This window comes from Giraffa tippelskirchi, chromosome 3 (assembly GCF_054371585.1).
Source record: "Giraffa tippelskirchi isolate mGirTip1 chromosome 3, T2T-mGirTip1v1.2.pri, whole genome shotgun sequence".
Classification (NCBI taxonomy): domain Eukaryota; kingdom Metazoa; phylum Chordata; class Mammalia; order Artiodactyla; family Giraffidae; genus Giraffa; species Giraffa tippelskirchi.
Genome location: NC_137277.1, coordinates 66,464,551 through 66,536,639, shown reverse-complemented (window position 1 = coordinate 66,536,639; position 72,089 = coordinate 66,464,551). Strand labels below are relative to the sequence as shown.

At 38.5% G+C, this 72,089-nt stretch overlaps 1 long non-coding RNA gene across 3 annotated transcripts; it reads right to left on the bottom strand.

Annotated features, from left to right (window-relative positions):
- Positions 1–19,753: 19,753 nt before the first annotated feature.
- Positions 19,754–46,593, bottom strand: LOC145543017 (uncharacterized). 3 transcript variants are annotated; one of them, XR_014080355.1, is made up of 6 exons: positions 46,475–46,593; positions 46,073–46,096; positions 43,775–43,868; positions 38,292–38,462; positions 29,391–29,507; positions 28,502–28,659 (listed from the first exon to the last, which is right to left on the bottom strand). It is a non-coding gene; the product is annotated as an uncharacterized LOC145543017 (long non-coding RNA). The 3 variants fall into 3 exon arrangements; XR_014080356.1 differs by lacking the exons at positions 28,502–28,659; positions 46,073–46,096 and adding an exon at positions 19,754–20,223; XR_014080354.1 differs by lacking the exon at positions 46,073–46,096.
- Between the last annotated feature and the right edge of the window lie 25,496 nt (positions 46,594–72,089).

The window sequence follows — 72,089 nt, the reverse complement described above, 5'->3', positions numbered from 1 at the left end:
TCTGTCGGAGAGTGTTTTGCCTATGTTTTCCTCTAGGAGTTTTATAGTTTCTGGTCTTACGTTTAGATCTTTAATCCATTTTGAGTTTATTTTTGTGTATGGTGTTAGAAAGTGTTCTAGTTTCATTCTTTTACAAGTGGTTGACCAGTTTTCCCAGCACCACTTGTTAAAGAGATTGTCTTTTTTCCATTGTATATTCTTGCCTCCTTTGTCGAAGATAAGGTGTCCATAGGTGCGTGGATCTATCTCTGGGCTTTCTATTTTGTTCCATTGATCTATATTTCTGTCCTTGTGCCACTACCATACTCTCTTGATGACTGGAGCTTTGTAGTAGAGCCTGAAGTCAGGTAGGTTGATTCCTCCAGTTCCATTCTTCTTTCTCAAGATTGCTTTGGCTATTCGAGGTTTTTTGTATTTCCATACAAACTGTGAAATTATATGTCCTAGTTCTCTGAAGAATACTGTTGGAAGCTTGATAGGGATTGCATTGAATCTATAGATTGCTTTAGGTAGTATACTCATTTTCACTATATTGATTCTTCCGACCCATGAACATGGTATATTTCTCCATCTATTTGTGTCCTCTTTGATTTCTTTCATCAATGTTTTATAGTTTTCTATATATAGGTCTTTTGTTTCTTTAGGTAGATATATTCCTAAGTATTTTATTCTTTTTGTCGCGATGGTGAATGGAATTGTTTCCTTAATTTCTCTTTCTGTTTTCTCATTGTTAGTGTATAGCAACGCAAGGGATTTCTGTGTGTTAAATTTATATCCTGAAACTTTACTATATGCATTGATTAGTTGTAGTAATTTTCTGGTGGAGTCGTTAGGGTTTTCTATGTAGAGGATCATGTCATCTGCAAACAGTGAGAGTTTTACTTCTTCTTTTCCAATCTGGATTCCTTTTATTTCTTTTTCTGCTCTGATTTCTGTGGCCAAAACTTCCAAAACTATGTTGAATAGCAGTGGTGAGAGTGGCCACCCTTGTCTTGTTCCTAATTTTAGGGGAAATGCTTTCAGTTTTTCACCATTTAGGTGAATGTTTGCCATGGGTTTGTCTTATATAGCTTTTATTATGTTCAGGAATGTCCCTTCTATTCCTGATTTTTGGAGGGTTTTTATCATACATGGATGTTGAATTTGACAAAGGCTTTCTCTGCATCTATTGAAATAATCATATGGTTTTTATTCTTCAATTTGTTTATGTGGTGTTTTACATTGATTGATTTGCGGATATTGAAGAATCCTTGCATCCCTGGGATAAAGCCCACTTGTTCATGATGTATGATCTTTTTAATATGTTGTTGGATTCTGTTTGCTAGCATTTTGTTAAGGATTCTTGCATCTATGTTCATCAGTGATATTGGCCTGTAGTTTTCTTTTTTTGTGGCATCTTTGTCAGGTTTTGGTATTAGGGTGATGGTGGCCTCATAGAATGAGTTTGGAAGTTTACCTTCCTCTGCAATTTTCTGGAAGAGTTTGAGTAGGATAGGTGTTAGCTCTTCTCTAAATTTTTGGTAGAATTCAGCTGTGAATCCATCTGGCCCTGGGCTTTTGTTTGCTGGAAGATTTCTGATTACAGTTTCAATTTCCGTGCTTGTGATGGGTCTGGTGAGATTTTCTACTTCTTCCTGGTTCAGTTTTGGGAAGTTGTACTTTTCTAAGAATTTATCCATTTCTTCGAAGTTGTCCATTTTATTTGCATATAGTTGCTGATAATAGTCTCTTCTGATCCTTTGTATTTCTGTGTTATCTGTTGTGATCTCTCCGTTTTCATTTCTAATTTTGTTGATTTGATTCTTCTCCCTTTGTTTCTTGATGAGTCTGGCTAATGGCATGTCAATTTTCTTTATCTTCTCAAAGAACCAGCTTTTGGCATTGTCGATTTTTGCTGTGGTCTCTTTTGTTTCTTTTGCGTTTATTTCTGCCTTAATTTTTAAGATTTCTTTCCTTTGGGTTCTTCATTTCTTCCTTTCCTAGTTGCTTTAGGTGTAGAGTTAGGTTATTTATTTGACTTTTTTCTTGTTTCTTGAGGTGAACCTGTATTGCTGTGAATCTTCCCCTTAGCACTGCTTTTACCGTGTCCCATAGGTTTTGGGTTGTTGTGTTTTTTTGTTTTTTTTTTTAATAAATTTATTTATTTTAGTTGGGGGCTAATTACTTTACAATATTGTATTAGTTTTTGCCATACATTGACATGAATCAGCCATGGGTTTACATGTGTTCCCCTTCCTGGACCCCCCACCCACCTCCCTCCCCATCCCATCCTTCTGGATCATCCCATTGCCCCGGCGCTGAGCCCTTGTCACATGCATCGAACATGGAATGGTGTTCTGTTTCACATATGATAATATACATGTTTCAATGCTATTCTCCCAGAACGTCCCACCCTCACCTTCTCCCTCAGAGTCCATAAAATTGTTCCATGCATCTGTTGTTGTGTTTTATTTTCATTCATTTCTATGGATATTTTGATTTCTTTTTTAATTTCTTCTGTGATTTGTTGTTCATTCGGCAGTGTGTTGTTCAGCCTCCATATGTTGGAGTTTTTAATTGTTTTTCTCCTGTAATTGACATCTAATCTTACTGCATTGTGGTCAGAAAAGATGCTTGGGATGATTTCAAATTTTTTGAACTTACCAAGACTAGACTTAAGGCTCAGGATGTGATCTATTCTGGAGAATGTTCCGTGTGCCCTTGAGAAAAAGGTGAAATTCATTGTTTTGGGGTGAAATGACCTATAGATATCAATTAGGTCTAACCGGTCTATTGTATCATTTAAAGTTTGTGTTTCCTTGTTAATTTTCTGTTTAGTTGATCTGTCCATAAGTGTGAGTGGTGTATTAAAGTCTCCCACTATTATTGTGTTATTGTTAATTTCCCCTTTCATACTTGTTAGCATTTGCCTTACATATTGTGGTGCTCCTATGTTGGGTGCATAAATATTTATAATTGTTATATCTTCTTCTTGGACTGATCCTTTGATCATTATGTAGTGTCCATCTTTGTCTCTTTTCACCACCTTTGTTTTAAAGTCTATTTTATCTGATATGAGTATTGCAATTCTTGCTTTCTTTTGGTCTCTATTTGCATGAAATATTTTTTTTTTTTTTACAGAGATGTGGTCTGATTTATTTTTATGGCAGACATTCAGTAAATGTTTTACCCAGTGAATTGTACAGTCAAGTCTTGAGAACTAGAACCTGTCATAACACAAACATTGTTGCCTTTGAGATGAGGTTTGAAGGCTTCTGGTTTCTTAATTTCTTGAGAGAATTGTGGTTACAAGAACTACTATGAAATCATAGACTAAATTCACTTTCAGTCTGTATGTGTCCCTTGTTTCGAAGGGGGTCTCTTGTAGACAGCATAACTAGGGGTCTTCTTTTTGTATCCATTCAGCCAGTCTTTGTCTTTTGGTTGGGGCATTCAACCCATTTACATTTGAAGTTATTATTGATAAATATGATCCCGTTGTCATTTACTTTATTGTTTTGCATTCAAGATTATACACCCTTTCTGTGTTTCCTATCTAGAGAAGATCCTTTGGCATTTGTTGGAGAGCTGGTTTGGTGGTGTTGAATTCTCTCAGCTTTTGCTTGTCTGTAAAGTTTTTGATTTCTCCTTCGTTTTTGAATGAGATTCTTGAAGGATACAGTAATCTGGGCTGTAGATTATTTTCTTTCATCACTTTAAGTATGTCCTGCCATTCCCTTCTGGCCTGAAGAGTTTCTATTGAAAGATCAGCTGTTATCCTTATGGGAATCCCTTTGTGTGTTATTTGTTGTTGTTCCCTTGCTGCTTTTAATATTTGTTCTTTGTGTTTTATCTTTGCTAATTTGATTATTATGTGTCTTGGGGTATTTCGCCTTGGGTTTATCCTGTTTGGGACTCTCGGGGTTTCTTGGACTTGCGTGATTATTTCCTTCCCCACTTTAAGGAAGTTTTCATCTATTATCTCCTTGAATATTTTCTCATGGTTTTTCTTTTTGTCTTCTTCTTCTGGGACTCCTATGATTCGTATGTTGGTGTGTTTAACATTGTCCCAGAGGTCTCTGAGGTTGTCCTCATTTCTTTTAATTCTTTTTTCTTTTTTTCTCTGTTTCATTTATTTCTATCATTCTATCTTCTATCTCACTTATCCTATCTTCTGCCTCCGGTATTCTACTGTTGGTTCCCTCCACAGTGTTTTTTATCTCATTTTTTGCATTATTCATTATGTAATCACTCTTTTTTATTTCTTATAAGTCCTTGTTAAACCTTTCTTGCATCTTCTCTATCTTTGTCTCCAGATTATTAATCTGTAACTCCAATTTGTTTTCCAGATTTTGGATCATTTTCACTATCATTATTAGGAATTCTTTATCAGGTAGATTCCCTATCTCTTCCTCTTTTGTTTGATTTGGAGGGCATTTATCCTGTTCCTTTACCTGCTGGGTATTCCTTTGCCTTTTCATCTTGTTTATATTGCTGTGTTTGGGATGGTCTTTCTGTTTTCTGGCAGTTTGTGGTTACTCTTTATTGTGGAGGTTCCTCACTGTTGATGGGGTTAGACGGGTGGCTTGTCAATATTTCCTGGTTGGGGAAGCTTGTGTCGGTGTTCTGGTGGGTGGAGCTTGATTTCTTCTCTCTGGAGTGCAATGAAGTGTCCAGTAATGAGTTTTGAAATGTCAATGGGCTTGGTGTGACTTTGAGGAGATTGTATGTTGAAGTTCAGGGCTATGTTCTTGTGTTGCTGGAGAATTTGTGTGGTATATCTTACTCTGGGACTTGTTGGCCCTTGGGTGGTGCTTCGTTTCAGTGTAGGTATGGAGGCATTTGATGAGCTCCTATTGTTTAATACTTCCTGGATTCAGGAGTTCTCTGGTGTTCTCAAGATTTGGACTTAAGTCTCCTGTCTCTGGTTTTCAGTCTTTTTCTTACAGTAGCCTCAAGACTTCTCCGTCTATGTAGCAGTGATGATAAAACATCTAGGTTAATGATGAAACGTTTCTCTGCAGTGAGGGACACCTGGGGAGGTTCACAGCGTTACATGGAGAAGAGAAGAGGGATGAGGGAAATAGTGGTGGCTAGGAGGAGAAGATGAGAATAAAAAGGAGAGAGAGCAAGCTAGCCAGTAATCACTTCCCTGTGTGCTCTCCACCGTCTGGATTTCTCAGACATGTTCATGGAGTTACACAGGGAAGAGAAGAGGGAGAAAGGAGACAGAGGTGGCCAGGAGGAGAAAAGGGGAATCAAAAGGTCAGAGACAGATCCAGCCAGTAATCAGTTCTCTAAGTGTTCTCCACAGCCCGGAACACACAAAGAGATTCACGGAATTGGGTAGAGAAGAAAAAGACGGGTGGGGAGATAGAGGCGACTTGGTGGAGAAAAAGGAGAGTTAAAAGGGGGAGAGAGCTATCAAGCCAGTAATCTCATTCCCAAGTAAAAATGGGTGCTGAAGATTGGGTTTTTGAAGATACAAAGTTGATAACAAATACTAAAAAGCAAAGATTAAAAATCTAGAGTAGAGGTTAGGTTTTCAAAAATACTATATTAAAAAATGAGAAAGAAAAGAAAAAGAAAGAAAAAAGACATCAAAGTCACAAAAATTATAAAATATATATAAATGAAGTTTACTTTAAAAATAATGTGTGAAAGAAAGAAAAGAAAATAAAGATAAAAATAGGGTCTTTTTTTTGGCAAGGTAATAATAGCAGGTTATAAAAATGAAAATTGAAGGAGTAATAGGGGACTTAAAAATAGAAATAAAATAAGAAAATAAAATTAAATTAAAAAAAATTAACCAAAAAAATAATTTAAAAAAAGTTCTAAAAATGTAAAAAAATGATACTAGCAAAAAAATATATCTCAGACTTTCTCTGGAGTTATTATGGTCTGTGTAGGGTCAGTTCATTTTCAGATAGTTCCTTCGTCCAGCTTGTACTTCTCAAGGTCTCTAGGCCCCTTCCTGTGTAGTCAGTGCTAATTACAGGGTTTTAATCGGTTGCATCTGTCACTTCCAAAGTGATTCCTTCTGTTTCCTTTAGCTTCTTCTGTTTGCTGGTCTCTTCAGTGTCTGGTTTCCGCCCTGACACAAGAGGGGCGGTGGTGGTCACTTTTTTTTTTTTTTTTAGTCTCACTTGTTCAGTCGTGCTGTGGGGAGGGAGGAACAATGCAAACAAATTTCACTGGCATGTGCTCACAATGCTTCGGCCACACTGGGTTTGCCCCACTCATGGCGTGTGTGCTTTCCCAGTCTACACTGCTCAGGCTCTAGGTCGCACTGCCGGGAACTGTCTGAAGCAGCCCCTGGGGTTGCCTGTACTTCCCAGGTCTAAGCCGCTCATGTTCTGGTTCTCGGGTACTTCACAAAGGCGCAGACTTGGTTGAGTCTGGGTTTTGTGCCCTTCCCAGGTCCGAGCAGCTCCAATGACCAGGCTTTTGACGAGCGTGGTCGGGGTCTGCGTCTTTTTCCGTTTCTCCGTCCCAGCCACTCGGTTTTCTGGGTGTACAATGGTGCAGTTTCCCAGGCAGGCCGTACTCGCCCCTGGGGAGGTGATCTCTGGCTGCAACTCTCTCGGCGGGTGTCGACCCTCCAGAGTCCCAAGCAGTCCTGGTTAGCAGCGAGGTCTGTTTGCAGTTTGGTATAGAATGCTTCTCTGGGGCTGCGATTCCGCCCTTCCGGCTCTGGCTGCCCTCCCCTGCCTGTCTCCTGCTGGGGATGGGCAGGTCCGTGGCCGGTTTACTCTGCTCAGTCCTTTGTTCTGTGAGCGGGCCTGGCGGTGTCTTCGGTTAAGGCTTTTCGCGGGAAATCTATCCCACGGTCTAGGTTGCTGTCTCAATCTAGTTCCCTCAGATTGCTCGCAGGGCATTCAGGCTCATTCCTTACCGAAAGCAATGCAGCCTGCCCCTCCCTGCCCAGCCCCCGCTTGCTAGTTGGGGATGCGTGCGTCTGGGCTGCGCGCCCGCTGGGATCGGCTGCTAGGTATGCAAACCGTGGGTTTTAATTATTTATTTATTTTTCCTCCTGGTTATTTTGCCCTTTGCGATTCCAAGGCTCGCCACAGACCTGCTGGAGAGAGTGTTTCCTGGTGTTTGGAAACTTCTCTCCTTTTTAAGACTCCCTTCCTGGGATGGATCTCAGTCCCCCACCTTTTTTGTCTCTCTTTATCTTTTATATTTTGTCCTACCTCCTTTCGAAGACTATGATCTGCCTTTCTTTGTGTCTGATGTCCTTTGCCAACATTCACAAGTTATTTTGTGGAATTTGCTCAGCGTCTAAATGTTCTTTTGGTGAATTTGTGGGAGAGAAAGTCGTCTCCCCGTCCTATTTCTCCACCATCTTAGGACCGCCCCCTGAATGTTGAGTTTTATGCCAACTTTTTCACTCTCCTCCTCTTTCACTTTCATCAAGAGGGTCTTTAGTTCTTTTTCACCTTCTGCTATAAGCATGGTGTCATCTGCATATCTGAGGTTATTGATATTTTTCCCAGCAATCTTGATTTCAGCTTGTGCTTCATCCAGCCCAGCGTTTCTCATCATGTACTCGGCATACATTTAGTCTTATGTAAATGGAGGTGTGATTCTGTAACTATTAATTGTGCTTGACCAATGGTCCCTAGAATGTTAGCTTCAAATACCCTTTCTCTTCATCAAATTTTAAATATATATGTATATATACTCAGAATATGATGATGCTTTAGTAAACTTGATGAGTACCTCCAAATCCTCATAGTAGATGTTAGCTAGACTGAAGCACATAGCTTACGGCTAGGCCCACCATATTCAATGTAACAACCACCCAACTCTAATGCCAGAAATAATTTCTACTTATTTATTTTTATTTTTTCATTCTTTTTTATTTTTTACCCTATGAAAGTATGATAACACATTTACAGGAAACTTGGAAAATACAGAATACAATTACATATATTTCTACTATATATAAAATTATTTTAAGTAGATAAATTAATATTTTAGTTGGACTTTCAATATCAAACTCTAAAAAATAATATAATTAATAATCAGAAAAGTAGAAGGATATAGTAGATCTGAAAAGCACCATAAACCAAGTCAACATAATTGATTTATATAATTTTTACACAATGGTAGGATACAAATTCTTCAATTTCCCATAGACTATAAGCTAGGAGACACTGAAACATACCCAGGGACATAAAACAAGGTGTAAGAATTTCAAGGTCTAAAGGTATTGAAATCTTACAGAGTATGTTCTCTTATCACTGTGGGATTATACCAAGAATCAATATCAAAAGATATTTGAAAATAATCCTCATATTTTGAAGTGCAATGTGACATTTACCAAGAGAGATCTTTGACTTAGCCATTGAAAGCCCCCAAAAAGTTAGAAGATTAAAAAAACACAGAGGGTAATTGCAGAGAAAAAAATTTTAAATTAGAAATTAATATCAAAATGAGAAATTAATATCAAAGTTACTTTAAAAACTCCATGTATTTGGAAGTTAAATGTCCACTTTTAAATAATGGGTATATCTAAGAAGCCATAGCAAGGAAAATTAGAAAAATATTTGTAACAGAATAAAGATGAAAAGGGAATTTATCAGAATTTGTAAAAGATCTTAATATTCCAGAATGAAGTAAAGTGAGAGTGAGTTCCTTGTGCCTGACTAGGGGACCCTTTACTCTGTGCAGTGTCTGTGGTGACAGAGACCTTGGAGAAGGTCACACCCACTTACATGGCTTATAAAACACAAGGATCTTATTAACTAGCATATGTAGTCCCGAAAGAGCATGACTCGTTAGGTTGATTTTTCCTTCATTGAAGAAGAGTAAGGAGGGAATGAAGAGAGGGTTGATGCCTTTTCCTCCCCTTTTTGGATTGCTAGTGACTAACTGTGCAATCAATCCCAAGGACAGATGTGTTTTAAATTATGGTAGGATGTAGGAAATGAACATTTATTGGCAATGCTAAGTTACTTTCTAGATAGGACATGCATATACAGATTAAGAGTTTGGCTGACACAATTCCATAACCTGGGTGGTACTTTGGAACAGAATATAGAAATTCCTGTGGTGGAAGTGTCTTGGTGCTTGTTCAGCATCCTGTATACACTGAGCTCGTCTCTGCTTTCCATCCTGCTTAGTGCTCTGGGAAGTTGACCTAAATGGACTGAATAGACAGTGTCCAGCTCCTGGTTTGGTTGGTCCAATGAGAAACCCAAGGATGAGACTAGAGGTAAGAAGGAGAGAGAGTCAGGCCATCTGTTCTGCTGGCCCCCTCATCAGAAATACTGATGACTCTTCCCTGTGTCATAACTGCTTCAGTTCTCCTCCTATTAACGTGGGAGGCACCTCTGAGCACCTGATGGTAACTTGTCTTGGAAAGATTGGTGGGAGTTGCTTGAAGACAAAGGTGAAAGATACTCTTTCAAAGATAGAGCATCTTTGAATACTCTTTCAAAGGAGTATTATACATTCTATTTCCAAATCTGTGTGGGTAACAGGTGGGGACAACCTCAACCTGAGGTCCCATGACAGTTATACTCTCTCAGAGGGAGAAAGGGTATAAAGGTCAGAACTTCTTGGGGACTTTTTCCCCTGCTACATTTTCTTTTACTTTTCCTGTGCACTCCCCCCAAGACAATTTTCTCTATACTTTCCTAGAATTAGAGGGAGTGGCACATGAACCAGATTTGATTTGAAATTACCGTGAAGGTAAAGTTAATAGGCTTACAGTGTCACCTATGGATTTTCATCCTGAGTTGGTCCTGGGCCATAAGGTCTGTCAACAAAAGCCACTGAATCCCAGCTCAGGTGTTTGGTATTGGTAAATTCAGAATGCTGAAACCCAAGCACTTGGCTAACATCCTTGGATGAAGGCTTTAATTTTTAAATTTAAAACTTCAAATTTAATTTCTTAAAATTATCTGGGAATTTCTCTCATCTCTTATGTTTAAATGTTTTCCATGTGAAGAATATTATTCAGCATTTTCATTCTTTTTAATGATTAGTTCAAGTGACGTCACCCTGGTAGTAGAAACTAGAAGAAAATGTGATCATCCTTATGAGATTACTGAGTTGAAAAACGCCACTCTAATTATTTCAGAAGAGAATTGACAACACCTTTTTGAATGGGGGGGTGCAATTAAAAAGTTAGTGGCCTCTAGGGGTGTTTTTAGCAAAGGGTAGTTGTGATTCGGTTCACACTTTTAAAAACACCCCTCTTTTCCTTTCTCCAGCAAGAGGATCTATAGAAGAGCCCCCCTTAGGGGGATTTTCAAAGGCAGAGCATACAGAGCACCGTGGTTGAATGGTCCTGTCCTGGTAATGAAGACTGCTTTGGAAATCAGGGATGCTTTGGTTAAAAGTACTTGGTATAGACAAAATAACAATGAGATAACATCTTCACCTGTAAGTTAGAAAATGTAAAAAAAAAAAATTTCATTCTAGTGCGATGACACAGGGACTTGCACTTATTAGTGTTGAGTAGAACATTTTTCCAAAGAATTTGACAACATGATAACAAGCTAAAAGATAATTATACCAATGGGGCTGTAATTTAACTTCTAGGAAATTATTTTAACTAAAATCTAAAGTGCTGAAAAAAAGCACTAAGGCATAAAGATTCCATTTATTCAATAAATATTTATTGAGAGTTACCATGTACCAGATATTTTTTTAAGTGCTGGGAATATAGAAGCGAATTAAGAACCAAACCTCTTGCACAGAAGTGCTCCTTCAAGTCAGGGAGGGGAATCAGTCAATAAACAAGCAAGGAATTAAGAAAGTAATGTATCATTAAAAGTGCTTTAAAGTTGTCTATTTCAGGTCATAATGAAGTAATCCCACTGTAGCTTATTTTTTTACAGTGATTACAACCAAATAGATGCACTGGACAAAATCCTGAAGACTCTAAAAAACAACAAGAGCAGACAGATTTGGAAGTAGAGTCAAAACTCACAATATGAAAAATGACCAAGAAAGTAGCAGTGAGTTTCCTGTTTTTTTTTCTTTTCTTTTTTAAATTCTCAGTTTTTTTCCAAGAACAAATCAAAATGGGAAACTATATAGCAAGTGCTGTTGGCAAAATCCCCAAGAAAGGTCTATTTCTCAGTACAGAAGACAGGAAAGAAAGCCCCCGTGGGACAGGGAACATGAAGAGAATACTCATAGTTATTATTTTTTCTTTTTTTTCTTTTTTCCTGGTTTTTCTCTCCTATTCTTCTCCAAGAACAGCCCCAGTCACACTATGCACCACCATAGAGCAGGCAAGAGGGAATCACCCTATTAGAAACAGGAAGTGGGAAAAGAATGTTTCACAAGGAGTGTGGGGAGTTTTCCAGATGTACTTTTTTCCTCTATTTTTCCTCACCACATTGTCTCAATGGTTGACACTGTCATGTAGAACAGTACAGGTTGTGAAAACTCTGAGAGAACTCTGTCTCTCTGGTCAGAGAAACAGGAAAAGGAGCCCCTGTGAGGTAGACAGTGTGTGTGTGGGGGGGGAATGGGGGGATCTGAAAGAGTTGGGGAAGAAGATGAATCTATGTATGAATCACCTCTAGGGTGAACATGTACAGAACACACTCAGATAAACCTGGTAAAGGTTTTGAGGACTGAAGAACCATGGAAACCAGAGCCCTCGTCCTGGGCTAAATCTGAGTGGAACAGGTGAGGGATAGATTAAATCCCATAGCCAGGGCCATGAAAACTGAACCAATGCTGGAACCGCCATGCCCAGAGGTAAGAAAGAACCTGCAATCAAAACCTAATTGGGTTGGCTGCTTGTAAAACCAACAGAAAACCAACATTCTTCAGAGAATTTTAACATGCTCCAGAGTTGCATGACATAATATTTAACATTTTTAGACAATGTAATTGTCGAGGGAAAATACAATCAAAAGCAGCAAGCCGCAAGATCACTCAGATGTTGGAACTGTGAGATAGACTTGAAAGCCACTCATATAACAATAAAGGTGAACATTTTTTAAATGTATTTTTTAATTGGAGGAAAATTGTTTCACAATGTTGTGTTAGTTCCTGCTATACTACAACACAAATCAGCCATAATTAAACATATATCCCTTCCCTCCTGAGCCTCCCTCCCATCCCCCACTCCACCCCTCTAGGTCATCACAGAGTACCAGGCTGGGCTCTCCCAAAGGCCTCCATCTCAACACTAAGACCAGGCCTCACCCAAAGGCAGGCAAGCTCCAGCGCTGGTCACCTCACACCAAACTTTCAGCAAAACAGGAACACAGCTCTGCCCATTAGCAGACAGGCTGCCCAAATCCATGCCAAGCCCATATATACCCCAAAACATGCTACTGGACATGGCACTTCCCTTCAGATAGACAAGATCCAGCTCCATCCACCTCATAACATTTTTGAAGCACATGACAATATGGGAATTCTCAGTGGAGAAACATATATTATAAAAATAGAACCAAATATAAATTTTAGAACTATAAAAGGCAATTTCTGATTTACAAAATTATTGTTGACTCAGTTTAAAAAATGAACTTGCATGTGAATATAGAAGGATAGAAATGATCTAATCTGAAGAACGGAAAGTGAACAAATTGAAAATAAAATGAACGGAGCTTCAAGGATCATTAAAACAAAACGAAAATGTCAAACTTTTGTGTCATTGGAATTTATAAGGGAGATGAGAAAGAGTGCAGTGCTAAAAAATGATGATATAACAACTGAAACCTTCCCAAATTTGGCAAAAAACATTAACTTTTAAATTCAATAACCTCAGTAAAGTCCAAACAGTTTAAAAGACAAGAATATAATTTTCATGGAAAAGGATAAAGTAGGACCTTTACCCCATACCATATATAAAAATTAACTCAAAATGCATTATAGACGTAAATGTATATTCATTATTAACTATAAAACTCCAAAGAAAACATAGGTGTAGATCTTCATAACAGTGGAGCAGACAGTGGTTTCTTAGATAAAAAAAAAAAGTGCAAGTAACAATAGCAAAAAATAGGTAAGCTGGACACCATCAAAATAAAAACCTTGTGTGCTCAAGAGGACAATGTCAAGAAAGATAAAAGACAAGTCACAGAGTTGTAGAAAATATTTTCCAGTTTTATATCTGATGAGACTTTTACTAGAGTATATAAATAACTATTCAACAATAAACCAATACAATATTGTAAAGTTAAAAAATAGATAAATAAACTAATTTAAACAAAACAGAACAAAACAATAAGAAGACAAAAACCCAGTTTTTAAAAAGGGGCAAATAATCTGGACAGTTCTGCAAAGATAAACAAATTTCCAATAACTGTGTGCAAAGATGCTTGACATCATTCGCCATTAGAGGACTACAAGTCAAGGCTTGATGAGACACAACTTCAAACCCACTAGGATGCTCTAGTCAGAAGGACAGGGAATTAACAAGTGTTGTGAATATGTGGAGAAACAGAAACTTTCATTCACTGCTGGTGGGTGTGTAAAATGGTTCAGCTGCTTTGGAAAACAGCTCTGTGGTTCCTCAAATGATTAAACACAGAGTTGTCGTACAGTCCAGCAATATGACTCTTAGATACATTAGATATTATAAATATATACCCCCCAAATGAAAAACTATGTACACACACACAAACCGTACACAAATGTCCATAGTAACACTCATAATAGCCAAAAAATGGAAATAATACCAGTGTCCATGACTTGATGAATGGATAAAATGTGGCCTGTCCTTACATTGGAATATTAGTTGCCAATCACAGGGTGCTCAGAGCTGGTGCACTGGGATGACAATGAGGGGTGGGATGAAGAGGGAGGCAGGAGGGGGGTTCAGGATGGGGGACACATGTACATCCATGGCTGATTCATGTCAATGTATGGCAAAAACCACTACAATATTGTAAGTAATTGCCTCCATTTAAAAGAAATTAATTAAATTAAAAAAAAGAAACAAAGTACTGACACATGCTACAACATAGATGAAACCTGAAAACATTATGCTAAATGAAAGATGCCAGGAATAAAATACATAATTTGTGTGATTTCATTTACATAAAGTGTCCAGAATAGACAAACATACACAGACAGAAAGTAGATTTGTGATTTCTTAGGGCCAGAGATGATGGGTCATAAAAATTTATTTTATATTAAAATGAAATATAAAATTTAATATTTAAAAAGACCAAAGTTGGTAGTACCCACAGATATTTTCAAAATCAAACTAGAATTATCTTTGTAGCAATCATTTTAAACATCAGCCTCAAGGAGTTCTCAAAAGTAAAGTTCTGAGGAACTTAAGCTCATAACTGTAAAACTTCTTATACATAAGAGGAAACTGGCCAACATACATGAAGGTCAGCAGAAACCAAACACTTCAGGATCAAACGTAAGGTGGCAGACACCACCTTAGACAGGTGATGAAGATTAACATATCCAGAAATGACTTGTGGATGTAGGCTAGATAGAGCAGGATGTGATAAGAAGGGCATGCATTTCACCTATAAATTCAGTTTAGTCTAGTCATGAAAACAAACAAACAAACAAAACCAAAAATGAAACATCAGACAAAATGAAATTGGAGGACATTCTACAGTTTACTTGCATAGAATGACTCAAGACTGTAAAATATTAAAATTAGGAAAAGCTGAGAAACTTTTAGAAGAGAATAAGGAAGCATAACAAGTAGATACAATGGCATACCATAGACTGGATCCTGGAGCAGAAAGAAGATGTCCATAGAAAAAACTGGTGAAACCCAAATAATGTCTGTAATTTAGTATTCAATATTGTATTGTTGGCAGTTTTTAAATGCTGATAAATGTGCCACGGTAATATAAGATGCTAACAATGAGAGAAATAGAGGAAAACAACAGATTGGGAAAGACTAGAGATCTCTTCAAGAAAATTAGAGATACCAAAGGAACATTTCACGCAAAGATAGGCTCGATAAAGGACAGAAATGGTATGGACCCAACAGAAGCAGAAGATATTAAGAAGAGGTGGCAAGAATACACAGAAGAACTATACAAAAAAGATCTTCATGACCCAGATAATCACGATGGTGTGATCACTCACCTAGAGCCAGACATTCTGGAATGTGAAGTCAGGTGGGCCTTAGAAAGCATCACTACGAACAAAGCTAGTGGAGGTGATGTAATTCCAGTTGAGCTATTTCAAATCCTCAAAGATCATGCTGTGAAAGTGCTGCACTCGATATGCCAGCAAATTTGGAAAACTCAGCAGTGGCCACAGGACTGGAAAAGGTCGGTTTTCGTTCCAATCCCAAAGAAAGGTAATGCCAAAGAATGCTCAAACTACCGCACAATTGCACTCATCTCACATGCTAGTAAAGTAATGCTCAAAATTCTCCAAGCCAGGCTTCAGCAATCCGTGAACGTTGAACTTGCAGATGTTCAAGCTGGTTTTGGAAAAGGCAGAGGAACCAGAGATCAAATTGCCAATATCCGCTGGATCATTGAAAAAGCAAGAGAGTTCCAGAAAACCATCACTTTCTGCTTTATTGACTATGCCAAAGCCTTTGACTGTGTGGATCACAATAAACTGTGGAAAATTCTGAAAGAGATGGGAATACCAGACCACCTGACCTGTCTCTTGAGAAACCTGTATGCAGGTCAGGAAGCAACAGTTAGAACTGGACATGGAACAACAGACTGCTTCCAAATAGGAAAAGGAGTCCGTCAAGGCTGTATATTGTCACCCTGCTTATTTAACTTATATGCAGAGTACATCATGAGAAACGCTGGGCTGGAAGAAACACTAGCTGAAATCAAGATTGCCAGGAGAAATATCAATAACTTCAGATATGCAGATGACACCACCAGTATGACAGAAAGTGAAGAAGAACTAAAGAGCCTCTTGATGAAAGTGAAAGAGGAGAGTGAAAAAGTTGGCTTAATGCTCAACTTTCAGAAAACTAAGATCATGGCATCTGGTCCCATCACTTCATGGGAAATAGATGGGGAAACAGTGGAAACAGTGTCAGACTTTATTTTGGGGGGCTCCAAAATCACTGCTGATGTGATTGTAGCCATGAAATTAAAAGATGCTTACTCCTTGGAAAGAAGGTTATGGCCAACCTAGATAGCATATTTAAAAGCAGAGACATTACTTTGCCAACAAAAGTCCGTCTAGTCAAGGCTATGGTTTTTCCAGTGGTCATGTATGGATGTGAGAGTTGGACGGTGAAGAAAGCTGAGCACCGCAGAATTCATGCTTTTGAACTGTAGTGTTGGAGAAGACTCTTGAGAGTCCCTTGGACTGCAAGGAGATCCAACCAGTCCATCCTAAAGGAGATCAATCCTGGGTGTTCATTGGAAGGACTGATGTTGAAGCTGAAACTCCAATATTTTGGCCACCTCATGTGAAGAGTTGACTCATTGGAAAAGACCCTAATGCTGGGAAGGATTGGGGGCAGGAGGAGAAGGGGACAACAGAGGATGAGATGGTTGGATGGCATCACTGACCTGATGGACATGGGTTTGGGTAAATTCCGGGAGTTGGTGATGGACAGAGAGGCCTGTCGTGCTCCAGTTCATGGGGTCGCATAGAGTCAGACACGACTGAGCGACTGAACTGAACTGAACTGAACTGAACAATGAGAGAACTGAGTGAGGATTATATGGGGACTCTGCACTATTTTTGCGTTTTTTTCTAGAAATGTAAATGTATTCCAAATTTTTAAAAAAAAGCTTATTAAAAATTACAGTGTCTCAAGAATGTGTTAAACATAAGATTATGTAATGCCAAAGAGAAAATTGTTAACTGGAACATATATTTAAATATATGCCCTGAAATGAACTTCAGGGGGCAAAGTAATGGAAAATGTGAAAGCACAAGAGATGGAATAAGAGGTTTCAAATATATTGATCAGAGTCTTGGGAGGAGAAAACAGAAAGACTAGACAATAGCACAGAAATGATAATGAGTAAAATTTTCTAGAATTTATGGAAGACTCTATCAACCTATTTTAGAAATCTCAATGAACCTGAATTAGCATATATAGTAGTAGGTAGTAAAACAGCAGCAGAACTCCAAAAAATAAAGAAGTCCTAAAATCAGGCAGGAAAAAGACAAAGGAACATGATTAGATAGAGAGAATGAAATAATGGAAACTCATATACAGTATAACAATACCCTCAAAATGTCAAAACAGAATATGGAACGGGTTGCCATTTCCTCCTCCAGGGTATCTTCCCAACCCAGGGATTGAATCTGCGTCTCCTGCGTTGCAGGCAGATTCTTTACCTTCTGCTAGGGTAAATTTACATCTATTTAAATTTTGTGGGTAGCATATGAAATGATAGTGTACAACTAATAAGCTGTAAAAATGAAAGAAAAGAAGAGGGAGAATAGCCAAATCAATGTAAAGAGGGTGAGACTCAAGAACAAGAAAGAAAAGAAAGGAAATTTATAAAACAGGACATTAGATACATAAAAATGCCAGATAGAAGAGAGGATTTACCTAGATGATATCTTCAGAGAAGATTTATCCAAGAAGAGGATATTTGAATTAAGATGAGTCCTGAACAATGAGAATAACATTCTTAGAGAAGTAAAAGTTGGTGGAAGTTAAAGTCATGGTCCGGGCAATAGGACTGGAAAGTCGAAGTGAGCCAATTCACATGGGGTCATCATAGATGGATTGACTTTTCCTGCAAGTGCAAGAGGAAATATTAATGGGTTTTAAACAGAGTTATATGATCTGATTTTGATTTAAAAATTCTTTCTGGCTGCTCTTTGGAAAATGAATTGTATGGGAAATGAATGGGATCAGTGAGGCTATGAATGTAGTCCCAGAAAGATGTGGTGATGGTTATGCTATTAGGATTGAAGAAGAAAAGGAGGTTTCTGGATGAAGCGATGTGCCTTGAAAAGAGAAACAGGCAGGGATTTTAATGGATTGGATGGCTGTGCATGAGGAACACAGAAGAGACCAGTGGTAAACTTTAATTATGTGTGTGGTTGTGAAAGAGACTGTAGAGTGTGTGGAGGGGAGGAGTGTGTGATTCAGGTAGGTGACTACATTTACTGGGGGAGAAACAGGTTGGTGTGTGTGGGAAGCAGGGCTGGATCAAGTATGTCATGATGAATGCAATATGTTTAAGATGTCTCTGACTCTGAAGACAGGTGATTTATTTGAGCTGGACATCATCAGAAAAGGAAGCATTATATGTAAATACATGAGACAATAATATAGCCACAGAACAAAGTAAGATCACCAAGGAAGGGAGTACAGATAGATCACAGGTCCCAGGACAACTCTCCAAATTAGCATTCAGGTGGAGAAGAAGCCAGGAAATGAGACTCAGAAAGCATCCAGTAAGGTGAGCAGAAATCAGGGGAGTTGTGGAACCAGGAAAGGAGTATCTATCTGAAGGTAGAAGGAGCCATAACGGATCACAGCCACTGGATAATACACCACCATGAGGACCTTGAGACATGCTTTGGTGATAAAGAGGTCATTGGAGTCCTTGATATGATAAGGACTCTATTTGGTAGAGAAGTGGAAGAGTAAATGGAACAGCAGGAACAGAAGGCAGATTGGGTCAGTAGAAGGTGGTTTGAAGCAAGTTTCTGATAAATTGGGAGGTGCAGAGGCTGTTGGTTATGTGTTATGTAAAGGATGGTATCACGGGGACCAGAGGAAAGACGCTATTTAGATAAGAGGAAATTTATTGCTTTTGTAGGATCTGGAATTTGTGCCTACTTGGGAAACCTTTATTTCTTCTGCTCATGTGGCCAAGCCTTATAAGGAGACTGGTGTTTGTGGGTTCCTGATGGCCCCAGTTGGTGTAGCTGTCAGTAGGGCAAACTGGCCTGGGAAGTAGCAGAGTTGTGACTTGATGGCTTGTGGGAGCAGCCTGGGGATGTAAGCAATTGTTTAATCAGTGCTACATTGTTACTTCTGCTGGGGGGATATAGCTGGAAAAGAACATGGGCTCACAATTTCTCAGATAAAGTAAGACCCTATTAAAATCTCCTTTATAAAATGATCCTTTGAGAAAAGAGTTCATCTTGCCATTGGAACAGCACTCAAAATTTGTGTTTTCCAAATTATTTATGTTGATATTTGATAGCACAGTTTTCCTAATGCAATAATAACTACTCATAGTTCAATATGTTGTGTGTGTCAGGCACACATGCATTAACTCACATAATTATCACAGCAATTCTGTTATTACCCCTTTTTGTAGTTGAGGAAACTGAGGCACAGTGAGGTTAAGGAGAATTCTCAGGCTGGGGAGGTGGGACTTCAACACAATCTGCAGCCAGATGCCACACTCTGCATCAGTATACGCATTCCCTCAGTGAAGAATTGCACATAGTTAAGAAACTCACTAGAGAAAATACTGAAGTGTCCACAAACTCCACAAGGAATTGCATTAATCCAGCAACATGAAAGCTGTGTAGTCTATGAAAATAGGCAAGTGTTAGCTGTTTAGAAAAGTAGGGGAGAAAAGGAAAGAAAAACAATGCAGTACCATCTACATTCCCCATTCTTGAAGGAAATTGTTTGGGCATCTTGTGAATACAGAACTTAAACACAAGAAGCATATGTGACATTATGTGTGTTATTTTTATAGCACCTGACATGCTGTTGGGCACATGTGGATATTCAGAAGATATCTATGATAATGGAGACTGTTTAAGCCAGGAGTAGATAAAGTCTATATAATAAATATTTCAAGCTTTGTGGTCCATATGTTTTCCGTCACACTTCCATTGTATCTTGAAAACTATCATTGACAATATGTGAATGACTAGTCATGGCCTGTCATGGTTGTGTTCCAATAAAGTTTTATATACAAAAAGAGGTAGGGGCCAGATTTGAGCTATAGGTCATTGTTTGGCAACTCCAGGTTTAGCCTATCGTTAGCTAATGTGGGTAATTACATACACACAAACGCACATATGCATGTATATACACATGTACAAATACATATGTGTATGAATGCACAGGCACAGATGTTTGATAGAGGTATAGCTATGTTTTTAAGAAAAAGATACTTATCATTTCTTCATTTCTGTGTGTCCCAGCTTTTTGAGTCACTTGGAACATGATGGGGGATGTGGCAGCCTGCAGTTCACAGGTGGATGTCACTGTTCATTCTCTTCCAGGGGATTAACTCTCATTTGGGTCCCAAATCAGAATGATCAGGTGAGGGGCTCTCTCCAAGCCAGTTTGGGTAAAGAGTTTGTCCCCACTCTAAGCAGCACTGGCTCAGAAGGTCAGGTTACTGTGGGCCATTCCTGTGGAAGGAATTAATGAAGGTGTGTTAGAGAGAGAAGAATCATCTGAACTGGGCCTTCAACACCCAGAAAGATTTCCACTGAAGTGATGTCCATTCCTCACTTGCTAAGAATAACTTATTTGCCACATTCCAGAGACTCAAAACTGGTGTCACTGGGATTCCTAACCCCAGATGACTTGCTTTTTCAAAAATGAGAGAAATCCATCAGTGACACGCTAGTGCTGAAATTAGAATATACAAATCAAGAGGAGATACCAGTGCAGTCAACCTTTAACAACTAGGTTTGTTAACCAACTGCACAGGTTCACTGAGATGCGGTTATTTTTCACTGGTAAAAACTACAGTATTATTATACATGGTCCATGGTTGGTTGAATCCATGAATGCTAAGAACAGAGGATGTGAACCAGCTATAACTTACAAGCAGATTAATCCTCACGTTGTTTCCAAGGGTCAGCTGTAATTATTTGGCTGGTTTTCTAATTGCTTAAAAATTGTTTTACATATGTCCTGAACTGAATAAATTTATTATATCACCTCTTAACGAGATATGAGCTGTTTTGACAATTATAGCAAGGTTTGTTTGAGCTATGTTTGACTACAAAATCAGAGTGCTTTCCCTTTCTGTTAGTTTTTTTTAAGAAGAGAATATGTTTGCTTACCTTTATCCTTTAAGACAATTAGCAAGTAGGCATAATTGCCAGAATTTAAACCTAGGTTTGGGGGCTGTTTTTCCCATGACCTTTGCTGCTATTGTGGTGTCTTAGAAGGCAGAACTGGGGCAAAAGGATAGAACATTTCACGTCACATTTGGTTGTTCATAAAGAGGAGAAGGAGGAAGTGGAGGGGAAGGTAAAAGAGGAGGAAAAGAAGAAGGAAGAAAAAGAGGAGGAAGAAGAGGAGAATCACAAAATAAGGGGAAAGGAAGAGGAGAAGGAATTATTATTGAAGATATCATTTACTGAACCTTATGTAGCAGAAGGTAAAATGTGTATTTTATATAAATTTTCTCTAATTCTCATGATGGCCTAATAGGTAGGCTTACCTATCCACATTTTATAGAGTAGCAAAGTGAGAATCAGAAATTAAATACATTTACAAGGTCACAGAGCTACTGACAGACAGAGCTGAAATAGGAATGAAACCCTGACTAGAGAGAAGATGTTTTTACCCCAACCCACTTCCTTTTTTAACTCTTGGTGCCTATTCGACAGCTGAGTGAACCCCTGTCTTTGTGAGTACTCAGAAAGAGCACAGTCATCAGAGCTCCGTGGTATTCTTACATTCTAGATCTTCTCTGGTGGCTCACTTGCTAAAGAATCCTCCTGCAACGCAGGAGACGTGGTTCAATCTCTGAGTCGGGAAGATCCCCTGAAAGGAATGGCAACCCACTCCAATGTTCTTGCCTGGAGAATCCCCCGGACAGAGGGGCCCTGTGGGCTACAGTCCATGGGGTCACAAACAGTTGGACACAACTGAGCGATGAACACACACACACACACACACACACACACACACACACGTGGCCCATCCAGCACCAAGTTTCCCTGAGTCTACTAGGAGTATCCTTGCCGAAGTCCAGCTCCGGCAGCCAGGGAAACGCTCTGAACGGATGAACGGGGTCGGCGAATGATGCACCCTCTCACTCATTTGGACTGCATGGAGAAAATGATGCAGTCTCTCGCTCAAAGCACTGGGATGCATGTTTATTTTAAGCATCAGGTTTTCTTTTATACTTTTATAAAAGCGTTAGGTCAGAGGTATGACATCTTCAGTTTCCCCTCACCCAGATTTACTGTCTCCATAAATCATTGTTGTCCTTCAGAGTTCCCTCTTAAGTGTCCTTGTGATAACATTGTAACTCAAGTTTGTCTCTGGGCTGTATACCACATTCCTCAGTTTATTTTTTATCTTTCTAAATCCTGCTATCCCCTAGTAACTTAAGCTCATCATCTCCTAAAAAGGCTTTTAGCTATTAGTATCTCTAAAATACCTAGTTTCCATAAGCTATAGTAAAATATGCCAACACTACAACATACCTTAAACTTTTAGCTTCTAACTATTCTTAATTATTCCTAACCCCTAAACTCAGCAAACTTGTTTTGCCATAAACATTTCCCTTACAAGCAGGTTTCAGATAACAATGTTTCCCTTGGTCTCAGGCTGCAGCCTATGTGCTCATCCTGGAGCATTCTTTGTAAAGATCCTTGAACAAATGTCAATAGTTAACTTTATGGATTATAACACTCTTTTCAGTCAACTCAATCGGAGGAAGGAAAGGACAAGTCATAATCACAAGACCTAACTCCTTCATCCCGGAACGGTGCCTGTGGGATGAGGAGAGGGGGTTGGGGCCGTGCCTCCATTTTGTCAGTAATGCCTATCATGGCTCCTGACATATCCTTGTAGCATCCCAAGGAAATGATGTCTCCCGGAACATGTTTTGATAGATTCTGCTGTCCCCTATCTTTGGAGAGAGGGTAGTTTTCAGCAGCATCATTCAAAAGAAAGCAAATCATTCTCCTGGTCAGTGGATGTATGTTAGAACCGTCAGTTATGGGGTGGCTCTGAAATGAGTAACTGGCAGTGGCTGACTTAAGGCCTCTGCAGATTGTAGGCACATACAGAGCCCTGACACAGTCCCCAAAGACCCCAAAGACTGAACCTGGCTGCTGCTGTCTTGAACAACTTAGTCTTCTGCAATTTGGTGAGGTAACACTTCATTTAATAATGTTCTTTTTGCCTCTTCTGCATAGCACTTCTTTTATCATTTCCACTTGTTAAGGCCTTGACTGTGGATAGCTGCTTGGACTGGCTGGGGTCAGTCTAGGAGAGCCACCCTGGGGCAGGAGTGACAGTCTTGGAGCCCATGTAGGCCCTGCCCCTGGGCCCCTGTCAGTGGTCTAGACACAGCCAAGTTTTCTCCAAGGCTTTTGAAGCTTTCCTTGAGATGGTCCTGCTAAGGTTAGACTGTTCTTCCTCCCTGAAAAAGGAAGGCCTCTTCTCCTAGATTCTTCTTGGGTTTTATCTGGGCCCAGAAGCTGTTATGTAGACAGCCTGGAAGCCCCTTCTATCCTTGTAGGAGCCCAGCTGCCACTGCTTCTCAGCTTTGTCTATGTAAGTGCCTGATTTTCTTATATCTGATATCTGCTGGCATGGGTGGGTATAGAGTCCAGCGGGGCCTGGGTGTTCAGGAGGGGTTGGGAGCAGTGGCCCAAGACTCACTCCCGACCCAGTTGTGTGTGACTGTCAGCCAGGCTTAGCCTCCATCCCTCTGCTGAACAACTGCCCTGGTAGTCTCCAGAGGGCTCCTGTAATTAGAATACAAAATCACCTAAACTCCATGGTCAACCTCCTCATTTAATTTAACCCTCACCACAACCCCATCTGGCTTCCCGGGTGGCTCAGGGGGTAAAGAATCCACCTGCAGTGTGGAAGCCCTGAGTTCGATCCCTGGGTTCAGAAGATCCCCTGGAGGAGAGCATGGCAACCCAGTCCAGCATCCTTGCCTAGAGAATCCCCATGGACAGAGGAGCCTGGTGGGCTACAGTCCATGAGGTCACAAAGAGTCAGACACAACTGAGTGACTAAGCACAACCCCATCAAACCATCATGATTGCCAGCATCAAATACATAAACCTATGATGAGAGATTCCACAGTCTGAACCCTGGTCCATCATGACTGGGAGCTTGGCCTCAGCACTGTGATGGTGCCTCCCAGTGAGCATTCCCAGTCTACACACAGAACAATGAGATCTGCCATCTGTGGCTTGGCCGAACGACTCCCCTCTTTCACTTACAATTCTCTCACATTCAACAATCTAAGGGAGCTTCCCAGTTAGCAAAAAGCCTATGTGGAGACCATGCTCTGGGACTTCAGGGGGTCAAGTGGTTATCGTTTGACATGTAATTTTGGTCACTTGACCTCTTTAGGGCTTTAGTTTCATTTTTTATGAAGTTAAAGAATTGAACTGGAAACACTTGACAGGTTATGTCCGGATCTAATATTTTGTAATTCTGTGAATAAATAATTGATAAGCTTATATTGCTCCTGCCTCAGAAATGTTCATCTTTATTTTCTTGTCTTTGAATAGTAACTTTGGCGATGGCATTTGTTTAATGCTTTATGCTTTACAAAACTTTCATATTCAGAACTCCTTTGGATATTATTACCCATTTTCAGAAATGCAATCTGAGGTTTACAAAGAGTGAGTACTTGCCCAAGTGACCAGAGCTGATAGTGGTACAGCCTCTTGGAAACTTAGGCCAACCTGATTTCATGTCTGTAGCTTGATGATGGAATTTCTGGCATCAGCAAAGGACAAAAGCATTTTGAGGGACAGCAGGAAACTCTCCAGAACTGTCAGAATCCTTAGACCTTTTAATTGCTTAGTCTACTTCCCTTTGCATGTTGTGGGCAGAGCAGTGTGTGCACACCCAGTCTGTGAGAGCATCGTGCCTCAATGCAAGACAGACCAGAGCAGACAGATGGTGACCCTTCACCACAGGGACTTAGTGTTCTGATGGTAACAGCCATCTGAATAAGAAGAGACACAGGTCCTCATTGAGTGTGAGACAGTCATTCTCCATCTAGATTCCAGTTGAGGAAGGGAGGGCTCAGAGAGGCTGGTGACTTGCTGAGCAAACATAGCAGTGCTCAGGGCTATACATACTCCTCTTCTTCCACCCTGACCCCCCAGCAATCCCACCTAACTGTTTGATTATTGTTTGATTACTCACCTGTGCACTACTTTATACTTTCCAAAAGTTCCTCCATGGCTAGGAAAGCTGTTCAAAAAATGATGCATATCACTCTTGATTATCACTCTGTTTGTTTGTCCAGGAAGTGCTTAGGTGGTTTGTGATGTCCTTCCTTTTCTGGTGCTGTTGAGCGGCTTGCCCAGAGGAGGCATGAGCCCACAGGCATGTCAAGCTTGCCCACAGAAACTTATTTCCATTCTGCCCTACTCTTCTGGCATAGAACAGTCATGCGGTCCTTTCTTCTGGGATGTTGTCTCCTGTCTTACAAGTGACACAGATGCCCATCCTGTAGTCCCTCTCCATGTGTGACATGGTGGATTATAGAGAGATTCTACTGTCTGAAATTCCCTGTATTCCCTGTAGCCTTCTTCTCTGTTGATTGCAGATGAAGGAGGATCTGCTGGCTATCTGAGGCCATGTATTCCAGGCCAGAGCTTCATCATGCTGCAGTGAGATTTATGCTCAGTATAATCACAATTGTACCACGAAACTCTCTTTAACACTGCAGGGTCCATGTCCACCAGATCAAGCTTGTTGCCCTCATGAGAACTGATTGTTGTTCTTGGTGCAGGCATCTCAGAAGAAACTGGGATATGGACCAGTGATTTCTCTGCATCGTGCTTCTTCTTAAATCACTGAAGTCTATTTCAAGATGTCTGTGCTCTTTAGGGGTTACTGTGCTTCATCTGAGTCTACCAAGGGCATTGCTTAATGTCTTTCTTCCAAGACTCTACTGGCCTGTGCCCTTTTTACCCTGCCTTCTCTTCTTACCCCATAAGTGTAGCACCATCAGCTGAAGGCTTGCAAAGCCTAGGTGCAGGGGACACCATTTAGTCAACCATCCAAGGCCAGTTGTGTTTTTTCTTGATGTGCTCTTCACTCTAGTTCCTTTCTGTGAATTTCTGGCTTTAATTTTTCTCTCTTAGTCTTTGGTCTTTGGAGACTTATCCAGACTACCTTCCTTGATCCTAGACCTCATTTGTTATCCTGGCTTCTGCCTCCTGTCTACTCTTCCTATTCTTCTCCAGTCCTTGGTCAGTAGCTGTTGTCCTGGGAAACCGCTCCTCTTCACAACATAATGAAGCCAAATGATAAGTAAGGTTTTGGGGAACTGGGTTTATAAGCTAATTCTGCAGCTTGTGGGTTGGTCTTATTGCTTTCTTTCTTGTGTTCCACATTTTTTTTTTTTATCTTGGCAATGGCAATGACTTTTATTTATTTATTTATTTATTTTATAATTAGTTTACTTTCTATTTTTTAACTTTACAATATTGTATTTTTTTTGCCACACATTGACATGAATCCACCATGGGTGTACATGTTTTCCCCTTCCAGAACCCCCCTTCCATCTCCCCTCCCCATCCCCTCCTTCCAGGTCATCCCGGTGCACCAGCCCTGAGCACCCTGTTCCACTTTTAATGTTATAGAATAGACTTAGGAGTGGAGGGCTGGGAGTGGTGAATTTGTTTTGATCAGTTAGGGGCTTGTGCCAACTTTTGTTAAAAAGCCTGGATAACTGTTGCAGTGTGTACTGTCTAAAACAGAGGCCCCTAGAGGTCCTCCTTCCAGGATTCAAGAGCTAGAACTTGATTAGTTAGGGCTCTTTTCATACCTGTGTATGTGTTTATAGTCGCTCAGTTATCTCTGACTTTTTGTGGGTCCCATGAACTGTTGACTGCCAGGCTCCTCTGCCCATGGAATTTTCTAGGGAAGAATTCTGGAGAGGGGTGTCATTTCCTTCCCCAGGGGATCTTCCTGGCCAGGGATTGAAACTGCATCTCTTGTGTCTCCTCATTGGCAGGTGCATTCTTGAGGAAAACCCAACCACAAACTGCACAATGGAATACTACTCAACCATGAAAAAGAATGAAATAATGTCATTTGCAGCAATATGGATGGACCTAGAGACTGCCATACTGTGTGAAGTAAGTCAGACATAAAAAGAGAAATATCATATGGTATCCCTTGTATTCAGAATCTATAAAGAAATGAAGCAAGTGAACTTACTTACAAAAGGGAAACAGATTCACAGACTTAGAGAGTGAACTTATGGTTATCAGGGGGAAAGGAAAGTTTGGAGTTTGGTATTGGCATGTACACACTGCTATATTTAAAATGGATAACCTACAAAGACCTACAGTATAGCACAGAGAACTCTCCTCAATGCTATGTAGCTGCCTGGATGAGAGGGGAGTGTGAGGGAAAATGTATACATATTTATATATGACTGAGTCTCTTTGCTGTCCACCTGAAACTGTCACATCTGAAATTGTTAATTGGCTATAGTCCAATACAAAATAAAAAGTTAAAAATGATACATGTAAAAAAAAAATGCGTGAACAAAGCGGTGATACTATGTTATGAAGAAGTCCACAGAAAGGTTTAGCTTCAGGCACACTTCCATCCAGGAACCCCATATATTGCTATCTGCCTTCAAGTCTCCTTTTCACCCTGTATTTCTCTACTTCCTTGTTATTCTGTTTCTGTGGTGTTTTCCTTCTCATTCTGCTGGTGAACTCTTTCAGGTAGTGAGAGAAGATAGCTGCTTGCTTCCTCGATCTATTTTCCCCAATATTTCCCAATTCTGTCAAAAATTATTTCTCTGCCTAGGTTGCATATATGTACCTGGACCTATCACTGTGTCCAAGAAAGTGGAGTATTATAATGTGTCAAGAACTGGGCCACTAGGCCGCTGCTGTGATCATGGGATTGGGACTTATAACCAAAAGGAAGAGCATACCAGGAGAGCTGCCAGGAATGGCAGCCACACTCTCTCAAATGCAGCCATGCAAGATGCCTTAATCTACAGTGGAGCATAGAAACAGGTGATCCCCACTCAGTGTTTTCCCTTGCTTGAGATCTTTTCCAGTCATTTCTTTTATCAATAACAGGATGAGTTCCCATGTAATTGCAGTCACCAATACTCCTTTCTCCCTTGCCCTGGAGATCTGACTGTCCTTGTTAGATCTTGGCCACAGTCAAAGAAGGGACCATGGGCAAGTCAATCGTCATGTAACTGTTCCTGTTTCCTAGGACAGTCTATACCATCTGTCAATATCATTAGTGCCTTCATTAAGAGAAAGAACTGGATACATGATTTTCTTTAATATAGAATATAAACAGCTTTAATTCATATGATTCTACAAATGGCTTTGTGTTCAAGGAGTTTGCAATCATATATGTTAGCTGCTCCAAAAAAAGCAAAATCAGCAGGGTAGTTGGCCCCAAGAAGGAGAAACAAGCACATTTGCACAAAGTGTCAGGGAAACCATTTTCATTTGAATCTTAACATTGCTTCACAGATGGTCTGTTAGCCTAGTGTCTTCATTAGAGATGTGATTTGCCACCAGGGCCCCCACTGCACTGTGCCTTGCTTAAGTGGTTTCTCCTCCAACCTCTTTAGATAAAATATAAAAATTCTCAAAAATAACCTGCCATAGAGATTGCTCTGGTGTGTTTGTATAAGTGTTTTCATGAAAGGACACATTTTTTGGCTAAGAGTGAGATACTCATTGCTTTATATTAAACCACGTAGAGATTATTTATTGCCTTTGTTAAAAAGCCAATTTACTTCCTAGTGTTGATAATTGAATCCAAAGCCCTGCCATGCATCATCAGCACATGTTTTCAAGGAAAAACAAGAGACCATGTGCAAAACTGAGGCTCCAAGGCGCCTGTGAAAACAGAAACTCATAATTCATTTTTTGGTGCATCTCTCATATCAATTAGCAAAACATGTATATTTCTTCATTTACTTTGTTAATATCTCCCTAATAAATGATCTTGCTATATCCTTCCATAAGGGGAATACATCTTAGAGATGCACCCATCTGTATTAACTGTCACTCAGAAATCTTAAATACTGGATAAATAACATGGATGCAGTAAGCACAGAGTTGGAGGCCTGCTAGCTGAGAGTCAATTTTATGGTGTGTGTGGATTTATGTATACATTGTGTGTGTGTATCTATATTATATCTATATATAGTATTATTTCTAACAAGACACTACCATAGCTCAGAGGGCTGTTAGCATCTATAAACCATATATATTTACCATATTTACCATATATAAACCATATTTGTCTTGCTATAAGAGATACAGAAAGGCTCCCATGTCATTGCACTGGGAGGGGGAGGGGTTCACTCCAGTGACTATATTCATATGTTAAAAGACATTAACGTAATTTCAATCTTTGATGGGCAATGGTTCATTAGAAGAGCCCTATTTGTTTTTCTGACTATCTCATTTTCACTGATTTGTAACTGAAATATTAAACAGAAGTAGCCAAATGTCATCTTTGCCTGCTTGGTTATCTTTGAAAGAAAGAGATAAAATGAGTAGATACCATAATGAAGGCTGAATTGGAAGTTCTTTGAATCTGGGTACACCTCTTGATGTCTTACCTTGAGATTATGTGCTTGATGATCTAATACCAGCCAGGTTAGGCTTCTTATCTTCAGAGCAAGTATTTGGAGGGTGTGTGATGAATATTCCAAGAAGTCTAAAGATCAGTTGATTATCTGAGAATTAAGAGAAACTTTTAGAACATTAGTTAGTTAGAACATTAGTTAGCTAGAACATTAGTTTTGAATGTCATGTGGCCTGATGTGGCCCAGGAGGTGCCCTCAACACTTGCTGGCCCTGTGCCAGTGGGTGTAAACTAGAGGACGTAAGATTGTGGCTGTGGCTGGGCACTTGTAGCTCCTGCCTCAGGGATGTTGTTCCCTAACTGTGAGAGTTTGCATAAGTACTCTTACTCTCTTGCTTCACAGTCCTCCTATGGACAAATTAAATGAGCGATACCTTATCTTCTTGGCTCAGAGACATTGCAGAAGACCTGAGGAAATAATGACTATTAGGGCTAGCACTAAAGAACTCACTTGCCAATGCAGGAGATGAAAAAATATGGGTTCGATCTGTGGTTCAGGAAGATCCCCTGGAGAATGACATGGCAACACACTCCAGTATTCTTGCCTGGAGAATCCCATGGACAGAGGAGCCTGGCAGGCAACAGTCCATAAGGTCACAGAGTCAGACATGACTGAAGCGACTTAGCATGTGGAAAGTTAAGGAGGTTGGGAAAAGTGTAACTCCAAAGGCTAATGAAAATCATGCACCTTAGAGAAAAGCATTAGGAATGAAATAGCCATAACAAATGCCTACCCTGCTTGCCACATATCTGGGCTCCTGAGCATCTGCTCTGTCCATAAACTATGTCCTAGCTTTCTTGTGTCCAGTTCTATTTCAGGATTGTCTACAGGAAGAAGGCTGAGTCAGTTGGTCTTTGGAGATTATGTTGCCTCTTCTGGACTAAACTACAAAGTGGAAACAATAATAGCTTAATCCTGTAGTGATATAAAGACCAAGTTAGATAAGATGTACGAAGTGCCCAAGTAATAGGCACGGGATAGATGTGGTGCAGTTGTGGGCTGTAAGCAGAGCAATCATGACCTCTTTGGTTCAGAGGGCCAAGGACACATCTTTTTTACTTCAGCTGCATTTTCTCACTGCCCAATTTTGCATTCTGCCTTCAGCTAAAAGGGCCAATTGAAGTGTCTCTGTGGGGGATTAATCTTTTTCTGACCCTGTCTCTCTGTCCCCTGAGTGACTTCCTGGGAAATTGGCTGTCAGTATCTGGTTAATGGAGGTCAGAATATGGACTGTAGCCCACCAGGTGCCTCTATCCATGGAACTCTCCAGGCAAGAATACTGGAGTCAGTAGTCATTCCCTTCTCCAGGGGATCTTCTCAACCTAGAGATAGAACCTGGGTCTCCTGCATTACAGGTGGATTCTTTACCATCTGAGTCATCAGGGAAGCCCCTAACACTAGTACTTGGTTAGTGGAGGTCAGAGTATTACCAACAGGCCCACCACGGCTTGCCGTACAACTGGTTGTGATTGCAGAGGCCACTTGAGCTTGAAAAAGATTAAGCTTCAGTGAGAGGGGGTCTTTTGTCCCCCTTTCTTGGACACATGGCAGTCTGTGCCAGCCAGACTGAGAAGGTGTACTCTGGGCTAAGTGTTCTTGCAGCATCCACATGGGGGAGAACACTGTGAGGATTGTTCCCCTGAGAACAGCTTCAGTACTAGCAGCAAAGTCTTGGGATGAGGACTAGGGTATCAGAGGTAGAACTGGCCTTTCAGAGACCCAGATTGTGCTTGTAAAGGGTGAAAAGTGTGTGCATCTGAGTGTATGAGTTTGGTGTGTTTAACATGTGAGTGTGTGAACGCATGATTGCATATTTAGAAGAACTGTTAGTGGCTCCTGGCTCTGGAGGCCTGCTGAGGTACTTGTATTGTTTGCCGTCTCATTTCTGGGATCATGTTCACTGGTACAAAGTGAAGAAAACCAAATCAGTGACCTGGAAGACCAGGGATAAGGAGTGTTTCTTTTTTTTATGTTAGTCTATTTATCTATTTTTAAACTTTACAATATTGTATTTGTTTTGCCATACATTGACATGAATCCACCATGGGTATACCTGTATTCCCCTTCCAGAATCCCCCTCCTACCTACTTCCCCATCCCATCCCTCCATGTCATCCTGGTGCACCAGCTCTGAGCACCCTGTATCATGCATCGAATCTGGACTGGCGATTTGTTTCACATATAATAATTTACATGCTTCAATGCCATTCTCCCATATCATCCCGCCCTCACCCTCTCCCATGTAAAAGAATGAGGAGTGTTTCTAATCTCAGAGGAAAAACCCAAAGACATGGAAATTATGAGGAAAAAACCAAAAGTTCAGTTCAGTTCAGTTGCTCAGTCGTGTCTGACTCTTTGCGACCCCATGAACCGCAGCACGCCAGGCCTCCCTGTCCATCACCAACTCCCGGAGTTTACTCAAACTCATGTCCATTGAGTCGGTGATGCCATCCAACCATCTCATCCTCTGTCGTCCTCTTCTCCTCCTGCCTTCAATTTTCACAGCATCAGGGTCTTTTCCAATGAAACCAAAAGAGCAGAGGACACATCTAGGAGGCCTAGCATATTGATACTATGAGACCCAGAAGGAGAAGACAGAACAGATGTAAAAGGGGCAATGGCTAAACAACTAGTAGAGAATAATTTCATTTATCTACAGAAAACCTTTTTACTGATTTAAAAAGCTGCATTCTAGGAAAGATAAATATCTTTCCCAACAAGTTTCTGAAGTCCAAGGACAAAAGAAAATTCACATTCATTCAGACTGCAAAAGTAATTTATTAGCAGAGGAAAATGAATTTTTTTTCCCATCTACAATAGGGTACGCTTAAAGATAGTGAAGAACCTTAGAGATCACTGAAGAAAATAGGTCAAAATCCAGAAACCCTCCAACCAATTCTGTCACCATTCCCCTGTCTAGCTAGAAAAAAGGCATTTGTGAAGGCTCAATGATTCAAAGAATAAATAAAACAAATAATACCAAATATCTAGAAATTAGTAAATAAAGGAAACGTATACCAGGAGCCACAGATATTGATAATATTACACTCAGATATAAACTTATATTTGAGTTCATTATTAAAGAAAGATTGGTAATAAAGGAACTATGAACCCACATTAAAAATTAAAGTAAAATAGAGAAAAACCAAAGAATTAATTTTGAAAGAAATCGGTTGAAATGAAACTTTAAAAACAGTGGTAAAAAAGAAGACTGTTCTTGCTTGTTCTTAAAGAACAACAGAATAAACAATTCTCACAAGATCAGTTCAGGAAAAAATTAAGATTAAGAAAAAAATTAAATCACAAATATGGAAAAACAAAATTATAAGACTATTTTGCATAACTGACAAAAAACAGAAAAATGGATAATTTCCTAGAAACTATAGACCATCAAAATTTCAAAAGAAATAGAAATTTTGAAAAAGGGAAGTTATAAATCAAGATATTGGAAAGATAACTAGCAAGATATCATTAAACAGAAACTATATGAGGAGATATTTTATTTATTTTTATTGAGTATAGTTGATTTACATCTCACATGTACAGCAAAGTGATTTAGTTATACATATACATATCTCTTTTTCAGATTCTTTTCCATTATAGATTATTACAAGATATTGAATATAAGTCCCTGTGATATACAGTAGGTCCTTGCTGTTTATTTTATATTTAGTAGTTTGTATCTGTCAATCCCAAACTCTTAATTTATACCTCTTCCCTTTCCCCTTTGTAAGCATAAGTTTTTTACCCCTATACCTGAGAGTCTGTTTCCATTTTGTAAATAAGTTCTTTTTTACCAAATTTTTAGATTCTACAACTAAGTGGTATCATATGATATTTGTCTTGTCTGACTTGCTTCATTTAGTATGAATATCTCCAGGTCCATCCATGCTACCACAAATGAAATTATTTCATCCTTTTTATGGCTGAGCAAGTAAAGTAAAGCTCAAAATTCTCCAAGCCAGGCTTCAGCAATACATATGTGAAATGTGAATTTCCAGATGTTCAAGCTGGTTTTAGAAAAGGCAGAGGAACCAGAGATCAAATTGCTAACATCTGCTGGATCATCGAAAAAGCAAGAGAGTTCCAGAAAAACATGTATTTCTGCATTATAGACTACGCCAAAGCCTTTGACTGTGTGGATCACAATAAACTGTGCAAAATTCTGAAAGAGATGAGAATATCAGACCACCTGACCTGCCTCTTGAGAAACCTGTAGGCAGGTCAGGAAGCAACAGTTAGAACTGGACGTGGAACAACAGACTGGTTCAAAATAAGAAAAGGAGTACATCAAGGCTGTATATTGTCACCCTGCTTATTTAACTTATATGCAGAGTACATCATGAGAAACGCTGGGCTGGAAGAAGCACAAGCCTGAATCAAGATTGCCAGGAGAAATATCAATAACCTCAGATATGCAGATGACACCACCCTTATGGCAGAAAGTGAAGAAGAACTAAAGAGCCTCTTGATGAAAGTGAAAGAGGAGAGTGAAAAAGTTGGTTTAAAGCTCAACATTCAGAAAACTAAGATCATGGCATCTGGTTCCATCACTTCATGGGAAATAGATCGGGAAACAGTGGAAACAGTGTCAGACTTTATTTTTTGAGGCTCCAAAATCACTGCAGATGGTGATTGCAGCCATGAAATTAAAAGACGCTTACTCCTTGGAAGGAAAGTTCTGACCAACCTAGACAGCATATTAAAAAGCAGAGACATTACTTTGCCAACAAAGGTCCAGCTAGTCAAGGCTATGGTTTTTCCAGTGGTCGTGTATGGATGTGAGAGTTGGACGGTGAAGAAAGTTGAGCACCGAAGAATTGATGCTTTTGAACTGTGGTATTGGAGAAGCCTCTTGAGAGTCTCTTGTATATCATACATATATAATGTTTATATAATATATACATTATATATTGTATTATATAAATTCTATATATCTTTATATATTATATATTAAATAATGTATAATATTATATTAAATATAATATATATTTATATGCATAATTAATATAAGCATATATTAATATATAGTAATTAATTACTATATATTTAATACAGATATTAAAATCAATATATAATTAATTAATATATATAATATAATGTTAATTATATATACTATATATGGTATGTATTATATAATATTGTATTATATAAATTATATAAATATATAATGTATATGTATTATTAATATGTATTATTTATATAATAAATTATATGAATATATAAATATATAACTAAAGATTATATATTATATTAATTATAGATATGTATACATATATATTTATGTATATATATGTGTAGATGTATTATATGTATTATATATTACATATAATATATAATATAATAATATAAAATATATATAATATAATATATTATATACATGTATAATATAATATTTACATGTATAACATAATATACATATATAATATATATGGTATAATACATAATATACAAAATACTATATAATAATATATAATATTATATATTATACAAGTGTATTATCTATATTATATATTATATTATATCCTATATTTTATATGATACATATTATATATTGTATTATATATAATAAGTATTATAGCATATTAATATACAATTATTATAATATAATTATTATAATATCATATATTATATAGTAGTATATAATAAAATATATACATTATAAACTTGTATATATTATAATATGTTATCTTATAATATAATAATTATAATATTATATACATCATATGTGTGTTATATATATTATATATATTTAATATATATGTTACATGTATATAATATATGTTTATGTATAGCATATATATTAAATATTTATAACATATGTTATATATATTATAATGCAATATATATATTATGTAAAAATATATAATATAATATTATAATATTATAACATTCCCACCTTCTCCCTGAGGAGAGAAGAAATTGGATCTAGTGTTCCACTTTACTGGCTCTTGCATGGGTACTTGTTCCTATCTTTCCCATCTCAGGGTACTGACAGTATTTTGTATACTTAGTGGAAGCCATTAAGAAGAAAGACAGTGGTTTGTCTAGGCATAAAAATTTGCGAGGCAGTCAGACTCTGGTCAGGTTGATTGGTAAGATCAATCTATAAAAGGCCAGTATGTAAAGACTGGGAGAAGTAGCTGTTTTATCTAATGTGCAAAAACCAATAGAGAAAGTCAAGGCAAGTAGAGAAGTAGAAAACTATGCTCCCAATAAAAGAATAAGAAAAATCTCGAGGAATTAACATGAATGAAATGAAGTAATATAATTTACTGGACAGAGGCTTCAAAATAATGGTTATAAAGATATTCACAAAAGTCAGGAAAGTGCATGAATAAATTTAGAATTTCAACAGGCAGAAAATATAGAAATGTACCAAATAAAAACAATAGAGCTATCAATGTTATGAGGCACCCTGGATGGGAGAGGAGTTTGGGGGGAATGTACACATGTACATGTATGGCTGAATCCCTTTGCTGTTTACCTGAAACTATCACAGCATCGTTAATTGGCTATAGCCCAACTCTTGGGGCTCAGCTAGTAAAGAATCCACCTACAATGCAGGAAACATGGGTTTGATCCCTGGGTTGGGAAGATCCCTGGAAAAGGGAAAGGCTACCCACTCCAGTATTCGGGACTGGAGAATTCTATGGAATGTATAGTCCATGGGGTCGCAAAGAGTCAGACATGACTAAGCGACTTTCACTTCACTTCACTTCAATAAAAAATAAAATGTTTTAAAAAGTAATAGAGTTTTTGAACTGTGGTGTTGGAGAAGACTCTTGAGAGTCCCTTGGACTGCAAAGAGATCCAACCAGTCCATCCTAAAGGAGATCAGTCCTGGGTGTTCATAGGAAGGCCTGATATTGAAGCTGAAGCTCCAATACTTTGGCCATCTCATGCGAAGAGCTGACTCATTGGAAAAGACCCTGATTCTGGGAAAGATTGAGGGCAGGAAGAGAAGGGAACGACAGAGGACGAGGAGGTTGGATGGCATCACCGACTCAATGGACGTGGGTTTGGATGGACTCCAGGAGTTGGTGATGGACAAGGAGGCCTGGCATGCCGCGGTTCATGGGGTCTCAAAGAGTCGGACATGACTGAGTGACTGAACTGAACTGAACTGAACACAATAATTTAATTTAAAATTTAATAGAGGGATTCAGCAACAGACTCAATCAATAAGAAAGAAGAAACAGCAAATCCAAAGACAGATCATTGGAAATCATTCAGTCAGAGGAGAAAAAAAAGAGAGAGAGAATGAGTGAAGATAACTTACAGGACTTATGGAGCTTCACCAAGCAAAGCAATATATGTATTACAGGAGCCCCAGAAAAAACCAAAGAAAGGTGGAAAGAAGCAAAAAGTTTATTGCAAGAAATAATGGCTGAAAACTTCCCAAACCTGGGTAAAGAAATAGAGATCCATATTCAAAAAACCCAATTAAAACCAAATAATGAATGCTTCAGAAATAAAAATGATCATAAGACTATTATGAAAAATTATATACAAATTGGATACCTTAGAATTAATGCATAACTTTCTAGATATGTAAAACTTATAAAAACTAAATAAAAATAAACAGAAACTCTGAACAGACAAAAAACAGAAAAAGCAGTAATCAAAACCCTCCCTGCACAGAAAAACTGAGGATTAGATGATTCCGTGGATAAATTTTACTAAACGTTCAAAGAATATTTAATACCAATATTTCTTGAGCTATTGGAAAAAATGAAGAGAGAACACTTTCAAACTCATTTGATGAGACCAGCATCACCTTGATACCAAAGCTAGACAAACACGTCACAAGGAAAGAAAAATACATGTCAATATCCCTAATGACCATAGATGCAAAATCTTTAGTACAATACTAGCAAACCAAATACTAGTAGTACAATACTAGCAGCAAATTCAAGGGATTATACACCCTGATTAAATGAGATTTATCCCTGGAATACAAAGATGCTTTAACTTACACAAATTGATCAGTATGATACAATACACTGCATGAAGAGAATGAAAGACAAAATCTATATGGTTATCTCAATAGGTACAAATTTTTTTTAAAAAAAAATCTGCACCCATTCATGGTAAAACACACACACACAAAAACACAAAAAACAACTCTCAGCAAAATAGGTATAGAAGAAATCACCTTCAGCAAAATAAAGAGCACATAGAAACCCCACAGCTAACATCATAGTCAATGGGAAAAATTTAAGGATTCTTTTCTTTAATATGACGTGAAACAAAGATATACACTTTGACCATTCCTATTCAAGGTAATACTAGAAGTCCTTGCTGAAGCAGTTAAACAGAAAAAAGAAATAAAAGGCATGCAAGTCAGAAAGGAAGAAAAAAAACTATCTTTGCCATGACACACATATTCACACACACACAAGATGGTGGAGTAGAAGGACGTGCTCATCTCCTCCTGTGAATGCACCAAAATTTCCACCAGATGTTGAACAACAATTGACAGGAGGATGCTGGAACCCATCAAAAAAAAAAAAAAAGACACCCAATATCCAGGGACAAAGGAGAAGTAGCAACAAGATAGGAAGAGGGGCACAACCATGATAAAATCAAATCTTATACCGGCCAGGTGGGCAATCCACAAACTGGAGAATAATAATACCAAATAAGTTCTCCATTGTTGTGAAGAATCTTAGCCCCACATCAGGCTTCCCAGCCTGGGGACTCATCAAACAGACTAGGAATCCCCAGGGAATTTGAAGGCTATCAGAATTTGACTGCAGGACTTCCACAGGACTGGGGGAAGCACAGACTCAACCTTGTGCACACCACAACTCTTCGAGGCTAAAAAACACACCAGTACCAAGAGAAAAGTGGGAGATTGAACTAGACCTACCTGTTAGTGTTGGAGAATCTCCTATGAAGGCATGAGTTGGTAGTGGCTCACTATGGAGAGGCAGTCAGGGACATGCCCCTTGGCATGAGCCTTCTTGGATGTCTCAATTAACCGTACCATAGAGCTTGTAGACTCCAGGGCTGGGTCATCTCAGGCCAAAAAACAGCATCCCTGCTCATCAGAAATAAATCAAATAAAACTTTTAGTGAGACAGACCCTTCCCAACAGAGCAAGACCCAGTTTTTCCCATCATCAGTCTCTCGCATCAGGAAGCTCACAGAAGCCACTTAGCCAGAGGGCAGACAGAGGAAGCAAGAAGTATAATCCTGCAACTTCCCAAATGAAAACCACCATAACAGTAAGTTAATAAAAATGAAAAGGCAGAGGATTATGTCCCGGAGGAAGGGACAAGATAAAATCCCAGAAAAATAAACAAAATGAAATGGAGATAGGCAACTTTCCAGAAAAAAGATTCATAAAAATGACAGTGAAGATGATTCAAGATCTCAGAAAAACAATGGAGAATACGCAAGAAATGTTTACCAAAGACATGGAAGAACTAGAGAATAAACAAACAGATATGAACAATGCACTCAGTTCAGTTCAGTTCAGTTCAATCGCTCAGTCGTGTCCGACTCTTTGCGACCCCAGGAATAGCAGCACACTAGACCTCCCTGTCCATCACCAACTCCCAGAGTTTACCCAAACCCTTGTCCATTGAGTAGGTAATGCCATCCAGTCACCTCGTCCTCCGTCGTTTCCTTCTCATCCTGCCCCCAATCATTCCCAGCATCAGGGTCTTTTCCAATGAGTCAGCTCTTCGCATGAGGTGGCCAAAGTATTGGAGTTTCAGCTTCAACATCAGTCCTTCCAATGAACACCCAGGATTAATCTCCTTTAGGATGGACTGATTGGATCTCCTTGCAGTCCAAGGGACTCGCAAGAGCCTTCCCCAACACCACAGTTCAAAAACATTAATTCTTCGGTGCTCAGCTTTCTTCACAGTCCAACTCTCACATCCATACATGACTACTGGATAAACGATAGCCTTGACTAGATGGACCTTTGTGGGCAAAGTAATGTCTCTGCTTTTAAATATGCTATCTAGGTTGGTCAAAACTTTACTTCCAAGGAGTAAGCGTCTTTTAATTTCATGGCTGCAGTCACCATCTGCAGTGATTCTGGAGCCCAGAAAAATAAAGTCTGACACTGTTTCCACTGTTTCCCCATCTATTTCCCATGAAGTGATGGAACCAGATGCCATGATCTTAGTTTTCTGAATGTTGAGCTTTAAACCAACTTTTTCACTCTCCTCTTTCACTTTCATCAAGAGGCTCTTTAGTTCTTCTTCACTTTCTGCCATAAGGGTGGTGTCATCTGCATATCTGAGGTTATTGATATTTCTCCCAGCAATCTTGATTCCAGCTTGTGTTTCTTCCAGCCCAGCATTTCTCATGATGTACTCTGCATATAAGTTAAATAAGCAGGGTGACAATATACAGCCTTGATGTACTCTTTTTCCTACTTGGAACCAGTCTGTTGTTCCATGTCCAGTTCTAACTGTTGCTTCCTGACCTGCCTACAGGTTTCTCAAGAGGCAGGTCAGGTGGTCTGCTATTCCCATCTCTTTCAGAATTTTCCACAGTTTATTGTGATCCACACAGTTAAAGGCTTTGACATAGTCAATAAAGCAGAAATAGATGATTATCTGGAACTCTCTTGCTTTTTCAATGATCCAGCGGATGTTGGCAATTTGATCTCTGGTTCCTCTGCCTTTTCTAAAACCAGCTTGAACATCTGGAAGTTCAAGGTTCACATATTGCTGAAGCCTGGCTTGGAGAATTTTCAGCATTACTTTACTAGCATGTGAGATGAGGGCAATTTTACGGTAGTTTGAACATTCTTTGGCATTGCCTTTCTTTAGGATTGGAAAGAAAACTGACCTTTTCTAGTCCCGTGGCCACTGCTGAGTTTTCCAAATTTGCTGGCATATTGAGTGCAGCACTTTCACAGCATCATCTTTGAGGATTTGAAATAGCTCAACGGAATTCCATCACCTCCACTAGCTTTGTTCATAGTGATGCTTTCTAAGGCCCACTTGAACAATGCACTAGAAGGCTTCAATAGCAGAATCACCAAGGCAGAAAAATGAATAAGCGAACTGGAAGACAGAACGGTGTAAACAACTGCCACAAAACATAATATAGAAAAAAGAATGAAAGAAAAAGTAAATAAAGACAGCCTGAGACCTTTGGGGCAACATGACATTCACCAATATTCACATTATAGGGGCCCCACAAGGATAAAAGAGAGAAAGTACCTAAGAAAATATTTAAAGAAAAAATCTCTGAAAACTTCCATAACATTGGGTATGGAAATAGTTAACCAAGTCCAGGAAGCACAAGCATTCTAGACAGTATAAACACAAGGAGGACCACCCCAAGACACATAGTAATCAAAGTGACAAAATTAAAGAAAAAGATGAAATATTAAAAACAACAAGGGGAAAATGACAAATAACATACAAGAAAACTCTCATAGCATCATCAAATGATTTCTCAATAGAAACACTACAAATCAGGAGGGAACGACACAGTATATTTAAAGGTTTTACAGACAAGCAAAAGTTAAGAGAATTCAGGACTACAAAATCAGCTTTACAACAAATGCTAAAGCTTCTACTCTAGGCAGAACTCACAAGAGATGAGAAAGACCTACAAAAAGCAAACCAAAAACAATTAAGAAAATGGTAATAGGACCATACACAGTGATTATTATTGCTGTTAATTTGCTCAGTCATGTCTGACTCTTTGCGAACCCATGGACTTCAGCATGCTAGGTTTCCCTGTTCATCACCAACTCTCGGAGCCTACTCAAACTCATCTCCATAGAGTTGGTGATGCCATCAAACCATGCTATACTCTGTTGTCCCCTTTTCCCCCTGCCTTTAATCTTTCCCAGCATCAGGGTCTTTTCCAGTGAGTCAGCTCTTCCTATCAGGTGGCCAAAGCATTGGAACTTCAGTTTCAGCATCAGTCCTTCTGATGAATATTCAGGGTTGATTTCCTTTAGGATTGACTGGTTTGATCTCCTTGCAGTCCAGTTGATTCTCAAGAGTCTTCTTCAAAACCACAGTTCAAAAGTATCAATTCTTCAGTGCTCAGTCTTCTTTATGGTCCAACTCTCACATCCATACATGACTGCTGGAAAAATCATAGCTTTGACTATATGGACTTTTGTCAACAAAATAATGTCTCTTCTTTTTAATATACCATCTAAGTTTTTCACTGCTTTTCTTCCAAGAAGCAAGCATCTTTTAATTTCATGGCTGCAGTCACCATCCAGTGACTTTGGAGCCCAAGAAAATAAAATCTGTCACTGTTTCCACTTTTCTCCCTTCTATTTGCCATGAAGTGATGGGACCAGATGACATAATCTTAGTTTTTTGAATGTTGAGTTTTAAGCCAGCTTTTTCACTCTCCTCTTTCACCTTCATCAAGAGGCTCTTTAGTTCCTCTTCATTTTCTCCCAAGAGGGTGAATATCATCTGCATATCTGAGATTACTGATATTTCTCCTAGCAATCTTGATTCCAATTTGTCAGTTCAAAATAGGAGCACTTCAACAGGTAAGGCAGGTACCAACAACTATAAAGGGGGAAATTGACAGTGGCACAATAATACTGGGGACTTCATCATGTTACTTTTATCAATGGAAAGACCAACCAGACTGAAAATTTGCAAAACACAGTCTTTAAAGACACTTTAGACCATGTGGACTTAACTGACATCTATAGTGCATTCCATTCAAAAGCACCAGAGTACACATTCTTCTCATGTCCACGGGAAACATTCTCCAGGATTTACCACATGCTAGGTGACAAGATGAGCCTTGGAAAATTTAAGAAAATTGACATCACACCAAGCATCTTTTCTTATCACATTATGACATTAGAAGGAAATTACAAAAAAAACTATAAAAAACAGAAACATGTGGAGGCTAAACAATATGCTACTAAACAACTAATGGATATTGAAGAAATCAAAGATGAAATAAAAAAGGCATTGAGACATGTGTATTGTCATATGTGAAACAGAGCACCATTCCATGTTCGATGCATGTGACAAGGGCTCAGGGCCGGGGCAATGGGATGATCCAGAAGGATGGGATGGAGAGGGAGGTGGGTGGGGGGTCCAGGAAGGGGAACACATGTAAACCCATGGCTGATTCATGTCAATGTATGGCAAAAACTATTACAATATTGTAAAGTAATTAGCCCCCAACTAAAATAAATAAATTTATAAAAAAAAATAAATAAATAAAAAAAAATAAAAACAAAAAACAAACAAACAAACAAAAAAATACTTTGAAACAAATGAAAGTTGAAGCATAATAGTATGAAACCTTTGAGATGCAGAAAAAGCAGTTCTTAGAGGAAAGTTTATAGCAATTCAATCTTACCTCAAGAAACAAGAAAAATCTCAAATAAACCACCTAACCTTACACCTAAAACAACTAGAGAAGGAAGAACAAACAAAACCTAACATTAGGAGAAGGAAGTAAATCATAAAGATCAGATCAGAAATAAACTAAAAAGAACCAAAAAAATCAACATCAAGGATCAATAAAAACTAAAAGCTGGTTATTTGAGAAGATAAAAAAAAATTGACAAACCATTAGCCAGACTCATCAAAAAAAAAAAAAAAGGAGAAGACTAAAATCAATAAAATTAGAAGTAAAATAAGAGAAGTTTCAATTGACTCTATGGAAATACAAACGATCTTAAGAGACTACTATGAACTATATGCTGATAAAATGGACAACTTGGGAAAAATGGACAAATTCTTAGAAACATGCAGTCTCCCAAGACTGAACCAGTAAAAAATAGAAAATATAAGCAGACCAATCACAAGCACTGAATAGAAACTTTCATTTAAAAACTTCCAACAAACAAAAATCTAGGACCTGATGGCTTCATAGGCAAATTCTGTCAAACATTTAGAGAAGCGTTAACAACTATCCTGAAACTGTTCCAAAAAATTCAGGAGAAAGGAAAACTTCCAAACTCATTCTATTAGGCCATGGTCACTGAGTTACCAAAACCAGATGAAGATACCACAAAAAAAGAGCATTATAGGCTAATATCACTGATGCATATAGCTGTGAAATTCCTCAACAGAATAAATACTACTAATCTGAATCCAACAATACATTAAAAAGATCATACATCATGATTGAGTGGGATTCATCCCAGGTATGCAAGTATTTTTCAATATCCACAAATCAATCAATGTGACATACCTCACCAACAAATTGAAGAATAAAAACAATTTATGATCTTCTCAATAGATACAGAAAAGTTTTTGGCAAAATTCATCACCCATTTATGATAAAAAAAAATTTCCAGAAAGTGAGCATTTAGGGAATATACCTCCGCATAATAAAGGCCATATATAACAAACCTACATTTAAGATCATACTCACTAGTGAAAAGCTGAAAGCATTCCTCTAAGATCAGGAAAAAGACGAGGATGTCCACTCTTGCCACTTTTATTCAGCATAGTTTTGGAAGTCCTAGCTATAGCAATCAAAGAAAGAAAAGAAGTAAATGGAATCCAAATTGGAAAAGAAGAACTTAAACTGTCACTGTTTGCAGATGACATGATTCTATACATAGGAGAACTTAAAGATGCTACTATAAAACTATGAGAACTCATCAATGAAAATGGTAAAGTTGAAGATTACAAAATTAATACACAGAAGTCTGTCACATTTCCATACACTTACAATGAAAGACCAGAAAGAGAAATTCAGGAAACAATTCCATTTGCCACTGCATCAAAAAGAATAAAAAACCTAAGAATAAACCCACCTAAGGAGACAAAAGACTTGTGCTCCAAAAACTATATGATATTTGTTAAAGAAGTCAAAGAAGACACAATAAAATGGAAAGATATACTATGCTTGTGGATTGGAGTAATCAATATTGTCAAAATGACTATACTACCCAAGGCAACTAAAGATTCCTTATCAAATGACCAACGGCATTTTTCACAGAACTAGAACGAAAAATCTCAAAACATGTATGCAGACACAAATGACCCTGAATAGTCAAAGCAGTATTAAAAAGGAAAAACAGAGCTAAAGTAATCAGGCTCCCTGACTTCAGAGTAGACTACAGACTGACAGTCATCAAAACAGCATGATACTGGCACAAAAATAGAAATATAGGTTAATGGAACAGGATAGGAAATCCAGAAATAAACCCATGTACCTGTGGGCAACTAAGGTATGACAAAGGAGGCAAGACCACACAACACTGAAAAACAGTCTCTTCAACAAATGTTTTGGGAAAACTGAACAGCTACACTTTAAAAATAAAATTAGATAATTTTTTAAACACCATACACAAAAATAAGCTCAAAATGGATTAAATATCTAAATGTGAGACTGGACACTATAAAACTCCTAGAGGAAAACATAGGCAGAAAACTCTATGACATAAATTGCAACAATATCTTTTTCCATTTATCTCCCAGAATAATGGAAATAAAAACAAAAATAAACAAATTGGATCTACTTAAACTCAAAAGTTTTTGCACAGCAAAGGAAACAATAAACAAAATAAAAAGACAACCCACAGATTGGGAGAAAGTTTTTGCAGATGATGTGACAAATGAGGGATTAGTTTTCAGAATTTATAAACAGCTCATGATGCTTAACAGCATCAAAACAAACAACCCTCTCAAAAAATGGGCAGAAGATCTAAATAGACATTTCTGCAAAGAAGACATACGGATGGCAAAGAGGCACATGAAAAGATGTTCAATATCACTAATTATTTGAGAAATGCAAATCAACACTACAATGAGATATCACCTCACACCAGCCAGAATGGCTATCATCAAAAAAAACCCCACAAACAATAAATGCTGGAGAGGGTTTGGAGAGAGGAGAAACCTCTTACACTGTTGGTGGGAGTTGTACAACCACTATGGAGAACAGTATAGAGATTCCTGAATAAACTAAGACTAGAACTATCATATGACCCTCAATCCCATTCCTGAGCATATATCTGCAGAAAGACATGATCCAAAAGGATACATGCACCCTGATGTTCATTGAAGCACTATTTACAATAGCCAAGACATGAAAGCAACCTAAATATCCATCAACAGAGAAATGAATAAAGGAGATATGGTGCATTTATACAATGGAGTATTACTCAGCCATTAAAAAGAATGAGATAATCCTATTTGCAGCAACCATGATGGACCTATAGATTGTCGTACTGAGTGAAATAAGTCAGACAGAGAGGGAGAAACATAGTATGACCTCCCTTATATGTGGAATCTAAAAATAGTGATACAATTGAACTTACTTACAAAACAGAAAGGAACTCATCTCGACTTAGAGAACAAATTTATGGTTGCCTTTACACACTGTGATATTTAAAACGGACAATCAATAAGGACCTACTATATAGCACATCGAACTCTTCTCAAAAATATGTGGCAGCCTGGATGAGAGGGAATTTTAGGGGAGTGTGAATACATGTATATGTAAGGCTGAGTCCCTTTGCTGTACATTTGAAACTATCACAACATTGTTAATTGGCTATACCCTAATACAATATAAAAAGTTAAAAATAAGTAAATAATGATGGTGAAAAAATAAGTTGAATTTCAATACACTAACAGCAAATTATCTGAAGTGGAATTTAAGAAAGCAATCCCATTTGCAGAGCAAGAAGGAAAATAAAATACTTATGAAAAAACTTACCCAAGGATCTGAATGATGTATACACTGAAAACAACAGAATGTTAATGAAAGAAATTAAAGACACATATAAATGGAGAGACGTCCTGTGTTCATGGATTTGGAGAATTGATATTGTTTAAGTATCTGTACTATGCAAAGTGATCTACAGATTCAATGCAATTCTTAAAAAATTCCAATTTCATTCTTTAAAGAAATGGAAAAAAGATCCTAAAATTCATATAAAACTACAAAAGACCCTGAAAAACCAAAGCAATCTTGAGAAAGAAAAATAAAAATGGAGGTGTAACACTCCCTCATTCCAAAATATATTACAAACATACAATAATAAAAATATTATTGTGGTGGCATAAAAAAGAGACTTATAGACTGATGAAATGAAATTAAGAGCCAAAAAATAAACACTTCCCTTGTGGCAGAGACGGTAAAGCGTCTGCCTACAATGCAGGAGACCCAGGCTTGATCCCTGGGTTAGGAAGATCCTCTGGAGAAGGAAATGGCAACCCACTCCAGTACTCTTGACTGGAAAAATCCCATGGACGGAGGAGCATCATAGGCTACAGTCTATGAGGTCACAAAGAGTCGGACATGACTGAGCAACTTCAGTTCAGTTCAGTTCATTTATAGTCACTGGATCTTCAATAAACGGCAACTGGTCCCATCACTTCATGGCAAATAGATGGGGTAACAATGAAAACAGTGAGACACTTTATTTTGGGGGGCTCCAAAACCACTGCAGATGGTGACTGCAGCCGTGAACTTAAAAGACATTTGCTCCTTTGAAGAAAAACTATGACCAACGTAGACCTAGACAGCATATTAAAAAGCAGAGCCATTACTTTACCAACAAAGGTCCATCTAGTCAAAGCTACGGTTTTTCCAGTAGTCACGTATGGATGTGAGAGTTGGACTGTAAAGAAAGCTGAGTGTTGAAGAATTGATGCTTTTGAACTGTGGTGTTAGAGAAGACTCCTGAGAGTCCCTTGGACTGCAAGGAGATCCAACCAGTCCATCCTAAAGGAAATCAGTCCTGAATATTCATTGGAAGGACTGATGCTGAAGCTGAAACTCCAATACTTTGGCTACCTGATGTGAAGAACTAACTCCTTAGAAAAGACCCTGATGCTGGGAAAGTTTGAAGGCAAGAGGAGAAGGGGATGACAGAGATAAGGTGGTTGCATGGCACCACCGACTCGATGGACATGAGTTTGAGCAAGCTCTGGGAGTTGGTGATGGACAGGAAACCCTGGAGTGCTGCAGTCCATGGGGTCGCAAAGAGTCAGACACAACTAAGTGACTGAACAGACCTGATCTTCAATAAGGGTGCCAAGCACATAGTATGTGAAAAGAATAGTCTCTTCATTAAATAGCCCAGGAATAACTTGATATTCACATCAGGAAGAATGAAATTGGGTCCTTATTTCACAACATATACAAAAACAAACTCAACATGGATTAAAAACTTAAATGTAAGACCTGAAACTGTAAAGCTGCTAGAAGGGAATAGGGAAAATGTTTCTGACATTTTTCTTTGCAACAATTTTTGGTCATAACACCAAAAGCACAGACAACAAAGTAAAAAGGGATAGGTGAGACTGCACCAAATTAAAAATCTTTTGCACAGTAGAATCTGTGGACATAGTAAACGTATGGAACAAGAGAAAATATTTGCAAATCACATAACGAATAAATGGTTAATGTCATGGTCCCCTGGAGAAGGGAATGACAAAACACTTTAATATTCTTGCTTTGAGAACCTCATGAGCAGCATGAAAACGCAAAAAGATGGCTGAATAGATAAAGACAATGTGGTTTATATGTATATACAATGGAATATTAGTCAGAATTTTAAAAGGAAGGAATTCCGGCCTTTAACAGTATGGATGTACCTGAAGGATATGATTCTAAGTGACATAAGCCTGACACAGAAAGGCAATAGTGCAAGATCTCATTAATATGATGAGTCTAAAACAGCCAAATTGTTACAACACAGGGTAGAACGGTGGTCATCAGGTCCAGGGGGAACTGAGGAGATCCAGTCAAAGGGCCTGAAGTTTCATTTAGGCAAGATCAATAAGTTTTGGGGAACTAATGTATAGCATGGTGACAATAATGAACAATATTGTATTGTGTACTTGAAAGTTTCTAAGAACATAAATCTTTAATTACATCTTCTTAATACACACAAACACACACACAATGATAACTATGTAAAAGTAATGGATAACTTATTTAGCTTGATTGTGGTGATCCTTTCATAGTGTATACATATAGCAAAAAACCAAGTTGTATACCTTAAATATATATAATTTTTGTATGTCAAAGATATCTCATTTGAATTGTTAAAAAGATCTTTGGATATAAAAATAAGATTATTTTCCTTCAGAATAAACTATATCTTCCTTTTTCAGGTAGCTGACCATGTTGGTCAATCAGGAGTGAGCTGTTTCAGATCTGGAATACATGTTTAGTTAATTTTAGTTAATCCTGCTTAAATTTCTTGAGAGTGAGATCTGGCCTGTGCATATTATAGATCCCTCCCTGTAGAAGCTTGAGTACCTTAAAAATTCCAATACTTTTCTCTCCTTTATCTGCTCAGTACCCAGCCTTCCATTATGGTACTTATATACTATACTTGGCAATTGTGTTATTGGGGAAAATCATTCTCATGCTGGGCTCTTACAGATTCCAATCCATCCACTGTTTTTCCTGAACCAAGCCAAATCCTCTGCTTATCCATGCACTCACTCAAGAGATGACACCACACATAGGTGGCTACTAGTCTCTGCTCCCCAGGAAGAACTTATCTTTCTTTAGAGTACAGTACTTTTAGGGTTCTTTACAGAGTTGTTATAGAGGGAAGATTAATAATGATGTGAATGTGTACATGCTAACAAGAGTTGAAAGTCTTTCTTATGTAACTTTTGGAGTTATCATCTCTCCCCCTTCCCCCACACATGAAATCCCTGTTTGGAAGTTTTTCTTGTCTGATGGCTGAGAGAGGCTTAGTTGCATATGGCAGGGACGATAGGGGAGACAAAACAAGAAAAGTGTTGGTAAGTCATATTGATGAGTGGGGTTTCCAGTACCACTGAAAGGTCAAATCATGACATTACCTGTGAGACCAGTGGCCTCAGTTTTTCCATGTACTGAATGAGCTCCATGGACTTTTGGTCCTTGGACATTATTTGACACATTATTCTTCAGGCTAAATAATAGATACCTATAACCAAGAACATAGCTTAATGGAAATCATAGAAATGCTGCTTCCTAAAAATGGTGATGAAAAACAGTAATTCTCACTTGATTTGGCAGAAGGAAATTAGAATCTGTTTAGCAAATATGACCCACAAACTGAATAATGTCACAGATAAGAGTGCTCTTTCCTTAGGCATGGGGTTGTTTCAGTTGCATTGTATTCTACTGTAACCATATTTTTCTTGTTTTATCTAAATTACAAGACAGGTCCCCAGAGGCTGGAAGTGGGTTCCTAATGCTATACAGCAAACAAGTGGTGAAACCAGTAGTCTGAAATCTAGTGCTCTTGACTCCCAGAGCAAGACCAACATTCTTTAAGTATTTATAGGATGTCCCTGTGTGCCAGGTGCTATTATTCTGTTGTCCCACCCGCAGATCCTCAAAAGCAGAGATGTGTGTTCCTTCTATTGTACTGCCATTAATCTATTGTCTATGCAGTAAGCACTTGACTGGACTGGATTTAGAGTTGAGGACCTGTAAAATAATTTTGCTTTGTCATGATTTGGAATATGTCATGGGTTGAACTGTGTCCTATCCCCCTAAAAATCTGTGTTTAAGTCCTAACTCCAGTACCTTGAAATGTGACTTTATTTAGTAATAGGGTCATTGCAAATGTGGTTATTAAATGTGTGTGATAAGGTTGTGTAATTAAGAACATTGTGCTATTGCTCAGGTTCTTGAAACTGAGCCTAAGGTCATTAGACAGGTTCCTAATAAAATATGGATGGGGTCCTAATTTAAAGGGGAATTTTGGAGAGAGAGGGATACACATAGAGGGAAGACCCTGTGAAGAGACAGAGGAGGACACAGCCACATACAAGTCAAGGACAAAGGTCTGGAACTGATTTTTCCTTCTCAGGCTTCAGAAGAAACACACTGAGCCCACACCCTGATTTCAGACTTGGAGCCTCTGGAACTGCGAGACAGTAAATTTCTATTGTTTAAACCAAAGAAGAAAATTTACAAGACAAAGTAGAACTTTTCAGTACTCTTTACTATGACAGAGTATTAGTCGCTCAGTTGTGTCCAACTCTTCACAACCCCACGGACTGTAGGCGTTCTGTGTAGGGGTTCTGAGCCTCCAGACTCCTGTGTCCATGGGACTCTCCAGGCAAGAATACTCAAGTGGGCTGCCAGGCCCTTCTCCAAGGGGTCTTCTAACCCAGGGATCAAACCTGGGTCTCCTGTGGATTCTTTACCATTTGAGCCACCAGGAAAACTGTATAATACAAAAAATTATAGCCCAAAGATCAAATGTGGGGAGAGAGCAAATTAGCCAAGATGGCGTGTTCAGTCTCTCTCCCCCCATGTTTCCTAAATAGTGGGTGTGTAACAGCTGAGATCATTTGTAGCACTGTGCAGGCACGTCCTGAGGTACTCGCTTGGTCATGGGTTGTGTGTGGTGTGCATATGTGTGAGTTCCACCGATAAGGCAGGGGGAGTTACTGCTACCTCAGGGCTGTGTCCATGGGTCAGCCACAAGAGGAGAGAATTGTGGTATGGCTGTCGCACCAGCGAAGAGAGAGGCTGTGTTACGGCCGCTGTGCCAGCCAGGAGAGTATAAACGTGCCTTCAGTTCCTACTCGGGGAGGAGTCTCCTTCCAGCTCGTGGGGCTCCTTGCTCTAGTCTCCTTCCAGCCTCTTAGCTCACACCTTGCCTACCCTGGGTCCAATGAACAGTGTGCACAGCGAGATACAGCAAGACAATTGGCATCACAAGCAAAATGATCAGCAATCCATCAAGCAACACAGAATTTAATGAATATTGAGAAGAATATGAGTTAATAATACAAAATTCTAGCCACCATTTACTTTTGTGTAAGTATAAGATTATCATACAGAAAACTTGTTCTAGTAAACGTATCTTCTAGAAAGGGAAGAAACTATAAAGAAACAGCCTATGTTAGAGATTTAGTTATGTGCCCTCCTTTTACAAATTAGAGACTGAGACTCAATAAGTAACTTGTCCAAGACACATATTAATGGTAGAACCAGGACTGATTTCTGAACTTGACTTCTATTCTGGGATTTTGTTTACCATATCTGTGTTCTCTCAGTTTATGACTTAATCATATTATTTATTCACTACATTTTTACTTTAAATTTGGAAAGTTAAGAAGTGATGAAATGTCTTCTACACAACAACTCTCTGTTTTTTCTCAAAAATGAGCATAACAAAAACAGGATGAAGTTCATAACATTAGAGCACTTTCTTAGTTTCATTAAGGTAAGAATTTTACACAAGAATAAGTTCACTTTACATATAATTTGGTTTGGCAAAAAAAAACCCACGTTGTGTAAAAGTCACAAACTTTAAAACCTCTTTAATTATATAATAACTTCATATGTTGTGAAATGGTTTTCTATAATTTTCTTCAGATAGCCAGTTTTCCTGTTTTAGCTGCCTTATAAGAGCTTCCAAAGACTTCAATCTCCCTAGAGTTTGCTGTTCTTGTAACTCAAGGAGTTATCTTTGAATTTAGTTCAGACTTTCTGCCAAGGATATTCCTTATTTACATTTGTCTGCAGTAAAAATGCTCAGTGTGTAAAACATCTGTCTCAAAGTCTATATCATTATTTGAGTCTTCAATGTCTAGGTCTCTAATGTCCATTTCCACTCTTTCCACTGTTTCTTGGGCAAAACGTAAGACCAGAAACAATAAAACTCCTAGAGGAAAACATAGGCAAAACACTCTCCGACATAAATCACAGCAGGATCCTCCATGACCCACCTCCCAGAATATTGGAAATAAAAGCAAAAATAAACAAATGGGACCTAATTAAAATTAAAAGCTTTTGCACAACAAAGGAAACTATAAACAAGGTGAAAAGACAGCCTTCAGAATGGGAGAAAATAATAGCAAATGAAGCAACAGACAAACAATTAATCTCAAAAATATACAAGCAACTTCTGCAGCTGAATTCCAGAAAAATAAACGACCCAATCAAAAAATGGGCCAAAGAACTAAACAGACATTTCTCCAAAGAAGACATACAGATGGCTAACAAACACATGAAAAGATGCTCAACATCACTCATTATTAGAGAAATGCAAATCAAAACCTCAATGAGGTATCATTTCACACCAGTCAGAATGGCTGCTATCCAAAAGTCTACAAGCAATAAATGCTGGAGAGGGTGTGGAGAAAAGGGAACCCTCTTACACTGTTGGTGGGAATGCAAACTGGTACAGCCACTATGGAGAACAGTGTGGAGATTCCTTAAAAAACTGGGAATAGAACTGCCATATGACCCAGCAATCCCACTGCTGGGCATATACACCGAGGAGACCAGAATTGAAAGAGACGCGTGTACCCCAATGTTCATCTCAGCACTGTTTACAATAGCCAGGACATGGAAGCAACCTAGATGTCCATCAGCAGACGAATGGATAAGGAAGCTGTGGTACATATACACAATGGAATATTACTCAGCCATTAAAAAAAATACATTTGAATCGGTTCTACTGAGATGGATGAAACTGGAGCCCATTATACAGAGTGAAGTAAGCCAGAAAGAAAACAACAATACAGTATACTAATGCATATATATGGAATTTGAAAGATGGTAACGATAACCCTATATGCGAGACAGAATAAGAGACACAGACGCATGGAACAATTTTATGGACTCTGAGGGAGAAGGTGAGGGTGGGACGTTCTGGGAGAATGGCATTGAGACATGTGTATTGTCATATGTGAAACAGAGCACCATTCCATGTTCGATGCATGTGACAAGGGCTCAGGGCCGGGGCAATGGGATGATCCAGAAGGATGGGATGGGGAGGGAGGTGGGTGGGGGGTCCGGGAAGGGGAACACATGTAAACCCATGGCTGATTCATGTCAATGTATGGCAAAAACTATTACAATATTGTAAAGTAATTAGCCCCCAACTAAAATAAATAAATTTATTAAAAAAAAAAAAAAGAATTAATTGGAGAAGGGGCTAAGATGGCAGAGGAATAGGATGGGGAGACCACTCTCTCCCCCACAAATTCATTGAAAGAATATCTGAACGCTGAGCAAACTTCACAAAAACAACTTCTGAACGCTGGCAGAGGACATCAGGCATCCAGAAAAACAGCCCATTGTCTTCAAAAGGAGGTAGGACAAAATATAAAAGATAAAAAGAGAGACAAAAGAGTTAGGGATGGAGACTCATCCTGGGGAGGGAGTCAGAAAAGAGGAGAAGTTTCCAAACACCAGGAAACCCTCTCACTGGCGGGTTTGGGGGAATTTTTGAATCTCGGAGGGCAACATAACCGGGAGGAAAAATAAATAAAACCCACAGATTACGTGCCTAAAGGCAACTCCCAGCAAACTACCCCAGACGCTCGCATCGGCCACCAGCAAGTGGGGGCTGAATGGAGAGGAGCGGGCGGCACTGCTTAGGGTAAGGACCGGCCTGAATGCCCTGAGGGCAATCTGAGGGAGCTAACGTGAGATAGCAACCTAAACAGTGAGATAGCCAGAGAGAGAGAGAACTATCCTGCGAAAAGCCCAAATCTAAGGCGCTGCTGGCCGGCTCACAGAACAAAGGACTGAGCAATACCAGAAAAGAGCTAGCCTGCTGGGGACTGCTTAAGCCCCAAACCTGAGAACACCAGAGAACTCCTGACTCCAGGAAACATCAATTGATAAGAGATCATCCAAAAGCCTCCATACATACACTGAAACCAAGCTCCACCCAAGAGCCAATAAGTTTCAGAGAAAGACATACCACACAAATTCTCCAGCAATGCAGGAACATAGCCCTGAGCATCAATATACAGGCTGCCCAAAGTCACACCAAACTCACAGACATCTAAAAACTCACTACTGGACACTTCATTGCACTCCAGAGAGAAGAAATCCAGCTCCACCCACCAGAACACCAACACAAGCTTCCCCAACCAGGAAACCTTGACAAGCCAATTGTCCAACCCCACCTACAGGGGAGGAACCTCCACAATAAAGAGGAACTTCAAACTACCAGAATACAGAAAGGCCACCCCAAACACAGCAATCTAAACAAGATGAAAAGGCAGAGAAATACTCAGCAAGTAAAGGAAAATGATAAATGCCCACCAAACCAAACAAAAGAGGAGGAGATAGGAAATCTATCTGAAAAAGAATTTAGAATAATGATAATAAAATGATCCAAAATCTTGAACACAAAATGGTGTTACAGATAAATAGCCTGAAGAGAAGGATTGAGAAGATGCAAGAAATGTTTAACAAGGACCTAGAAGAAATAAACAAGAGTCAATATATAATGAATAATGAAATCAATGAGATCAAAAACACTGGAGGGAACCAAGAGTAGAATAACGGAGATAGAAGATAGAATGGTGGAAATAAATGAGGCAGAGGGGAAAAAAGAAAAAAAGAATCAAAAGAAATGAGGAAAACCTCAGGGACCTCTGGGACAATATGAAATGCCCCAACATTCGAATCATAGGCATCCCAGAAGAAGACAAAAGGAAAGGCCATGAAAAAATACTCGAGGAGATAATAGTTGATAATTTCCCTAAAATGGGAAAGGAAATAGTCACACAAGTCCGAGAAACCCAGAGAGTCCCAGACAGGATAAACCCAAGGAAAAATACCCCAAGACACATAATAATCAAATTAACAAAGATCAAACACAAAGAACAAATATTAAAAGCAGCAAGGGAAAAACAACAAATAACACACAAGGGGATTCCCATAAGGATAACAGCTGATCTTTCAATAGAAATTCTTCAGGCTAGAAGGGAATGGCAGGACATACTTAAAGTAATGAAAGAGGATAACCTACAACCCAGAATACTGTACCCAGCAAGGATCTCATTCAGATATGAAGGAGAATTCAAAAGCTTACAGACAAGAAAAAGCTGAGAGAATTCAGCACCACCAAACCAGCTCTCCAACAAATGCTAAAGGATTTTCTCTAGACAGGAAACACAGAAAGGGTGTATAATCTCGAACAAAAAACAACAAAGTAAATGGCAACAGGACCATACTTATCAATAATTACCTAAAATGTAAATGAGTTGAATGCCCCAACCAAAAGACAGAGACCCACCTCAAAACAAGGGACACATTCAGACTGAAAGTGAAGGGTTGGAAAAAGATATTTCACACAAACGGAGACCAAAAGAAAGCAGGAGTCGCAATACTCATTTCATATAAAATAGACTTTAAAATAAAGGCTGTGAAAAGAGACAAAGGATACTACAGAATGATCAAAGGATCAATCCAAGAAGAAGATATAACAGTTATAAATATATATACACCCAACATAGGAGCACCACAATATGTAAGGCAAATGCTAACAAGTATGAAAGGGGAAATTAACAATAACACAATAATAGTGGGAGACTTTAATACCCCACTCACACCTATGGACAGATCAACTAAACAGAAAATTAACAAGGAAACACAAACTTTAAATAATGCAATAGACCAGCTAGATTTAATTGATATTTACAGGACACTTCACCCCAAAACAATCAATTTCACCTTTTTCTCAAGTGCACACGGAACCTTCTCCAGGATAGATCACATCCTGAGCCATAAAGCTAGCCTTGGTAAATTCAAAAAAATTGAAATACTCCCAATCAGCTTCTCTGACCACAATGCAGTAAGATTAGACCTCAATTACAGGAAAAAAACTATTAAAAATTCCAACATATGGAGGCTAAACAACATGCTTCTGAATAACCAACAAATCACAGAAGAAATCAAGAAAGAAATCAAAATATGCATAGAAACGAATGAAAATGAAAACACAACAACCCAAAACCTATGGGACACTGTAAAAGCAGTGCTAAGGGGAAAGTTCATAGCAACACAGGCGTACCTCAAGAAACAAGAAAAAAATCAAATAAATAACCTAACTCTACACTTAAAGCAACTAGAGAAGGAAGAAATGAAGAACCCCCGGGTTAGCAGAAGGAAAGAAATCTGAAAAATTAGGGCAGAAATAAATGCAAAAGAAAGAAAAATGATCATAGCAAAAATCAACAAAACTAAAAGCTGGTTTTTCGAGAAGATAAAAAAAAATTGACAAACCATTAGCCAGACTCATCAAGAAACAAAGGGAGAAGAATCAAATCAATAAAATTAGAAATGAAAATGGAGAGATCACAGCAGACTACACAGAAATACAAAGGATCATAAGAGACTACTACCAACAGCTATATGCCAATAAAATGGACAACTTGGAAGAAATGGACAAATTCTTAGAAAAGTATAACTTTCCAAAACTGAACCAGGAAGAAGTAGACGATCTTAACGGACCCATCACAAGCATGGAAATCGAAATCAGAAATCTGTAATCAGAAATCTTCCAGCAAACAAAAGCCCAGGACCAGATGGCTTCACAGCTGAATTCTACCAAAAATTTAGAGAAGAGCTAACACCTATCTTAATCAAACTCTTCCAGAAAATTGCAGAGGAAGGTAAACTTCCAAACTCATTCTATGAGGCCACCATCACCCTAATACCAAAACCTGACAAAGATGCCACAATAAAAGAAAACTACAGGCCAATATCACTGATGAACATAGATGCAAAAATCCTTAAGAAAATTCTAGCAAACAGAATCCAACAATATATTAAAAAGATCATACATCATGACCAAGTGGGCTTTATCTCAGGAATGCAAAGTTTCTTTAATATCCACAAATCAATCAATGTAATACATCACATTAACAAATTGAAGAATAAAAACCATATGATTATCTCAATAGATGCAGAAAAAGCCTTTGACAAAACTCAACATCCATTTATGATAAAAAACCCGACAGAAAGCAGAAATAGAAGAAACATACCTCAACATAATAAAAGCTATATATGACAAACCCACAGCAAACATTATCCTCAAGGGTGAAAAATTGGAAGCATTTTCCCTAGTGGTAGGAACAAGACAAGGGTGCCCACTCTCACCACTGCTATTCAACATTATTTTGGAAGTTTTGGCCACAGCAATCAGAGCAGAAAAAGAAATAAAAGGAATCCAGACAGGAAAAGAAGAAGTAAAGCTCTCACTGTTTGCAGATGACATGATCCTCTACTTAGAAAACCCTAAAGATTCTACGAGAAAATTACTAGAGCTAATCAATGAATATAGTAAAGTTGCAGGATATAAAATTAACGCACAGAAATCCCTTGCATTCCTATACATTAACAATGAGAAAACAGAAAAAGAAATTAAGGAAACAATACCATTCACCATTGCAATGAAAAGAATAAAATGCTTAGGAATATATCTACTTAAGGAAACAAAAGACTTATATAGAGAAAACTATAAAACACTGATGAAAGAAATCAAAGAGGACACAAACAGATGGAGAAATATACCGTGTTCCTGGATTGGAAGAATTAATACAATGAAAATGAGTATACTACCCAAAGCAATCTATAGATTCAATGCAATCCCTATCAAGTTACCAACAGTATTTTTCACAGAACTAGAACAAATAACTTCACAATTTGTATGGAAATATAAAAAACCTCGAATAGCCAAAGCAATCTTGAGAAAGAAGAATGGAACTGGAGGAATCAACCTGCCTGACTTCAGGCTCTACTACAAAGCCACAGTCATCAAGACGGTATGGTACTGGCACAAGGACAGAAATATAGATCAATGGAACAAAATAGAAAGCCCAAAGATAAATCCACGCACCTATGGACACCTTATCTTCGACAAAGGAGGCAAGAATATACAATGGAGAAAAGACAATCTCTTTAACAAGTCGTGCTGGGAAACCTGGTCAACCACTTGTAAAAGAATGAAACTAGAACACTTTCTAACACCATACACAAAAATAAACTCAAAATGGATTAAAGATCTAAACGTAAGACCAGAAACTGTAAAACTCCTAGAGGAAAACATAGGAAAAACACTCTCCAACATAAATCACAGCAGGATCCTCTATGACCCACCTCCCAGAATATTGGAAATAAAAGCAAAAATAAAGAAATGGGACCTAATTAAAATTAAAAGCTTTTGCACAACAAAGGAAACTATAAGCAAGGTGAAAAGACAGCTTTCAGAATGGGAGAAAATAATAGCAAACGAAGCAACAGACAAACAATTAATCTCAAAAATATACAAGCAACTCCTGCAGCTCAATTCCAGAAAAATAAACGACCCAATCAAAAAATGGGCCAAAGAACTAAACAGACATTTCTCCAAAGAAGACATACAGATGGCTAACAAACACATGAAAAGATGCTCAACATCACTCATTAAGAGAGAAATGAAAATCAAAACCACAATGAGGTACCATTTCAATCCAGTCAGAATGGCTGCTATCCAAAAGTCTACAAGCAATAAATGCTGGAGAGGATGTGGAGAAAAGGGAACCCTCTTACACTGTTGGTGGGAATGCAAACTAGTACAGCCATTATGGAGAACTGTGTGGAGATTCCTTAAAACACTGGGAATAGAACTGCCATATGACCCAGCAATCCCACTGCTAGGCATACACACTGAGGAAATCAGAATTGAAAGAGACATGTGTACCGAATGCCCATTGCAGTAGTGTTTATAATAGCCAGGAGATGGAAGCAACCTAGATGTCCATCAGCAGACGAATGGATAAGGAAGCTGTGGTACATATACACAATGGAATACTACTCAGCCATTAAAAAGAATACATTTGAATCGGTTCTACTGAGATGGATGAAACTGGAGTCCATTATACAGAGTGAAGTAAGCCAGAAAGAAAACAACAATACAGTATACTAATGCATATATATGGAATTTGAAAGATGGTAACGATAACCCTATATGCGAGACAGAATAAGAGACACAGACGCATGGAACAATTTTATGGACTCTGAGGGAGAAGGTGAGGGTGGGACGTTCTGGGAGAATGGCATTGAGACATGTGTATTGTCATATGTGAAACAGAGCACCATTCCATGTTCGATGCATGTGACAAGGGCTCAGGGCCGGGGCAATGGGATGATCCAGAAGGATGGGATGGGGAGGGAGGTGGGTGGGGGGTCCGGGAAGGGGAACACATGTAAACCCATGGCTGATTCATGTCAATGTATGGCAAAAACTATTACAATATTGTAAAGTAATTAGCCCCCAACTAAAATAAATAAATTTATTAAAAAAAAAAAAAAAGAATTAATTGGAGAAGGGGCTAAGATGGCAGAGGAATAGGATGGGGAGACCACTCTCTCCCCCACAAATTCATTGAAAGAATATCTGAACGCTGAGCAAACTTCACAAAAACAACTTCTGAACGCTGGCAGAGGACATCAGGCATCCAGAAAAACAGCCCATTGTCTTCAAAAGGAGGTAGGACAAAATATAAAAGATAAAAAGAGAGACAAAAGAGTTAGGGATGGAGACTCATCCTGGGGAGGGAGTCAGAAAAGAGGAGAAGTTTCCAAACACCAGGAAACCCTCTCACTGGCGGGTTTGGGGGAATTTTTGAATCTCGGAGGGCAACATAACCGGGAGGAAAAATAAATAAAACCCACAGATTACGTGCCTAAAGGCAACTCCCAGCAAACTACCCCAGACGCTCGCATCGGCCACCAGCAAGTGGGGGCTGAATGGAGAGGAGCGGGCGGCACTGCTTAGGGTAAGGACCGGCCTGAATGCCCTGAGGGCAATCTGAGGGAGCTAACGTGAGATAGCAACCTAAACAGTGAGATAGCCAGAGAGAGAGAGAACTATCCTGCGAAAAGCCCAAATCTAAGGCGCTGCTGGCCGGCTCACAGAACAAAGGACTGAGCAATACCAGAAAAGAGCTAGCCTGCTGGGGACTGCTTAAGCCCCAAACCTGAGAACACCAGAGAACTCCTGACTCCAGGAAACATCAATTGATAAGAGATCATCCAAAAGCCTCCATACATACACTGAAACCAAGCTCCACCCAAGAGCCAATAAGTTTCAGAGAAAGACATACCACACAAATTCTCCAGCAATGCAGGAACATAGCCCTGAGCATCAATATACAGGCTGCCCAAAGTCACACCAAACTCACAGACATCTAAAAACTCACTACTGGACACTTCATTGCACTCCAGAGAGAAGAAATCCAGCTCCACCCACCAGAACACCAACACAAGCTTCCCCAACCAGGAAACCTTGACAAGCCAATTGTCCAACCCCACCTACAGGGGAGGAACCTCCACAATAAAGAGGAACTTCAAACTACCAGAATACAGAAAGGCCACCCCAAACACAGCAATCTAAACAAGATGAAAAGGCAGAGAAATACTCAGCAAGTAAAGGAAAATGATAAATGCCCACCAAACCAAACAAAAGAGGAGGAGATAGGAAATCTATCTGAAAAAGAATTTAGAATAATGATAATAAAATGATCCAAAATCTTGAACACAAAATGGTGTTACAGATAAATAGCCTGAAGAGAAGGATTGAGAAGATGCAAGAAATGTTTAACAAGGACCTAGAAGAAATAAACAAGAGTCAATATATAATGAATAATGAAATCAATGAGATCAAAAACACTGGAGGGAACCAAGAGTAGAATAACGGAGATAGAAGATAGAATGGTGGAAATAAATGAGGCAGAGGGGAAAAAAGAAAAAAAGAATCAAAAGAAATGAGGAAAACCTCAGGGACCTCTGGGACAATATGAAATGCCCCAACATTCGAATCATAGGCATCCCAGAAGAAGACAAAAGGAAAGGCCATGAAAAAATACTCGAGGAGATAATAGTTGATAATTTCCCTAAAATGGGAAAGGAAATAGTCACACAAGTCCGAGAAACCCAGAGAGTCCCAGACAGGATAAACCCAAGGAAAAATACCCCAAGACACATAATAATCAAATTAACAAAGATCAAACACAAAGAACAAATATTAAAAGCAGCAAGGGAAAAACAACAAATAACACACAAGGGGATTCCCATAAGGATAACAGCTGATCTTTCAATAGAAATTCTTCAGGCTAGAAGGGAATGGCAGGACATACTTAAAGTAATGAAAGAGGATAACCTACAACCCAGAATACTGTACCCAGCAAGGATCTCATTCAGATATGAAGGAGAATTCAAAAGCTTACAGACAAGAAAAAGCTGAGAGAATTCAGCACCACCAAACCAGCTCTCCAACAAATGCTAAAGGATTTTCTCTAGACAGGAAACACAGAAAGGGTGTATAATCTCGAACAAAAAACAACAAAGTAAATGGCAACAGGACCATACTTATCAATAATTACCTAAAATGTAAATGAGTTGAATGCCCCAACCAAAAGACAGAGACCCACCTCAAAACAAGGGACACATTCAGACTGAAAGTGAAGGGTTGGAAAAAGATATTTCACACAAACGGAGACCAAAAGAAAGCAGGAGTCGCAATACTCATTTCATATAAAATAGACTTTAAAATAAAGGCTGTGAAAAGAGACAAAGGATACTACAGAATGATCAAAGGATCAATCCAAGAAGGAGATATAACAGTTATAAATATATATACACCCAACATAGGAGCACCACAATATGTAAGGCAAATGCTAACAAGTATGAAAGGGGAAATTAACAATAACACAATAATAGTGGGAGACTTTAATACCCCACTCACACCTATGGACAGATCAACTAAACAGAAAATTAACAAGGAAACACAAACTTTAAATAATGCAATAGACCAGCTAGATTTAATTGATATTTACAGGACACTTCACCCCAAAACAATCAATTTCACCTTTTTCTCAAGTGCACACGGAACCTTCTCCAGGATAGATCACATCCTGAGCCATAAAGCTAGCCTTGGTAAATTCAAAAAAATTGAAATACTCCCAATCAGCTTCTCTGACCACAATGCAGTAAGATTAGACCTCAATTACAGGAAAAAAACTATTAAAAATTCCAACATATGGAGGCTAAACAACATGCTTCTGAATAACCAACAAATCACAGAAGAAATCAAGAAAGAAATCAAAATATGCATAGAAACGAATGAAAATGAAAACACAACAACCCAAAACCTATGGGACACTGTAAAAGCAGTGCTAAGGGGAAAGTTCATAGCAACACAGGCGTACCTCAAGAAACAAGAAAAAAATCAAATAAATAACCTAACTCTACACTTAAAGCAACTAGAGAAGGAAGAAATGAAGAACCCCCGGGTTAGCAGAAGGAAAGAAATCTGAAAAATTAGGGCAGAAATAAATGCAAAAGAAAGAAAAATGATCATAGCAAAAATCAACAAAACTAAAAGCTGGTTTTTCGAGAAGATAAAAAAAAATTGACAAACCATTAGCCAGACTCATCAAGAAACAAAGGGAGAAGAATCAAATCAATAAAATTAGAAATGAAAATGGAGAGATCACAGCAGACTACACAGAAATACAAAGGATCATAAGAGACTACTACCAACAGCTATATGCCAATAAAATGGACAACTTGGAAGAAATGGACAAATTCTTAGAAAAGTATAACTTTCCAAAACTGAACCAGGAAGAAGTAGACGATCTTAACGGACCCATCACAAGCATGGAAATCGAAATCAGAAATCTGTAATCAGAAATCTTCCAGCAAACAAAAGCCCAGGACCAGATGGCTTCACAGCTGAATTCTACCAAAAATTTAGAGAAGAGCTAACACCTATCTTAATCAAACTCTTCCAGAAAATTGCAGAGGAAGGTAAACTTCCAAACTCATTCTATGAGGCCACCATCACCCTAATACCAAAACCTGACAAAGATGCCACAATAAAAGAAAACTACAGGCCAATATCACTGATGAACATAGATGCAAAAATCCTTAAGAAAATTCTAGCAAACAGAATCCAACAATATATTAAAAAGATCATACATCATGACCAAGTGGGCTTTATCTCAGGAATGCAAAGTTTCTTTAATATCCACAAATCAATCAATGTAATACATCACATTAACAAATTGAAGAATAAAAACCATATGATTATCTCAATAGATGCAGAAAAAGCCTTTGACAAAACTCAACATCCATTTATGATAAAAAACCCGACAGAAAGCAGAAATAGAAGAAACATACCTCAACATAATAAAAGCTATATATGACAAACCCACAGCAAACATTATCCTCAAGGGTGAAAAATTGGAAGCATTTTCCCTAGTGGTAGGAACAAGACAAGGGTGCCCACTCTCACCACTGCTATTCAACATTATTTTGGAAGTTTTGGCCACAGCAATCAGAGCAGAAAAAGAAATAAAAGGAATCCAGACAGGAAAAGAAGAAGTAAAGCTCTCACTGTTTGCAGATGACATGATCCTCTACTTAGAAAACCCTAAAGATTCTACGAGAAAATTACTAGAGCTAATCAATGAATATAGTAAAGTTGCAGGATATAAAATTAACGCACAGAAATCCCTTGCATTCCTATACATTAACAATGAGAAAACAGAAAAAGAAATTAAGGAAACAATACCATTCACCATTGCAATGAAAAGAATAAAATGCTTAGGAATATATCTACTTAAGGAAACAAAAGACTTATATAGAGAAAACTATAAAACACTGATGAAAGAAATCAAAGAGGACACAAACAGATGGAGAAATATACCGTGTTCCTGGATTGGAAGAATTAATACAATGAAAATGAGTATACTACCCAAAGCAATCTATAGATTCAATGCAATCCCTATCAAGTTACCAACAGTATTTTTCACAGAACTAGAACAAATAACTTCACAATTTGTATGGAAATATAAAAAACCTCGAATAGCCAAAGCAATCTTGAGAAAGAAGAATGGAACTGGAGGAATCAACCTGCCTGACTTCAGGCTCTACTACAAAGCCACAGTCATCAAGACGGTATGGTACTGGCACAAGGACAGAAATATAGATCAATGGAACAAAATAGAAAGCCCAAAGATAAATCCACGCACCTATGGACACCTTATCTTCGACAAAGGAGGCAAGAATATACAATGGAGAAAAGACAATCTCTTTAACAAGTCGTGCTGGGAAACCTGGTCAACCACTTGTAAAAGAATGAAACTAGAACACTTTCTAACACCATACACAAAAATAAACTCAAAATGGATTAAAGATCTAAACGTAAGACCAGAAACTGTAAAACTCCTAGAGGAAAACATAGGAAAAACACTCTCCAACATAAATCACAGCAGGATCCTCTATGACCCACCTCCCAGAATATTGGAAATAAAAGCAAAAATAAAGAAATGGGACCTAATTAAAATTAAAAGCTTTTGCACAACAAAGGAAACTATAAGCAAGGTGAAAAGACAGCTTTCAGAATGGGAGAAAATAATAGCAAACGAAGCAACAGACAAACAATTAATCTCAAAAATATACAAGCAACTCCTGCAGCTCAATTCCAGAAAAATAAACGACCCAATCAAAAAATGGGCCAAAGAACTAAACAGACATTTCTCCAAAGAAGACATACAGATGGCTAACAAACACATGAAAAGATGCTCAACATCACTCATTAAGAGAGAAATGAAAATCAAAACCACAATGAGGTACCATTTCAATCCAGTCAGAATGGCTGCTATCCAAAAGTCTACAAGCAATAAATGCTGGAGAGGATGTGGAGAAAAGGGAACCCTCTTACACTGTTGGTGGGAATGCAAACTAGTACAGCCATTATGGAGAACTGTGTGGAGATTCCTTAAAACACTGGGAATAGAACTGCCATATGACCCAGCAATCCCACTGCTAGGCATACACACTGAGGAAATCAGAATTGAAAGAGACATGTGTACCGAATGCCCATTGCAGTAGTGTTTATAATAGCCAGGAGATGGAAGCAACCTAGATGTCCATCAGCAGACGAATGGATAAGGAAGCTGTGGTACATATACACAATGGAATACTACTCAGCCATTAAAAAGAATACATTTGAATCGGTTCTACTGAGATGGATGAAACTGGAGCCCATTATACAGAGTGAAGTAAGCCAGAAAGAAAACAACAATACAGTATACTAATGCATATATATGGAATTTGAAAGATGGTAACGATAACCCTATATGCGAGACAGAATAAGAGACACAGACGCATGGAACAATTTTATGGACTCTGAGGGAGAAGGTGAGGGTGGGACGTTCTGGGAGAATGGCATTGAGACATGTGTATTGTCATATGTGAAACAGAGCACCATTCCATGTTCGATGCATGTGACAAGGGCTCAGGGCCGGGGCAATGGGATGATCCAGAAGGATGGGATGGGGAGGGAGGTGGGTGGGGGGTCCGGGAAGGGGAACACATGTAAACCCATGGCTGATTCATGTCAATGTATGGCAAAAACTATTACAATATTGTAAAGTAATTAGCCCCCAACTAAAATAAATAAATTTATTAAAAAAAAAAAAAAGAATTAATTGGAGAAGGGGCTAAGATGGCAGAGGAATAGGATGGGGAGACCACTCTCTCCCCCACAAATTCATTGAAAGAATATCTGAACGCTGAGCAAACTTCACAAAAACAACTTCTGAACGCTGGCAGAGGACATCAGGCATCCAGAAAAACAGCCCATTGTCTTCAAAAGGAGGTAGGACAAAATATAAAAGATAAAAAGAGAGACAAAAGAGTTAGGGATGGAGACTCATCCTGGGGAGGGAGTCAGAAAAGAGGAGAAGTTTCCAAACACCAGGAAACCCTCTCACTGGCGGGTTTGGGGGAATTTTTGAATCTCGGAGGGCAACATAACCGGGAGGAAAAATAAATAAAACCCACAGATTACGTGCCTAAAGGCAACTCCCAGCAAACTACCCCAGACGCTCGCATCGGCCACCAGCAAGTGGGGGCTGAATGGAGAGGAGCGGGCGGCACTGCTTAGGGTAAGGACCGGCCTGAATGCCCTGAGGGCAATCTGAGGGAGCTAACGTGAGATAGCAACCTAAACAGTGAGATAGCCAGAGAGAGAGAGAACTATCCTGCGAAAAGCCCAAATCTAAGGCGCTGCTGGCCGGCTCACAGAACAAAGGACTGAGCAATACCAGAAAAGAGCTAGCCTGCTGGGGACTGCTTAAGCCCCAAACCTGAGAACACCAGAGAACTCCTGACTCCAGGAAACATCAATTGATAAGAGATCATCCAAAAGCCTCCATACATACACTGAAACCAAGCTCCACCCAAGAGCCAATAAGTTTCAGAGAAAGACATACCACACAAATTCTCCAGCAATGCAGGAACATAGCCCTGAGCATCAATATACAGGCTGCCCAAAGTCACACCAAACTCACAGACATCTAAAAACTCACTACTGGACACTTCATTGCACTCCAGAGAGAAGAAATCCAGCTCCACCCACCAGAACACCAACACAAGCTTCCCCAACCAGGAAACCTTGACAAGCCAATTGTCCAACCCCACCTACAGGGGAGGAACCTCCACAATAAAGAGGAACTTCAAACTACCAGAATACAGAAAGGCCACCCCAAACACAGCAATCTAAACAAGATGAAAAGGCAGAGAAATACTCAGCAAGTAAAGGAAAATGATAAATGCCCACCAAACCAAACAAAAGAGGAGGAGATAGGAAATCTATCTGAAAAAGAATTTAGAATAATGATAATAAAATGATCCAAAATCTTGAACACAAAATGGTGTTACAGATAAATAGCCTGAAGAGAAGGATTGAGAAGATGCAAGAAATGTTTAACAAGGACCTAGAAGAAATAAACAAGAGTCAATATATAATGAATAATGAAATCAATGAGATCAAAAACACTGGAGGGAACCAAGAGTAGAATAACGGAGATAGAAGATAGAATGGTGGAAATAAATGAGGCAGAGGGGAAAAAAGAAAAAAAGAATCAAAAGAAATGAGGAAAACCTCAGGGACCTCTGGGACAATATGAAATGCCCCAACATTCGAATCATAGGCATCCCAGAAGAAGACAAAAGGAAAGGCCATGAAAAAATACTCGAGGAGATAATAGTTGATAATTTCCCTAAAATGGGAAAGGAAATAGTCACACAAGTCCGAGAAACCCAGAGAGTCCCAGACAGGATAAACCCAAGGAAAAATACCCCAAGACACATAATAATCAAATTAACAAAGATCAAACACAAAGAACAAATATTAAAAGCAGCAAGGGAAAAACAACAAATAACACACAAGGGGATTCCCATAAGGATAACAGCTGATCTTTCAATAGAAATTCTTCAGGCTAGAAGGGAATGGCAGGACATACTTAAAGTAATGAAAGAGGATAACCTACAACCCAGAATACTGTACCCAGCAAGGATCTCATTCAGATATGAAGGAGAATTCAAAAGCTTACAGACAAGAAAAAGCTGAGAGAATTCAGCACCACCAAACCAGCTCTCCAACAAATGCTAAAGGATTTTCTCTAGACAGGAAACACAGAAAGGGTGTATAATCTCGAACAAAAAACAACAAAGTAAATGGCAACAGGACCATACTTATCAATAATTACCTAAAATGTAAATGAGTTGAATGCCCCAACCAAAAGACAGAGACCCACCTCAAAACAAGGGACACATTCAGACTGAAAGTGAAGGGTTGGAAAAAGATATTTCACACAAACGGAGACCAAAAGAAAGCAGGAGTCGCAATACTCATTTCATATAAAATAGACTTTAAAATAAAGGCTGTGAAAAGAGACAAAGGATACTACAGAATGATCAAAGGATCAATCCAAGAAGAAGATATAACAGTTATAAATATATATACACCCAACATAGGAGCACCACAATATGTAAGGCAAATGCTAACAAGTATGAAAGGGGAAATTAACAATAACACAATAATAGTGGGAGACTTTAATACCCCACTCACACCTATGGACAGATCAACTAAACAGAAAATTAACAAGGAAACACAAACTTTAAATAATGCAATAGACCAGCTAGATTTAATTGATATTTACAGGACACTTCACCCCAAAACAATCAATTTCACCTTTTTCTCAAGTGCACACGGAACCTTCTCCAGGATAGATCACATCCTGAGCCATAAAGCTAGCCTTGGTAAATTCAAAAAAATTGAAATACTCCCAATCAGCTTCTCTGACCACAATGCAGTAAGATTAGACCTCAATTACAGGAAAAAAACTATTAAAAATTCCAACATATGGAGGCTAAACAACATGCTTCTGAATAACCAACAAATCACAGAAGAAATCAAGAAAGAAATCAAAATATGCATAGAAACGAATGAAAATGAAAACACAACAACCCAAAACCTATGGGACACTGTAAAAGCAGTGCTAAGGGGAAAGTTCATAGCAACACAGGCGTACCTCAAGAAACAAGAAAAAAATCAAATAAATAACCTAACTCTACACTTAAAGCAACTAGAGAAGGAAGAAATGAAGAACCCCCGGGTTAGCAGAAGGAAAGAAATCTGAAAAATTAGGGCAGAAATAAATGCAAAAGAAAGAAAAATGATCATAGCAAAAATCAACAAAACTAAAAGCTGGTTTTTCGAGAAGATAAAAAAAAATTGACAAACCATTAGCCAGACTCATCAAGAAACAAAGGGAGAAGAATCAAATCAATAAAATTAGAAATGAAAATGGAGAGATCACAGCAGACTACACAGAAATACAAAGGATCATAAGAGACTACTACCAACAGCTATATGCCAATAAAATGGACAACTTGGAAGAAATGGACAAATTCTTAGAAAAGTATAACTTTCCAAAACTGAACCAGGAAGAAGTAGACGATCTTAACGGACCCATCACAAGCATGGAAATCGAAATCAGAAATCTGTAATCAGAAATCTTCCAGCAAACAAAAGCCCAGGACCAGATGGCTTCACAGCTGAATTCTACCAAAAATTTAGAGAAGAGCTAACACCTATCTTAATCAAACTCTTCCAGAAAATTGCAGAGGAAGGTAAACTTCCAAACTCATTCTATGAGGCCACCATCACCCTAATACCAAAACCTGACAAAGATGCCACAATAAAAGAAAACTACAGGCCAATATCACTGATGAACATAGATGCAAAAATCCTTAAGAAAATTCTAGCAAACAGAATCCAACAATATATTAAAAAGATCATACATCATGACCAAGTGGGCTTTATCTCAGGAATGCAAAGTTTCTTTAATATCCACAAATCAATCAATGTAATACATCACATTAACAAATTGAAGAATAAAAACCATATGATTATCTCAATAGATGCAGAAAAAGCCTTTGACAAAACTCAACATCCATTTATGATAAAAAACCCGACAGAAAGCAGAAATAGAAGAAACATACCTCAACATAATAAAAGCTATATATGACAAACCCACAGCAAACATTATCCTCAAGGGTGAAAAATTGGAAGCATTTTCCCTAGTGGTAGGAACAAGACAAGGGTGCCCACTCTCACCACTGCTATTCAACATTATTTTGGAAGTTTTGGCCACAGCAATCAGAGCAGAAAAAGAAATAAAAGGAATCCAGACAGGAAAAGAAGAAGTAAAGCTCTCACTGTTTGCAGATGACATGATCCTCTACTTAGAAAACCCTAAAGATTCTACGAGAAAATTACTAGAGCTAATCAATGAATATAGTAAAGTTGCAGGATATAAAATTAACGCACAGAAATCCCTTGCATTCCTATACATTAACAATGAGAAAACAGAAAAAGAAATTAAGGAAACAATACCATTCACCATTGCAATGAAAAGAATAAAATGCTTAGGAATATATCTACTTAAGGAAACAAAAGACTTATATAGAGAAAACTATAAAACACTGATGAAAGAAATCAAAGAGGACACAAACAGATGGAGAAATATACCGTGTTCCTGGATTGGAAGAATTAATACAATGAAAATGAGTATACTACCCAAAGCAATCTATAGATTCAATGCAATCCCTATCAAGTTACCAACAGTATTTTTCACAGAACTAGAACAAATAACTTCACAATTTGTATGGAAATATAAAAAACCTCGAATAGCCAAAGCAATCTTGAGAAAGAAGAATGGAACTGGAGGAATCAACCTGCCTGACTTCAGGCTCTACTACAAAGCCACAGTCATCAAGACGGTATGGTACTGGCACAAGGACAGAAATATAGATCAATGGAACAAAATAGAAAGCCCAAAGATAAATCCACGCACCTATGGACACCTTATCTTCGACAAAGGAGGCAAGAATATACAATGGAGAAAAGACAATCTCTTTAACAAGTCGTGCTGGGAAACCTGGTCAACCACTTGTAAAAGAATGAAACTAGAACACTTTCTAACACCATACACAAAAATAAACTCAAAATGGATTAAAGATCTAAACGTAAGACCAGAAACTGTAAAACTCCTAGAGGAAAACATAGGAAAAACACTCTCCAACATAAATCACAGCAGGATCCTCTATGACCCACCTCCCAGAATATTGGAAATAAAAGCAAAAATAAAGAAATGGGACCTAATTAAAATTAAAAGCTTTTGCACAACAAAGGAAACTATAAGCAAGGTGAAAAGACAGCTTTCAGAATGGGAGAAAATAATAGCAAACGAAGCAACAGACAAACAATTAATCTCAAAAATATACAAGCAACTCCTGCAGCTCAATTCCAGAAAAATAAACGACCCAATCAAAAAATGGGCCAAAGAACTAAACAGACATTTCTCCAAAGAAGACATACAGATGGCTAACAAACACATGAAAAGATGCTCAACATCACTCATTAAGAGAGAAATGAAAATCAAAACCACAATGAGGTACCATTTCAATCCAGTCAGAATGGCTGCTATCCAAAAGTCTACAAGCAATAAATGCTGGAGAGGATGTGGAGAAAAGGGAACCCTCTTACACTGTTGGTGGGAATGCAAACTAGTACAGCCATTATGGAGAACTGTGTGGAGATTCCTTAAAACACTGGGAATAGAACTGCCATATGACCCAGCAATCCCACTGCTAGGCATACACACTGAGGAAATCAGAATTGAAAGAGACATGTGTACCGAATGCCCATTGCAGTAGTGTTTATAATAGCCAGGAGATGGAAGCAACCTAGATGTCCATCAGCAGACGAATGGATAAGGAAGCTGTGGTACATATACACAATGGAATACTACTCAGCCATTAAAAAGAATACGTTTGAATCAGTTCAATTGAGATGGATGAAACTGGAGCCCATTATACAGAGTGAAGTAAGCCAGAAAGAAAAACACCAATACAGTATACTAATGCATATATATGGAATTTGAAAGATGGTAACAATAACCCTATATGCGAGACAGAAAAAGAGACACAGACGCATGGAACAATTTTATGGACTCTGAGGGAGAAGGTGAGGGTGGGACGTTCTGAGAGAATAGCATTGAAACATGTATATTGTCGTATGTGAGGCAGAGCACCATTCCAGGTTCGATGCGTGGGATGGATGCTCGGGGCTGGGGCAGTGGGATGGCCTGGGGGGATGGGATGGTGGGGGAGGTGGGAGGGGGCTTCAGGGTGGGGGGCACGTGTGGACCCATGGCTGATTCATGTAAGTGTGTGGCAGGAAACACTTCAGTGTTGTGAAGTGGTTGGCCCCCAACTAAAATAAATAAATTTAAAAAAAAAAGAAAAGAATTAATTGTAGGTTTGGAATTTTCAGTAGGTACAAAAACAGCAATGACAGATTCTTTATCTGTTTAATTCTTTGCTGTTGGAGTAATTGTGCTGAATATGAATGCATTTTCCTGTGCTGACTTAACTTCCACAGAATCATTTGTAAAGTGTGGGTTAGCAAGATAATTGGTAGTTGTTTCAAGTGCTTCTTGGGTTTCCAAAGGCTGCTGAATACCCTCTGAATTTGAAGTTGTTAAAGTAATAGTCGTAGAAGTTAGATTCTCAAAAAATGTGTGAAAACCACCTATATCCATGTCATAGT